Raw genomic sequence first — 72,089 nt, 5'->3', positions numbered from 1 at the left:
TGTGTTGAATGAAGCAACTGAAGGGCTCTATTTATAGAGACGTCTGAGACATCGGTCATTTCGAATTTTGAAATAACCGTCGGAGGGAAACGGCTTCCTGTCGTTGTCACTCAGTCTTGCTCAGAACTCTCGGCCAATCAGATTTGAGTATCTTCTGTCCTCGGTCAGTGTTGAGCAGCTTTTAGTCAGCTCGGTAGAATGTCTCTCCATTTATGGTAAGGTCAACTAGACAGCGTCCTGTGTCTTCTGAACTTTACCCAAAGTGGAAACACTTTGTCTGGAAGTTGTTCTTGCTCAGCTGCTGTCTTGTACTCTTTGTCGATTCAACCCAGCAGCTTCGTTACGAAGTTGTTCAACGAAGGTCTTCTCGATCCTTCTTCCACTGAGCTGCGTTTTGTACATAACGACAGCGTTTTGCACACGTGGGCCGAGTTGCCTTGATTTGTTTGACTTGGGCTTTGACTTCCGTATTGGGCTTTGGGCCTTTTATTCTTTATGTCTTATAAACAATTTTAACTCAACATTGAACAAACACATTAGTATAATAAATCAAAGCATTTAAACTTAGTGTGTTTAGAATATATTTAATTTTACTTAAATAATTTTGTCAAATCAAAATCATATGGAAAGGTGTTTCAACAAACTCCCCCATTTTGATGTTGGCAAAACTATTCAGCGAGGAACTCAGTGTCGAGCTCCCCCATGATAGTTGACCTATTATTACTTAGCAAACTCCCCCGTCAGGGTTGAGCTACTGACTTAGTTTTAACTCTAAACATTTTAAGGTTTAATCGAGTAAGTCTAAGGTCAGTTTTTAGATATAGGTCAGCTCATGGAACATATTCTATTTTACTCAGTATTAAGCGGAAGGTGTAACATTCAGAGAGCACTGAGTAATCATTTTGTTCAATAGTTTTTATGAGACAGTGTTTTATAAACATACAAGACAATGTCAAACATATTATCAGCATTGGATACAATCAACAAGTATTATAAGCATTAAACATGGTTGATGTATTTGAAGATACATAATAACATAATACTCAGCATCGTATGAAATAACTCAGGTTTGGATAAGAGATGCAAGTATTGTATTGAAGTAAAGTAGTCAACATACATAGCAAAAGATGAGTATAAAAGAACATAGAGACTACAGACTAAGTTATAAAAACTGAGCTAGCCTATTTCTACTTCTTTTTCTTTTGCTTAGACTGACTGCTTCTAGGAGCCTCCTGCTGAGTTCTAGCTTGTTCTTTCTCCCCCGTTTTGTCAGCATCGGGAGGAGCAGGAATTCTAAAAGAGTCGGTTAAGACGGCGGCGGTTAGCACGGTGGACAGCTCCTTAAGTTTGTCGGCACTTTCATTAATGCCATCAAAGACAATAACACCTTCATTCAAGACCTCTTTGGGTATGCCGATTTCAGCGGCGCTGAGCAGGCTCAGTATGTAAGCTTGAGACTTACCTACCCAAGTAATTGGATCTGTTAGTGCAGCAAAAACTTGATGAAAGGTCTTCAGCAGTGCTGAGTCATAATATTGACGCTGGATATTGTTATGACGCACATGGGTGAAGATCCTTTGGGAGTTGACCAAGATCTTATTTTGCTTCATTTGGTCCGTGTCCATCTCTTGCTTATTCAAGTTCAGCAGAGGAACTGCTTCGCTAATTTGCTCCACCGAGCATTGAGAGTAGGAAGCCAGTTGATGGTTGGTCTTGGTTTGCTCAGTGTGAAGCTGGGCAAAGAGCATCTTAACTTCATCAGAAGTTGCATACTGAGTGTTCGCAGCTGATAAGGTCTGGAATTGGCCTTGAAGGGTGTTTAGATGTTGCACCGTTGTCAGTTGGAGTTCAGCCAGCTTTGATATTGAGTCCTGTCTGGGCTGATGTGATTGAATTGTGATCATATCACTTAGCAAATCCTTCAGTCCCTTAACTTCATTTAGAAGCAGAGTGACTTGGGACAGCTGAGCTGATGTAGTATTAGTAAACCCAGCAGAAGGTTCAGCACTTTGATGAAAATCCTTGATTAATGACTGCACCGAGTTGATCAGTTTTCTACCAGACTCGGTGGCATGCAGATAGTTGAGTTGATCTTCATTATGTTGCCTAGTTTCCTCAGTTTGACCAATTGGTGGAGGAGGCGGAGTTATGACATGGTCAGTGACTGGAAGAGGGTTATCAATCTGTACTTGATGTTCTGGAAGAGATGATTGATCGGTAGTAGTGATGGTCGGTGAAGTAGTAATCCTAATGCTGTCAGTGCTGACTGAGGCAGGAATGTTCTGAGTCAGCACAGTGCTTGGAGCAACAGCATTAACGAGAACTTGCTCGATTTGGCTTGTTGAGTTAGCGGAGGCATTCAAGTCGGCTTGTTCCTTTTGTGAAGAAACAGAGGCTTGCTTTTCAAGGGAAGCTTGTTGAGAAGAAGGGGTTTGCTTACTGAAAAACTTCAGCTGAAGAGAAGAAGGATCTTTAGTCGGCTTTTGAACAGGTAAGTCAATGACAGTTTTCTGACTTGCCTTGATTAATCTTCTTCTGCGAGGAGGAGTGTCAGCTTGGATAGACTCTCCTGAGTGAGAAGGAGAAGTCTCTTCTTGATCAGCATTAAGCTGGTCAGCTTGTTCTTGTTCTTTATCTGCACCCAGCTCAGTATTAGATGGGTCAACAGCTTCTTCTTCACTAGCTGTCTCCTCAGCGTCATCCTGACTGCTGTCTTCTTCTTCTTCTTCTTCCTCAGCATCCTGATCTTCGTGATCTAGTTCTTCTTCCATTTGAGTGATGAAGTGATCATCCAGTTCCACATCATCTTCTTGATGCTCAGCTTCGGTTCCCAGACACTGTGTGAGTGAGAATCACCAGGAACAATGATGTCAGTAGGGATAGCATCAATAGGGGTCAGCTCAGAAGACTTCTGCTTCTTTTGAGGTTGCTCATCAACATCTGTTCTTTCCTCTATTTCAGGCTCATCTTGCCTGCTTCTCTTCTCGGCTGACTTAGGTCTCTCCTGACCTTTTTGAGAAGCTGACTTTAGCTTCTTGGTTTGAGGCTCAGCCTTCTTTGAAGGAGTCCCAACAGCTTTCCTTTTTCGGGCAGCTGGAGCCTTTGTCCTTTTGCCCTTCTTTGGGAAAGTTGTCTCTTCATCAGCCTCATCAGCATTTTTTCCTTTCTTAATCGGTTGGTCATACTTCAAGGCACGCAGCGCAGCAGCTGTGATCTCAGATCCTTGGGCCTCAGTTTCCTCGAACAGGTCAACCTAATGGTCTTTGAGGATTCTGGTTATGAGTGAACCCAACCTTAAAGTTCCAGTGCTTCTCTGGAAGACAGCAATTAAGAAAACTAGCATGTTGATGGGTTTGAAGGTCAGCATATGCCATATAAAGCATTGCTCAAAATTTGTCGCTGAACTGGTGCAATTAATCTTGGGGTAGATGTAATTGGTCAGCAGGTAGTGTGCCATCTTTTGGTGCTGGCCCATGGATGAACTTGAGATTTCTCCAGAATGGCCAGGGGGTTTACAGAAGGTGGCTACATACCCAGTTCCTTCATGATCACCAGTTCTCCTCATCTTTGTTCCCTCATTCTTCAATTTCAGCAAATTTGCAAGGTAGGTAGGGTTGATGAAGATTGTTTTCTCCTTTACCACGGTTACTAGGTAGTCCTGGTTATCGTTAGCAACTCTTAAGTTGTGGTAGAATTCCCTTACTAGGTCAGGGTAAGTGGGATCTCTAATGGAGAACAGCTCGGTCCATCCATTCTTTGATATCCATTCACAGAATGGTTGCTCGGTTGTTACGAAGGCCTCAGAGAACCATCGTGAGAAGTCTATCTTGCACTCTCTAACGTCTTCGAAAACCTTAGTGTAGGTTCTGACTTTTGTCAGCTTCTCTTTAGAAGAGGTGGCTTGTCCAGCTTTTCCTTTGCTCGGTGTGGTGACCTTGGTCGTTTTAGACGGAGTAGTTTGCCTGGAAGGTTCATCGGAACTAGTCTTAGGGTGACCGGCACCGGAGATGTTAACGAAAACTTTAGTCATAGTTTCAGAGAAAGACTTGGAAGTTTTGAGAATTTTAGAGAGAGAATGCTAATACCAGAGAATTCGGTAAGTGTAAAGAGATAACAATGGGGATTTGCCCATTATTTATAGCGGTGAAAAGTGGATCTTATCGAATCCATGTGTCAGTTTTGCCTTGGGATTGTGAACCAACAATGATCCTGGCTTTTATGACACATTCGGCGCATACGTCATCCTAGGTGGCTATTCACGTGCTCTAGCATTAAATGCAATAGATCTTATACTCAGCGTTTAGAATACTAAGCGTTTTATATTCTGAGTGGTCAGTTTTATAATACGGATGATTTCTTAGTTTGAGATAACTACTCGGTGCCAATGTTTGCTCAGTATGTTATATTCACTCATTTAGCATTAAACACTCAGCATACATATATTCACTCAGCAAATAATAGATCATTCAGCATGTTAATTCACTCAGTATGAGTCTATATTAAGAGCTGGAATTTACTGAAGAGGATTAAACATACCAATGGCTTCTCTCAGTATGCTGAACTGTTCACGAGCCAGTGGCTTTGTGAAGATATCCGTAAGCTGCTCATCCGTTGGGACGTAGGTCAGCTTTATCTCACCCTTGAGTACATGGTCTCTAATGAAGTGATGTCTTATGCTGACATGCTTCATCCTGCTGTGTTGAATTGGGTTCTTGGATAGATCAATTGCACTTTTGTTGTCACATTTGACCTCAATTGTCTTTGTTTGAACACCATAGTCTTCAAGCTGTTGCTTAATCCACAGGACTTGAGCAACACAGTGTCCAGCAGCAATGTACTCAGCTTCAGTGGTAGACAAGGCTACTGACGCCTGCTTCTTGCTGAACCAGGATACAAGACAGCTTCCTAAGAAGTGACATCCTCCAGAGGTGCTTTTTCGTTCAAGCTTATCTCGTCCATAGTCAGCGTCAGTGTATCCAACGAGTGTAAAACCATGAGTGTTGGGATACCATAAACCTGCGTTCACTGAGCTTTGCAAATATCTAAGGATTCTTTTTACAGCTATGTAATGAGATTCCTTAGGGTTAGATTGATATCTAGCACAGTAGCATACTGAGAACTGAATGTCCGGTCTACTTGCTGTTAAGTAAAGTAGAGAGCCTATCATACCTCGATACAATTTGCTGTCTACCGACTTACCATTCTCGTCAGCGCAGAGGACAGTGTCAGTGCCCATAGGAGTGGATATTGGCTTGCAATTTTCAAGATCATATGTCTTCAATATCTCCTTGGCATATTTAGCTTGACTGATGAAGATGCCATTTTTCCCTTGTTTGATTTGAAGTCCAAGGAAGAAGTTGAGTTCTCCCATCATCGACATTTCAAACTCAGTCTGCATTTGCTTGCTAAATTCCTTGCAGATTGACTCATTAGTAGCACCGAAAATAATATCATCAACATATATTTGAGCCAGCAGGGTATCTTTACCCTTTCTCTTAATGAATAAGGTTGTATCAGCTTTGCCCCTGACATAGTTTCTAGTCAGCAGGAAACTGGTCAGCCTCTCATACCAAGCACGTGGTGCTTGCTTGAGGTCGTACAAAGCCTTTTTGAGTTTATAAACGTGGTTTGGGAATTTAGGATCCTCAAATCCTGGAGGTTGATTAACATAAACTTCCTCATTTATAACTCCATTAAGGAATGCACTCTTAACATCCATTTGAAACAGTTTAAAGTTCATATAGCTTGCATAAGCGCATAAAATTCTAATAGCCTCTAGCCTTGCCACTGGGGCAAAGGTCTCACCGTAGTCAATACCTTCTTGCTGACTGTAGCCCTGAGCTACAATCCTTGCTTTGTTCCTGACTATATTTCCTTGCTCATCCAGCTTGTTGCGGAAGACCCATCTTGTTCCAATGGTCTTCTGATTCCTTGGATGTGGCACTAACTCCCATACATCGTTTCTTCTGCATTGGTCAAGTTCCTCTTGCATTGCGCTCATCCAGAATTCATCTTCCTCAGCATCAGCGAAGTTCTTAGGTTCCTGAACTGAGATGAAGGCTACGTTGCTGAGGTATCTCCTGAGTTGGTTTCTTATCATCAGGGTATTCTCAGCGGCATCAAGAATAGCACTCTCTGAGTGTCCTCTTGGTATCCTTATCTCCTTTGGTAGATTTATGTCTTGTGCTGTCTGTGTTTCAACAATCTCTGCAGGTGAAGACTGGTCAGTGAAAACAATATTTGGTTCACTTTTACCTTTGGTCAGCCCTTGAGGGAATGACTCAGTGGCTGTATTTTGATCAGCGGGTACTGAGTGTGGATCATCCTCGGTCAGCGACAGATATCTTCCTGCAGGGTTAGTTTCGTCGAACTCAACATGTACTGACTCTTCTAAAACTTGAGTTCGTTTATTAAAAACTTTGTATGCGTTGCTGTTTGTTGAGTAGCCTAAAAAGATAGCTTCATCAGCTTTTGAGTCAAACTTAGCTAGGCTATCTTTGGTGTTTAAAATAAAACATTTACAGCCAAAGGCACGAAAGTATCCAATGTTGGGCTTTCGTCCTTTCCAAAGTTCGTAGGGGGTTTTCTTTAGTATAGGTCTAACAAGATCCCTATTAAGAATATAGCACGCTGTGTTAACAGCTTCTCCCCAAAAGTACTTTGGAAGCCTATGCTCACTCAGCATTGTCCTGGCTATTTCAACCAAGGTTCTGTTCTTCCTTTCAACAACCCCATTTTGTTGAGGCGTCCTAGGAGCAGAAAAATTATGGTCAATGCCGCTGGCTTCACAGAATTCAACAAACTGTTGGTTTTTGAATTCTCCACCATTATCACTTCGGATGTGAGCCAATTTTAGGTCTTTATCATTTTCAAGTTTTCTAACCAAATTTGAAAATGTCTCAAAGGTCTCATCCTTGCTACTCAGTAAGATGACCCAAGTGTACCGAGAAAAGTCATCTACAATGACCAAGGAAAATCTTCTTCCACCCAGACTCAGCGGCTGGACTGGACTGAAGAGATCCAAGTGTAGTAACTCTAACGGACGCTTAGTTGAGACAACATTTTTACTATGAAAAGATTGTTTGGTTTGTTTTCCAGCTTGGCAAGCGTGGCATAGTTGATCTTTTTCAAATTTAAGTTCTGGCAGTCCCTCAACCAATTGCTTTCTTGCTAATTTGGCCAGAAGGTCCATGCTTACATGACCAAGTCTCCTGTGCCACAGCCAGGAATTTTCTTCCTTTGAAACTAAGTATACAGTTTTTGAAAACTTTTTCTCCAAGCTCAGCATGAAGACATTATCAATGCGAGGGGCAGTTAAAATTAACTCATTAGTTTTACCCTCGAATATTTTACATCCAGTGTCATCAAATATAACTTTTCTCCCATTGTCACATAGCTGAGCTACGCTGAGTAAGTTATATTTGAGTCCGCTGACTAGGGAGACTGACTCAATAGTAGGATTACCTCCAATGGTTCCTGACCCTACTATCTTACCCTTTTTGTTGTCTCCAAAACTTACACTTCCTCCTCGTTTACGCTCGAATGTGATGAACTGAGTTTCATCACCAGTCATATGCCTTGAGCATGCACTGTCAATATACCACATCTTTGACTTCTCGGCACATCTCAGGCTTACCTATAATGTAACTAGTTACTTTTAGGTACCTAATTCTTTTTGGGTCCTTGCTTGTTAGGTTCAATAGGTAAAGCATCATATTTCATTTTATGGCGGCATACTTGGACAGTATGGCCATTCTTTCCACAGTAGTCAGAGCTGACCTTCCGTTTAGGATTTCTCACTGACTGGTCAGCACCCCAGTGCTGAGCGTGCCAGCACACCTTTGTAGTGTGTCCTTTCTTCCCACAGAAGTCACAGTGGACATTCCGCTGGGGATTCCATCTCTGCTGACCAGTACTTCGGTACTGAGCATTCAGAGGAATATTTCTTTTGTTTGGAACCTTTTAGTTGGTTCTGAATGGATGTGACGTCCTTTCTCAGTTTCTTGGAATCTGATTGGACCTCAAAGACAAACTTTTGCATAATTCCAATGTTACTATGCACATCTGAGTTGTCCTGAAGAAGATATCGAAGGTCACTCAGTTTGACCTCCTCAACCTCGTCACATCGCCTGCTGAGTGCTCTAATTTTCTTATTACACTTTTTGACAAGTGTATAGAGGTCACTCAGGGCATTAACCATTTCATTTCTAAGCTGGGGAAGTGATATTACCTCATTTGATTGCTCCTCATCATCAGATGCAATGGAGGGGTCAGCATGCTCAGAGATGCACGGCTCAGCAAGTTCGTCAGCCATAAAACAGATCTTTGCTGACTCAGTGGCATCAGCTTCTGATGATGAAGACTCATCACTGTCGCTCCATGTTGCCACCATTGCCTTTTTGCCGTTCTTCCTTTCTTTCCTCAGCGTGGGGCAGCTTGACTTAATATGGCCAGTTTGATGATATTCAAAGCATGTAATGGGCTTTGAGTTGTCCTTCTTGTATTTGCTGTCGCTGGACTCAGCTTTATACTTATCAAACTTTCTGTAAGGCTTCTTAGAATATTTGTCATTCTTTTTGAACAGCCTTTTCATCTTCCTGGTGAACATAGCCATCTCCTCATCATCTGTTGAGCTCCCATCAGTGGAGTCAGCTTTCATGACAAGAGACTTTTGCTTCTTGTCTTCAGACTTTTCCTTCACCTCGAAATTCTTCATCGAGATCTCATGGGTCAGCAGTGAGCCGATGAGTTCATCGTACTTATAGGTGGTTAAGTCTTGAGCTTCCTCAACAACGGTCTTCTTTGCTTGCCAGTTTTTAGGAAGACTCCTAAGAATCTTCTTGACTTGTTCTTCCTCGGTGAAGATCTTCCCAAGTCTCTTGAGCTCGTTGATGATGTTTGTAAACCTTGCATTTATGTCAGATATTCCTTCATCATCATTCATTTCGAACAGCTCGTATAGTCTCATCTGTTGGTTCACCTTGGACTCCTTCATTTTGTTGGTTCCTTCGTAGGTGACTTCCAGCTTCTTCCAGATCTCTTGCGCCGACTCACAACCTGATATCTTATTATATTCTGCAGCATCAAGCGCACAGTGAAGCATATTTATAGCCGAAGCGTGATTTTGTAGCTTCTTGAGATCATCCTCTGTCCATTTGGCCTCAGCTTTGACAACTGTTTGGCCAGCCACAACTTCAACAGGAACAAACGGGCCTTGGACTATTGAAAGCCATGCACTCATGTTTGTTGCCTGAATAAAGTTTTTTATCCTATTCTTCCAGAAGGTGTAGTTAGACCCAAAGAATAGGGGAGGCCGAGTAATGGACATCCCCTCAGGTAATATCTGATTTGTCTGGTTTCCTGGGAGAAACCGAGTGCTGTTTTTAGCCATAGTGGGGATCAGCTCAAGGTAGTTAAACCTTTCACAGTGAGCTTTTAAGCTCTGATACCACTTGTTGGTCCCTTATAACGTAACAAGTTAGTTCCAAGGGGGGGGGATAGGAACTATTTAAAATTTAAGTACGTTAAGGCTGACTTCTTTTTCTTTGAAAAAGGATTACACAGCGCGCTGAGTAAATAAGACACTAGCTTAGTCGACTGGTGACTAAGTCAGCTTCTTTCGTTGAGTCAGGATATAGCACTTTGAGTCTATTCCTGAACTCAGACACTCAATACACACAACTCAGCTTGACCTCTTTACTTGGTCAGTTTTGTTTAAGCAAGCAATATATATATTAAGGAGATTAAGGTTAGAAAGATGTTACTCAGCAGATTTATCCAGGTTCGGCGTCTGAGCCTACGTCCTGTCCCCGGAACACGTTCCGAGCTTTCGAATTCTCTACTGAGCTCTTTAACGGTAGAGCATCAAACCTTTTACAACTTAGAAGCTGAGTATAACAAGAGTACCTTCCTCTATACCTCTACTCACTCCTAATCTCATGCTGAGTACTATAACCGAGTACTCAACCTCTCCTTTCTAATCTCTAGAAATGATAAAGATTTGTCCTAAACAACAATTGGTAAGACACTTTAGATGATTGAATAATCACTCTAGACTTTTACACAAAAGATATAGAATTTGGTGTAAGAATTTGCTTTGCTTTTTCTTGCAGAACTTTGAGTAGAATTTTGGTCAGCGTAATGGCTTGATAAAAGTTCTGTGTCGAATGAAGCAACTGAAGGGCTCTATTTATAGAGACGTCTGAGACATCGGTCATTTCGAATTTTGAAATAACCGTTGGAGGGAAACGGCTTCCTGTCGTTGTCACTCAGTCTTGCTCAGAGCTCTCGGCCAATCAGATTTGAGTATCTTCTGTCCTCGGCCAGTGTTGAGCAGCTTTTAGTCAGCCCAGCAGAATATCTCTCCATTTATGGTAAGGTCAACTAGACAGCGTCCTGTGTCTTCTGAACTTTACCCAAAGTGGAAACACTTTGTCTGGAAGTTGTTCTTGCTCAACTGCTGTCTTGTACTCTTTGTCGATTCAACCCAGCAGATTCGTTACGAAGTTGTTCAACGAAGGTCTTCTCGATCCTTCTTCCGCTGAGCTGCGTTTTGTACATAACGACAGCGTTTTGCACACGCGGGCCGAGTTGCCTTGATTTGTTTGACTTGGGCTTTGACTTCCGTATTGGGCTTTGGGCCTTTTATTCTTTATGTCTTATAAACAATTTTAACTCAACATTGAACAAACACATTAGTATAATAAATCAAAGCATTTAAACTTAGTGTGTTTAGAATATATTTAATTTTACTTAAATAATTTTGTCAAATCAAAATCATGTGGAAAAGTGTTTCAACATTAGGCTCCCCCAAAACTTTATGGAAGCTGACTTATCTGTGGTAGGAGTCTATTACAATATGCGGGGATGATTGTGGTCGCGTGGGTCTGTAAGAATAGCTCTTTTGTCAGACTTTTTTTTTATGGCAATATTAAGTTGCCACGAGTGCCTAAGGTTAAGACCTTAGAGGAGGTTTATAGTATTATAATTCCTAGGGATTTTGGAGCGATACCGTTATGCTATCGCCTTGGTCATCCCCTTATTCTTTTGACACCATCACTAGGGGAGAGGGTGAACGACCATTGTGCCCCGAATGAAATGGTGGTTTATGAAGACCAATTGTATGCAGGATGAGATTACCCTAGCTGTCATTTTTCATGGAAGTTCTACGAGAGTTTAATTTTGCTCCGACCCAGATCATAGGGAATGGATGGAGGATGATAGTGACGATGTATTCATTGTGTCGAGAGGCTGGATATAGGCTGATGGGGGCCATGTTTCGCTGTTTCTTTGTGCCGTCTTAGGGAAGCATCCCTCATTCTTCCCCTAATATTTCCAAGGGCGGTTTCAAAGAATCCCCATATTCTTTTTATGGATTTTTCAGCACCCACACCCGCCTGCACAGATGCCCATGGATGATGGGGAATCCCCAAGCCCCAAATAAAATTTAAAATTTAAAATTTTTATCTATAATTTAGTTTATACCAGTATCACACATACCATTAAATTCTAGCACTTTAGAACATGATGGAGCTATAATGGATTGTTTTTTCTCCCCTTCTCAAGTTGCGGTTCTGAAAATGTGTGTTGTTGTGGTAATTCAGTAGAAGGCAAAGGGCACCAGCCTCTAGCATGGTTGACTTCAATATTTGTGGAGAATGAGTTTAGAGACCTTTTACATTTTATTTCATGTTGTTACCTTTTCCTCGGTTCAAATGGTGACATGTTCAAGGAAACAAAAGGCCATGCTAGATAAGTCATTGTAGAGTTTTGTGGAGATTTAAGAACTTATGATCCAGGTGATGCCATTACAACTGAATTATTGTTGGGGGGTGGATATCAAAAGTTTTGAAGCAGCATGATATTTAACCCAACATGTGCAATTTCTACAACTATATCGATTGATCCATGCCCAATTGCTTCAAGGGGTTAGGAATATTTATAGTTTAAATTTCTGTTTATGATTTAAACTGAAAGCCTATATAAATATAGTATGTAGATTGTATATTTTTAAAGCAAATCTAAATGTTAATTTAACTTTTTTTTTTTTTTTTAAGAGACTTCATTAAGATTTTTTATTTTTAATTAAAAATAACTTCTAACTAAAGTATATATATAATATTAGTTTTTGAGGATTTTTCGGTCGTTTTTATGGACATTTTTTTGAGGGCAGAATCCCCCACGGTTCGGGGGTAGTAACACCCACCCCGTCCAAATTTAGTCTTCGAGAGTAAAACTTCCGCCGCCTCCACCCCCGCACTTAAAAATTCCGATTTTTTCCAGCCTCATTAGTTCGGATCCCCACGATTTTTGGTTCTCCCCCACCCCATTGCCACCTATGTTCTCAGCATGTGAGTTTTCAACATCCTCACTTCAAGCCCTTGGGTGGCTTGAAATCGAAGGTACTTGAATAACATCATCGTTACATCAAAGTGAAGACCTCTGATTTAGCTTTTCCTTTTCAAGTAAACTGAAATCTGAACCCGGCCTGTCCTAGTATGTGCTTGTACCCAGGGATTTGACAGAAAGCGAGGAAGAGCTAGTGCACTGCGTATCCCTATATATTAATTCATGTTGTAGTATGCTTTTTACGCTAATAGGTTGTGATCCCTATAAGGCTCAATCCTACTGAAGTCACCCTTCACACCAAGACATGGCTGTTTAGGTAGGAATCTCATTCCAATTACATATGTGTGTAATTCTCGGTTTAGATGAAATTGACTTTAGGACTTTGGCACTTTCCATCCAGTGCTTAGGGCCAGGGTCTACCCGAGGTCCATGTTAAGTCGAAACCACCAACCCGATGTTAAGCGTATCCGATACCTTAACCCCTGCCTCACAAAGATGATCCAACGTACCGTGCTTTGGCATGACTTATATTTAAATAATCGATGCCTTGACAAGGTTGGTGTGTGCAAAGCACTTATGACTTACTATTGAGGGATTGTTAATTTAGTTAATTAAAGTAGCTATTAAGACAACTTTATATGATCCATGGATATAAACGTTTTTAGCAAATGAAATGGACATGTATATGAAAGCGTAAATAACATAAAATAAAATATAAGAAGACAAGCGTAAATAACGTAATTGTGGGCTTTCTTGTCTTCTTTGAATTATATAAAATAAAACTTGTTCTAAAATTACAAAGAACTGAAAAGCGATACGTAAGTCGTAGTTATAAAATTACAACCCAAGATTATTACTAGATAAATACGTTCATGTAAATCATATTTACAAGCATTCTGTATCATATAAAAAATATTTTAATATTATTTAATAATCCATGACTGATTTAACTATGAAGTTGCATAAATTTAAATCATGCAGTGATTTACTTATCCAACAAATGATTCAATTATGACACTAAAACTTTCTATGCCTAAGAAAAGTTTCTAGTTCAATTTCCTTTTAACTACTCATAAGATATAAAACTTAAAACCAAAACCAAAACCATTGACTTTAATCTTATTCATTTTGCTAATCCAATTAACAAAATATTTAATTCTAAGACTTATATTTGTATATTATCTAACACGGATTTCATGGATTGGATTTAGATTAACTTGGGATAATATAATGAGCCGTAACTAGTTAGGATATATAATATCCAATATTACATTTAATTAAAATATTAATTTATGAGACTAGCCCATTAAAACATTTTACTTCATAAAACATTTTATATATATCAAATTTTATAAATTATATGATCCAATAATATATTTATCAAAACTTATATATATGTATAAAATGTATTTATATCAAATTTAAAGTCATATTATCTAGATAATATACTTAAAAATATATAAAATTATTAGGGGTAAATTTTTAAATTTAAATTCCTTTAATAAAAGCTTGTCATAAAATAAGAATACCGTTTAGAAAGACATTAAAAATAATAAAATCATATAAAAATCATTTTATTCCAAAAAATAGTAAAAAAATATATATATTTCTTAGCCCGTCTCAGCGAGACGGTCTGCTCGAATTTATTTTCCTTTTTACGATTGCCCCCGTCTCGGCGAGACGGGTCCTAATCTCGATGAGACACAGTCCTAAATGTCATTTTGTCGACATTAACTCGTCCACTACCTATGTTTTGTTTTGCTCCAATCTCTACAATATCATTTAGCGGGAATGGTGGGAGTAAAAATAGGAGGTTATTAGACATGAAGCTCGATTTTTTTTTGCTATAAATACAATCCTAAATCATCATTCCAAACCGCAGCCAATCTAACAAAAACATCAACTTCTTAATCAGAGAATAACCAGCCTTTTTGCAACCCCAATTCGATTCTTTCAAGCTCTTTTTTTGCTGCCATTTTCGATTTCTTCAAGCTTCCAATTCGTTTGAAATTAAGTTTCCATCAAACCACCATTATCATCTTCCCCAAAAAAACTCAAACACAACCCAACCAAAATCCAATCAATCTCTACAACAAAACTCAGTTCTTCCTCTGAAGTCATTCTTCTAAAACTCGTTTTTTTCCAAGCGATCAAGCTTCTTTCTAAAGCTTTAATCTCCATCCTTAAGCATTTAGTTTCATTCACCAAGCCTTCAAATTGCTTGAAACCAAATTCCCATCAAGTCACAATTGTCATTTTTCCTAAAAACTCAGAAACATCCTTAAACACAAATTCCAGCTTTCGGTTCATACCTTCATTTAATTCTTCGTTTGATCAATCAAGGCCATTTCCACCCATAATACGAGACAAATATTCAGCTCCAAACGCCAACGAGTCATCAATTCACTTCCAATTTCAAGTTTGTTATTTTCAATTTCAGCTTTTGTCAATATTTTCATTCTTACGATTAATTGCTTTTGTCAAACGTAATTTCTTCACGAAATTAACTTAGGTTTTAGTTGTAATTATCGCTCTCGTTTCTAATTTTCATCATTTGTAATCAAAACAATATTTATAAAGTCAATAAAAAAGGAAAAATTCCCAAATCCTTTGTGTTGATTTCAATTTAGTCACCATTGCTTTAGCTAGTTAAGCTTTCTATAGTGGAGCTAGGAACCCAAAAAGGATTTTCATCAATCCTTGCATCTTTCACCCAATCGTTTTGTTTTTTAGAAGTCAAGTTTAACGCGTATTTTACAACCCGAAAACCATTAAAATCAAATGGGAATTAACTTCCGTGACATGCCCGCACAATCACTCGCAAAAGACAAGGTTGAAACTAGGATATTATGAAAATATTGCCAACAATTTTGGCATGCCCAGTGGGACCCAAAAGCATTTTTTCATACAATTTTTATTCGTCTCACACTCATTTTTTCACGCCACTTCACTACCACCAAAATTTGCTAGCTAATGCCACCAATTTTGGCATGTCCAGTGGGACTTTCGAAGCATTTTCTATCCCAAACACCATTTTATCCCACTTTTCACGAGCATAAAAATATAGTTTCTATGCAACAATTTTTGGTACGCTCGGTGGGACTTCCAAAGCAATTTTTTAAGTGTCCTTTTTATATTGCTATCCCAAACACTATTTTTATTCCCACTTTTTTCTAGCACCAAAATATAGTTTCTAGGCAAAATTTTTGGCATGCTAGTGGGACTTCTGAAGCAATGTCGATGATTTTAAAAAAATGAATGAAAAATACTACTATGAAAAAAACGATGCAATATAGAATTTTTTTGGAGGTTACTGTGTTACTATAAATACAGCAGCAAAATAGGTTCATTGGTACATTACTGTTCAATGTTACATAACTGGCTATGTTTCGATAGGCTATAGCGGCAAGTACGATGTCAACAATCTATTTTGGGACGGGGATCGTGCTTTGATATCATATTTTGACCATGAATCTGATTGATGTGTGGAACGAATTAAACAGTTCCGTACAAATCATTTTGGTCATTGTTATACGGAAATAAGGGAACATTTGTGGAAATGTAACCTTTATTTCTTAGAGGATGTCAATCCACATCCCAATTATTATGAAGACGCAATGGTAACCCTAAGTGATCAAAACGATAAAGAAACTGGATCCATGTCCTTGAAGAGGAGCAACCAAGGAAAAGTCCACTCTTAGACCAGACAAGCCAACAGATGAACACATCTATGCAAAATTGGCAAAAAAAAAAATGATTGATGCAATGCAAGCCATGAGCTCTAGCCTTGCTAATTAGCAAAAGGTTGTTAACGCATCTGGCATAGAGGGAAAAATTCAGCTTCAAACGGTATCAGAAATACATCCAGCACCATTGGGTTCTCTAACATCTATTGTTTCTATGGACATTTCTAACATGGATGAAGAATCAGTTGAAGATCCTTTAGAGGATGATAATCCTACCAGTGATTACAACTCTGAATATAGTCCGAGAGATGAAAGTCCTCATGATTATGAGTTAGGGAATCCAAGAAGAAGAAATTCTGCTTGATATATCACTAGAGATTTCTCCCACACCCATGAAGAGTCTTACCTGCCATTAAGAGCCATTAAAAAGCCACGTGGAGCTTTAAGAGCCATTAAAGAGCCATGAAAAGTCTTATTTGTCATTAAGAGCCATTAAAAATCCACGTGGAGCATTAAGAGCCATGAAGAGTTTTGCCTGCCATTAAGAGTCATTAAAGAGAAACCGCTCGTCATAAAGGGAATGATGTTTCCTAATAGAAGAAGGATGCATTAAGTGCTATAAATAGACAGACATGGCAACATCCTAGATGTACATTATTATCAGTATCCACTTGTCTTCAACCCTTCTAAACTATTGCTTACTTAGGCATTAGAGCGGGTTCATTGGACGTTGGCCCCCTTGTCGATGTTTGTTCTGTCCTGTAGGTACTTCAACGAAGAAAACAGAAGACGTTTCAGAAACAAAGATAACATAAATACGGAGAGAGTGTGCACTTCTGTTCATTCGAAACACAATTGCATCGACCTAATACTAATTGTGTCGCACATTTTGAACGTGCAACGTAATTAAAGTGCAATAGTTGCATTGCACTCAATTAAAAATGTGACACAACTATTATACTAGTCAATTGTGCTGCATATTAAAAATGCAATCAACAAAGGCCGACACAATTGAGCAATGCGTCGACTCAATGATTGGAGTTGAAACAATTGCTAGAAATATTGCCAATTGCATCGAGCTTTTGCAATTGACTTAGTTGTATTGTTTGTTTTTATTGCATGACACAATTATGGCGACACAATTAAGCATTTTTCCATTAGTGACTTAAAGATTTTTTTTGGAAGTGACTTAGAATGTTAATTGTCTCACTTTAAGCAAGTTTAGAAAACTAAGTTCAAGGAATATTATTAAACCATTTTTACTCTTTATAGAGTATTTTTTTTCTTTATATCTTAAATCGTAATTAACTTGAGCATGAGAGAGTTTTCCACGGAATCCCCCCAATCTTTCTATATGTTTTGCAGGAGCACAAAGAAAGTCTCAAACCATCCTAACCTCCAAAACGGAATTTTAGACTTGCATAATGAAGTGTGTGATTGCAGAATTAAGGCAGGCAGGAGATGGAGACACAGGTGTACTTGATATAATTTGAATGTGCAGAGAAGAGAATTAGGGTTATGGGCATAGGTGTGAAATTGAATGTAGTTATTGGGTAGCTAGGCTAGGTTAGGTATAAATAGTAGTACCAGATCTGTGTTTTTGACCGTGTAATTGGAAATCCTCCAAAATCTAGCAGCAATCTTTTGGGTAAAAGCCTACTTCTCTTCTTTTATTACCTACTCTACTCTCTACTCATACCATTGGGATATGTGAATTTCATTCTTTCTTCTCTTCTTCATATAGAAACTTTCCTCAATAGATATATATCGGATCTTTTTTCATCTGGAATAAACATCATCATTTATAAATAACATAATTTCTTCTTTCATTTTCTTTGGATGTGTTTGATTAATTAATTAATTAATCACCATTTTCGAGTTTTATACATTAAGTTAAAAGAATATATTAAGAATCTCTTGGAGTCAATCTAAGATAATGACCCTGTTTGGTAAAGAGCGTTTTGGGATAAAAAGAGCGGTTTTGACCAACTTTAGAGGTTTGACCACTGAAACCGCTAATTGGAGTGTTTGGTGGAGAGAGGTTTGGGAGAGAGTTTTGGGATGAAAACGCTAATTTAAAAAAAGCTCTTAAAAGGAGCTTTTTCAATTAGCGTTTTGCAATATTAAAATTAATAGACTTCTTTAACCCTAATAGATAGACTCCCTTTTCTCCTGCACCAAAATTAATGCCCTTATTCGTCTTTTTGCACAAACCGCTATTATCAATCAGCTAATTTTTACCAAACAGATCTATACAAACAGCTAATCAAATCAGCTAGTCAAATCAGCTAATGTAATCAGCTAACAGCTAACAGCTAATGTAATCAGCTAACAGCTAATTCCCAAATAGGGCCAATAAGTAGTTTATAACCGTTGTGAATATCAAATTAAGTCAAAGGAGTATCACTCATTTTATTTTGATTTTTTACAGGCCCGAAATAAGTTTTTTTTATAATTTAAATACAGTTTAATCACTAGAAATTTACTATGTACTATTATAATTTATAATGTAAAATTAAAAATCTCAAGTCTCGCGATGTTTTTGTGTTATCATGCTTTCTAGGATTGATGTTAAGTGAAGCATTCAAATAAAACCTCAACAATTACATATATCGAAGAAATTACTAATAATATATTTTTTTAAAAGAAAAAATAATTTCTTCATTAAAAAAGTAAATCTCAATATAAGTAATTAAAACATTACAATCCAGAAGCACATCAGATGAGGTTGAATCTACATATTTAATATTGTAATGTATGTAATTGTATATATATTAGTTTAGGACCTATTAGCATATTAGTTCATGGACCTATTAGCATTTATACCACTTTGTATATAAATACATATTGTTCTAATAATACACTAAGTTTTCTCAAACTACATGGTATCAGAGTCAGTGTAACCAAGTGGTCCAGAGTTCGAGGACATGGTAATATGGGCATGTGTTATCACGCTTCAAGCCCAAGTGTGCTTTTGCGTGTGGGGGTGTGTTAGTTAAGGGAGATTTTTCAGCAGTTGAATGAATTACTGCCTTTGAGTACTGATATAAGAGTGTTACAAGCTCAACGGGAACAAATGTTTGTTCTTCGCTCTTTGTGTGGACTTGGTTCTGATTTTGAGGGTGTTACTTCTCAGATTCTCTCTAGTGCCACCATTCCTGATGTTGAAGAAGCTCTTACACGTGTTTTGCAAAGTGGGCTGGTTCTATCACCCACTCCTGTTGTTCCTACTCCCAGTGCTCTAGTCAGTCACAAGCCTTCATTTGACTGCTCTTATAAGGGTTCGACTAAGGGTGGTACTCGGGACACCAGATATCCACCTGAAGGGAACAAAGTCTTTGAGTGCTATTATTGTCATGAGCAGGGTCATACCAAGCGTACTTGTCCCCAACTTAAGGCAAATGGGCAGCACAAGCACTGGTCTGCTCAGATTGTCACTTGTGATGCTACATCCTCCGGCCCGACCTACACCCTTACTGCAGATGAATATGCTAAGTATCAAGAATCATTAGCTCCCCAACATTCTACTTCACCTATCACTGCTATTGCTGATTCAGGTAATTCTAATAAGTGCCTCATCTCTTCGTCTTCAAAGTGGGTCATTGATTCTAGTGCAACAGACCATATGACAGGTAATTCTGAATTGTTCACCTCTCATAATAAAACTTTTCCTTCACATGTCACTATAGCTGACTGTACACATTCCTCTGTTATTTGTTCTGACACTATTAACCCAACTTCTTCCCTTTCCCTCTCCTCTGTTCTTAATGTGCCTGGATTTACATTCAATCTAATTTTTGTGAGTAAGCTTACTCGTTCACTTAATTGTTCTATCTCATTTTTCCCTAATCATTGCTTATTTCAGGATCTTATGACGAAGCAGATTATTGGCAGTGGACGGAAATTTGGTAGTCTCTACCTCTTGGATACAACTGTTAGAAGACTGGTTGCCCTCTCTAGTGTATCCACACCTTTTGATGAACATTGTCGATTGGGACATCCTTCTCTACCATTGTTGAAGAAATTATGTCCTCAATTTCAGGATTTGTCTAGTTTAGATTGTGAGTCGTGTCAGTTTGCTAAACATCACCATTTGTTTTCCCCTCCCCGAGTCAATAAAAGGTCAAGTTTTTCATTTGAATTAGTTCATTCTGATGTTTGGTGTCCTTGTTCCGTTGTGTCGAAATCAGGTTTCAGATATTTTGTTACTTTTGTGGATGATGATTCTTGAACTACTTGGTTATATTTAATGAAAAGTCGTTATGAATTATTTACTCATTTTACTACTTTTTGTGCTGAGATTAAAAAACAATTTAATGTTTCTATTCATATACTCCGAAGTGACAATACTAAAAAATACTTTTCTGGACAATTTCAGTCTTTCATGATCCAGAATGGTATCCTTCATCAATCTTCATGTGTTGATACACCATCCCAAAATGGTGTTGCTGAACGCAAGAATCGTCATCTTCTTGAAACTACTAGAGCTCTTCTGTTTCAAACACATTTTTCTAAACATTTTTAGGCTGATGTTGTCTCTACAACATGTTTTCTGATCAATCGTATGCCTTCTTCCTGTTACAAGGTGAGACTCCGTATGGTGCTCTCTTTCCTCATAAACCTATGTTTCCTGTGTCGCCTCGTATTTTTGGGTGTACTTGCTTTGTTCGGGATGTCCGTCCATAAGTCACTAAACTTGACCCCAAAGCCCTTAAATGTGTCTTCCTTGGATACTCCCGTCTTCAAAAAGGGTATTGTTGTTTTTCTTCTTCTCTCAATAAATATCTTGTGTCTTCTGATGTCACGTTTATGGAACATCTTCTGTTCTTTCCCATGTCTTCTGATATCTCCACAGGTGATACTGATGTTGATGATGTGTTGGTCTATCAAGTTCACCAGGTCTCGGATGCCTGTCTCTCTAAGCCACCTATTACTCAGGTATATTCACGATGTGAGAGACCTCCTAATTCTGATCCATTACCAACTTCTTCTTTGCTTTCAGATCTTGCTCCCGAGTCAGGTCAAAACACTGATGAACTTCCCATTGCCCTTCATAAAGGTAAAAGATCTTGCTCCCATCCTATTTCTGTTTTTGTTTCCTATGAGCACTTATCTTCTCCTTCACAGTTTTTTGTTGCTTCCCTTGACTCTACTATACTCCTAAATCTGTCTCTGAGGCGTTATCCCATCTCGGCTGGCGCCACACCATGATTGATGAAATGAATGCTTTGGATGTTAATGGTACTTGGGATTTGGTAAATTTACCTGTTGGTAAGAAATCTGTTGGATGTCGTTGGGTGTTTGCTGTGAAAGTTAACTCTGATGGTTCTGTTGCTCGACTAAAGGCTCGTCTTGTTGCAAAAGGCTTTGCTCAGACTTATAGGGTATATTATTCTGACACATTCTCTCTAGTGGCTAAAATGGGCTCTATTCGTCTTTTTATCTCCCTGGCTGCCCACTCTAATTGGCCCTTGTATCAATTAGATATAAAAAATGCTTTCCTACATGGGGACCTTCAAGAAGAAGTTTACATGGAGCAACCACCATGGTTTGTTGCTCAGGGGGAGTATGGAAAAGTTTGTCGTCTCCGCAAATCTCTATATGGGTTGAAACAAAGTCCTCGAGTATGGTTTGGAAAGTTTAGCCAAACGATTGAGGATTTTGGGATGAAGAAGTGTAAGTGTGATCATTCTGTCTTTTATAAACATTTTGCTTCAGGTATCGTTCTCTTGGTCGTCTATGTATACGATATTGTGATTACAGGTAGTGACATTTCAGGAATATCGTCTTTGAAATCATTTCTCCATGGTCAGTTTCATACCAAGGATCTAAGAGCTTTGAAGTACTTCTTAAGAATTGAGGTGTTAAGGAGTAAGAAAGGAATTTTCCTGTCTCAAAGAAAATATGTTCTTAATTTGTGGTCTGAAACTGGAAAATTTGGAGCTAAGCCATGCAGTGCACATATGACTCTGAATGCACATCTCACATCAAAAGGAGAGCCTTTTAAAGAGCCTGGAAGATATAAGCGTTTAGTTGCAAAGTTAAACTATCTTACAGTGACTAGACCGGATATTGCCTATTCTGTCAGTGTTGTTAGCCAATTTATGTCATCTTCCACTGTCGCTCACTGGACTGCACTAGAACAGATTTTATACTACTTAAAGGGAACTCCTGGTCGGGGCTTACTTTACAAGAATTATTGTCATATCCAGATTGAGTGTTTCTCCCATGCAGATTGGGCAGGAGACAAAGATGATAGGAGATCCACTACTGGTTATAGTGTTTTTGTTGGAGGTAATTTAATTTCTTGGAAGAGCGAGAAGCAACATGTTGTTTCTCGCTCCAGTGCAGAATCTGAATATCGAGCGATGTCTCAATCACTGTGTGAGATTATGTGGATTTGTAATCTCCTCTCCGAATTTGGTTTCGACGTCACCATTCCGGCAAAATTATGGTGTGATAATCAAGCAGCTCTTCATATTGCTTCCAATCCTGTGTTCCATGAACGTACTAAGCACATTAAAGTAGATTGTCACGTTGTTCGTGAAAAGCTAGAAGAAAATATTATTGCCACCACCTACATTGGCACCAATGAACAACTTGGGGACATTTTTACCAAAGCCTTAAATGGGGTTAGGGTAAATTACATTTGTAACAAGTTGGGCATGTCAAATATCTATGCTCCAGATTGAGGGGGAGTGTAATGTATGTAATTGTATATATATATATTAGTTTAGGACCTATTGGAATATTAGTTCAGGGACCTATTAGCATCTATACCACTTTGTATATAAATACCTATTGTTCTAATAATACACTATTGAGTTTTCTCAAACTATAAATATCATAGAACGTGATAGAATAGTGGTAGACAATGCTTTTGTGGCACAACAACGGGAAACAAACTCCACCCAGAATCGACTTCAGAGTCTTTTTCTTCAGAAGTGACTTTATAATCTTGCAATGAGATAGTAGACAAAATGCTTGTGCCTTGTCATTAAGAAAAACATGCCAATATCGGGAGACATATCAAGCATCGTGCTTTTTGGTGAAGATCGATCAAAAATAGACCACGCCTACCATATCGTGTAAGATCGATCAAAAAATTTATTCAATAAAGAAAAAATAAAACAAAGTAAAGAAAGGGTTTATCTTCCGATTAAAAGCCGAAAAGACCTCAAAATCTGAATGAAGAAATTAAATTTTTATTGACCGCTAGAATTTTTCTCCTTACATTGTCACCGATATTTTTATTTTTCAACTTTTCATCAATTAAGAAAATACTTGGATATGACATTAACATAACTTATTTTTTAGCATTGGCTTACGAATTCTATTAGTTAATAATAATGCCCATCGCATAAAGCACCACTAATAATGCAGATTTTTGGTGAACGAGTTGATTTTGATCGTCAATCAACAAAGAAGTTCTTTACTAACTAAAACTAAAAGGAGTGAATCCTAATATTTCACGAGTTAAACCCGTAGAAATTGTAAAATCTCCATTGTATAAGGGATGAACCCTAACACAAGCTATCAAAGAGAAAATTAATATTGATTGATAAAAATTTAATTCATTACAAAGAAAGAGATGAATTTATATCATCTCTAAACCTAAATATGTAATTACAATAAAGAGCAAACATACATAACTAAATAAATAATGTTTAAATGGTTAAAATAGGGTAGAGGTAAATGGGTGGCAAGCTTGTAAATAAGCTTGGGGGTATGCGTTGTAAATAAGGAATGACAAACTTGTAATAAGGAGAAAGTTGAAAAAATGAGTGGTTGCTGATTAAGTAAGTTCACACGCCGTGTGGATTAAATCAGAGACATTATGAGATGTTCTCTTCAGGCCACACGCTGTGTGGGAAATCCACACGCCGTGTGGTTTTTTTTTTGACACTCCTTTTCGTTTATTTTGGGGTCACACGTCGTGTGAGCCCCTTTCTCCACGTGGCTTGTCATTCCTTTCCCTAAACATGTTGCCCCTTGGTTCGACTTCTCCTACTACTCGTCTCCTCATATGTTGCGACTGGATGCCTGCATCAACTAACCATTCAACTCATTGTAATAACCTCATAGTTTCCCTTTCTTGCTTTCTTTCCACAATAATAAGAGTTTCCACTGTCTTTACTTTTCAAGACCTCAAAACATCAAAACCACTTAATTGGTAGCACTATTGACAATTTTGGAGAAAGGTCATTGGCAACTGCAAACTGTCACGAGCTTCTATTAGACATTCCCCACTCAAAAGATGATGCATGTCGGTGATCTAAGTTAGGGCATACAATCTTCCAAGCTTCATGATTTAGCTCTCATACCCTATAAATAGAACATATTGATATGCAATAGAAGGTACACATATTTTCATGCACTAAAGCCCTAATTGCACAATTTATACTATTCACTTTTCCCAACTCTTATAACTTTAGCATCAGACTGAGGTCGAAGGTCTTCGGCCCTTCCTTTAGTCACATTATCTATCTTCTTTTAATCATCAAAGGAACCTTAGTCATCACCAGAAGGCACATCACAAATTTACTAATATCAAATTGGTGCAATGCGCACGAATTAAAGATATGCATTCATGGACCATTTAGATAATACTTTGAAATCATCATCTTCAAACCCTACTAGAGAACCTGGAACCCCCATGGATGTAGGGGGTAATCCTCTCAGATTCCTTCAGGTCACCCCTGATCTTTATAAACGTATTGAAAAATGTGTAGGTTCGCTTGAGATCGAAAATGGGAAATTCAACAGAATCACCAAACAACTCATCTAAAATGTCAGAGAATTATCTAGGCGAAAATAAGTATAGTCAGTGTCAAGCACGCCATAAAGATTGCAAACATGAAAGAAAAACATGAAGAAACTGGAAAATCCATCAAGAGGTCGTACAACACATGATTTTACTGCATGTTCTATAGCACACCACATCATCTGCACATGCCCCAATAGTAGGACATGCCACCGATATCTATATGGGTAGGCTTAAAAGGGAAATCCATGGAGCAACAGTGCAACTCGTAAGCGATGAGGTTATACTCCAAATCACCTTTATTGCCTTTCATCGAGAACAGCTGGAAAGAATCCTATGGAGAAGAATACTTTCATCCTTTGAAATATCTTCTAGGGAGGAATTCGGTTAGGTCCAGATCCCTACCAAGTTGAATGAGATTCCAAAGAAAGTTCGTTAAAACAAAAACCCCCTAGACAAAAGAAGGCCCCAAAAGTGCCTGATCAGACCCAATCTCCTCCAAATAGGCATAAGGTCTGGACGTATTATGATGAACTCGAATCTCCACAAGGACAGAGAAAGATAGAGAAACTCTGTTGAGCCCAAGCCTTGTGATCAGCGATGACAACAAGAGAAAACTATTGCACCAATATCTCCTAAAGATCGACGGTCAGCCCATAAAAGGATCTCCTTCAAGAGAGAGGAAGACAAGAACCCACAGATAAGGAGGAACTAAAGAATGTTGTGGAAGATGCTGGAACCAATGCTCGAATGTGGGAAGTAACATATACTAGCTCCCCACTTTTTGTGAGTATACTAAGCAAACCAATGCCTCAAAGGTTGAAGTACCAATCACTCAAATAATATAATAGTGTCGGAGGCTTAACCGTTAATGTGAAAACATTCAGGCGGTCGCTAGATACTGCAATAACCATTGATGTTGTTATTTGTCGCCTCTTTCTAACAACCCTGAAGGATGTATCCACTTATTAGTATGAACAACTACCTTCCTGATCCATCCAAAATTTCAAACAAATGGCAACCAAGTATGCCCAACATTTCATCGCCTCCATGTCGGGGAGTAAGATGATCCAAGCCATCAACTAATTAGTCCAAGAGCCCAACGAAAGCCTTCGGGAATGGGTTTGAATGTCCCAAAAAATGTCAATCTAGATTTGACATCTCAACATTGATGCAAGATTGTATGTTATACAGCAAATTGTCGGATCAAAGATCTCTCCAAGTAGCCTACCACCTGACAATCCAAAACTTTGCCAAATTTTATACGATATTCTGTCAAGTGATACTCAACACAATTCTGAAAATATCAAGTGAAAAAGACCGTCTGTCTGAACAATAAGCAAAAAAAACCTCTAGGGGATAAGGACAAAGACCAAAGAGCCTACAAGAGTGAACGAAGTGTGACTTTGTGCTGCTTAATGCTCTTAGGAATGAAGTCCTATACTGGGCCATAAAAAAAGCAACACATTATCTTTCTTGCGAAGCTCAAACTTTCATCTGTCAAAGTAAAGGAACATAATGTATGCTTGATATCATTTTTTGAAGAAATCACTAAATATCTACATCGGAGAAAAAAATCCCATAAGCTTCGGGTCACGCACCTCAATGAGTGATCAACGTGATCGCTAGAGGGCCTCAACTAGATAAATCAATGAGAAATAAGAAATTGTACGACTTTATTGAAGCAGGCACATAAGGATTCCCTAGTCACCGATGGACTACTTTAAAACTTCACTTTCCAACGTGTATTCATTGGCACATGAAATTTAGCAAATATTATCACCTAAAGAGCTTATGAAGCATTCCAGCAAGAGTCGGACAAGATAGTTCCTACTTTAGCTCAACTAGTGGGAATCAGGGCCATATAGTCCATCTGTTCAGCAGTATTAATATAATAGTGGAAGTAGGAGATGGTCGTCTTACCTGGAAAACCGAAGCTGAATAGCTCATCGTAGATACATGATTTCCTTACAACACCATCATAGGACGACCTTTAATGTTGGATCCCGTAAGAGCTCTTTCTATTTACCACTTGGCATGGAAAATTCCTATAGAGAGGGATGGAAATCACCCAAAGAAACAAATTGATAGCCGAAGAGATGTACATAGATTCGTTATAGATGAACCCACTACCCCCGAAGTTGGAGGAAGAAAGAGAGTGAGCATAGCCAGTGGGAGAAATCGAGACGGTCTTATTGGTAGAAGGAAAATTGGTCAAGCTTCCAAAAAAAAAAAAAAAAACTCTCGACAGAAGCAAAGACATATGGTAGAAACATTGAAAATAAGCCAACAAGAATTTTCTGGACTCCGGCCAATGTCACAGGCGTTTCCCCAAAGGCCATGACCTATACACTAAATATGGACCAAGATGTAAGGCTATTAAAATAGAAAAAGAGAAACCACGGACCCGAGAGGCAACAAGTAATCAAAGGCGAAGGTTGACAAACTACTAGATTGTGGACACATCAAGGTAGTCTGGTACCCCCCATGTTGGCTAACGTGGTACTAGTAAAAAATCCAATGTCAAATGGAGGTTATGTGTTCACTTCATGGACTTCAACAAGGCCTGCCTAAAACATTCCTATTTGCTACCCTGTATTGATATGTTGATTGACTCAATGGTAGGTTATGTGATTTATTACCAATTAGATGCAACAACCAGACGTCACCAAATCCCTACAGACCTCAGAGATAGGGAAAAGCCCAACTTCATCACACCTAAGGGAACTTACTGTGGGAAGCTCATTTCAGCCTTCAGAATGCTAGTCCCACATATTATAGGTTGGTTAAAAATATCATCAAGGACATCATCGACGATAAGATCGTGATTTCATGTTGAGGATATGATTGTCAAGAGTAGGACCGTAATCTATTACAAATTCTTAAGACTCGTGATCTCATAAAGGGGAATAAAGGCCATCATCGACTTAGTCCCCCAAAGAAAGTAAATGATATTGAAAAGCTTAACGACAATCTCAATGTTATATGCCATTTCATCTAATGCTCAACTAAGAAATGCATTCCTTTCTTTAAGAGCTTAAAATGACTAAAGGATTTCAACTAGACGATGGAGTGCCCACGTCCTTCGAAAAGCTCAAGGATTTCATGGCTTCTCTCATATTTCCTAGACGAGACCCTCTACTTATACATCAGTGTGGTCAAAGTTTCTATAAGAATGCTGGAACGAATGCTCGAATGTGGGAAGTAACATATACTAGCTCCCCCCTTTTTGTGAGTATACTAAGCAAACCAATGCCTCAAAGGTTGAAGTACCAATCACTCAAATAATATAACAGTGTCGGAGGCTTAACCGTTAATGTGAAAACATTCAGGCGGTCGCTAGATACTACAATAACCATTGATGTTGTTATCTGTCGCCTCTTTCTAACAACCCTGAAGGATGTATCCACTTATTAGTATGAACAACTTCCTTCTTTATCCATCCAAAATTTCAAACAAATGGCAACCAAGTATGCCCAACATTTCATCGCCTCCATGTCGGGGAGTAAGATGATCCAAGCCATCAACTAATTAGTCCAAGAGCCCAACGAAAGCCTTCGGGAATGGGTTTAAAGGTCCCAAAAAATGTCAATCCAGATTTGACATCTCAACATTGATGCAAGATTGTATGTTATACAGCAAACTGTCGGATCAAAGATCTCTCCAAGTAGCCTACCACCTGACAATCCAAAACTTTGCCAAATTTTATACGATATTCTGTCAAGTGATACTCAACACAATTCTGAAAATATCAAGTGAAAAAGACCGTCTGTCTGAACAATAAGCAAAAAAAAAACCCCTAGGGGATAAGGACAAAGACCAAAGAGCATACAAGAGTGAACGAAGTGTGACTTTGTGCTGCTTAATGCTCTTAGGAATGAAGTCCTATACTGGGCCATAAAAAAGCAACACATTATCTATCTTGCGAAGCTCAAACTTTCATCTGTCGAAGTAAAGGAACATAATGTATGCTTGATATCATTTTTTGAAGAAATCACTAAATATCTACATCGGAGAAAAAATCCCATAAGCTTCGGGTCACGCACCTCAATGAGTGATCAACGTGATTGCTAGAGGGCCTCAACTAGATAAATCAATGAGAAATAAGAAATTGTACGACTTTATTGAAGCAGGCACATAAGGATTCCCTAGTCACCGATGGACTACTTTAAAACTTCACTTTCCAACCTGTATTCATTGGCACATGAAATTTAGCAAATATTATCACCTAAAGAGCTTATGAAGCATTCCAGCAAGAGTCGGACAGGATAGTTCCTACTTTAGCTCAACTAGTGGGAATCAGGGCCATATAGTCCATCTATTTAGCAGTATTAATATAATAGTGGAAGTAGGAGATGGTCTTCTTACCTGGAAAACCGAAGCTGAATAGCTCATCGTAGATACATGATTTCCTTACAACACCATCATAGGACGACCTTTAATGTTGAATCCCATAAGAGCTCTCTCTATTTACCACTTAGCATGGAAAATTCCTATAGAGAGGGATGGAAATCACCCAAAGAAACAAATTAATAGCCAAAGAGATGTACATAGATTCGTTATAGATGAACCCACTACCCCCGAAGTTGGAGGAAGAAAGCGAGCGAGCATAGCCAGTGGGAGAAATCGAGACGGTCTTATTGGTAGAAGGAAAATTGGTCAAGCTTTCAAAAAAAAAAAAGAAAAACTCTCGGCTGAAACAAAGACATATGGTAGAAACATTGAAAATAAGCCAATAAGAATTTTCTAGACTCCGGCCAATGTCACAGGCGTTTCCCCAAAGGCCATGACCTATACACTAAATATGGACCATGATGTAAGCCTATTAAAATAGAAAAAGAGAAACCACGGACCCGAGAGGCAACAAGTAATCAAAGGCAAAGGTTGACAAACTACTAGATTGTGGACACATCAAGGTAGTCTGGTACCCCCTATGTTGGCTAACGTGGTACTAGTAAAAAATCCAATGTCAAATGGAGGTTATGTGTTCACTTCATAGACTTCAACAAGGCCTGCCCAAAACATTCCTATTTGCTACCCTGTATTGATATGTTGATTGACTCAATGGTAGGTTATGTGATTTATTACCAATTAGATGCAACAACCAGACCTCACCAAATCCCTACAGACCTCAGAGATAGGGAAAAGCCCAACTTCATCACACCTAAGGGAACTTACTGTGGGAAGCTCATTTCAGCCTTCAGAATGCTAGTCCCACATATTATAGGTTGGTTAAAAATATCATCAAGGACATCATCGACGATAAGATCGTGATTTTATGTTGAGGATATGATTGTCAAGAGTAGGACCGTAATCTATTACAAATTCTTAAGACTCGTGATCTCATAAAGGGGAATAAAGGCCATCATCGACTTAGTCCCCCAAAGAAAGTAAATGATATTGAAAAGCTTAACGACAATCTCAATGTTATATGCCATTTCATCTAATGCTCAACTAAGAAATGCATTCCTTTCTTTAAGAGCTTAAAATGACTAAAGGATTTCAACTAGACGATGGAGTGCCCACGTCCTCCGAAAAGCTCAAGGATTTCATGGCTTCTCTCATATTTCCTAGACGAGACCCTCTACTTATACATCAGTGTGGTCAAAGTTTCTATAAGAATGATCTGTTGATTGAGAAGGTAGGCACTAAAAAATTTCTCATTTACTATGTGAGTAGAGTATTGGGAGATGCTGAATCTCGAAAAGTTAGCTTAGGGAGTAGTCATGATACCTCCAAAACTCTGACATTACTTCCTAAGCCATTCCATTATAGTACGGATGGATACTCCTTTACGCAGGGTACTATATAGTCCAAGAACTTTGGGAAGAATAGCTTAATGGGCTCTACGCTTCGTCGAGTTTGGCATAAGATTTGACCCCAGAAAAGCCTTTAAGGCCGAGGCACTCACTGACTTCCTAGTCAAAATCCTAGAGAATGAAGCAAATACTCCATTGGCACTAGACGTTTAAGAGGTGTTTATAGACGAAACCCCAAAGAAGTCACTAACAGTCTGCCGCTAGAAAATCCTAAAACCCTTCACATGTCTGCCGTTTGAAAACCCCAAAACCCTTCACATGTCCGCCCCTTAGAAAAAACATCACACTATAGACACATGACAACATATCTAATATGTAACATTAACGGTTCGGAGTGACGCTTGTGAAAGATCGCATGCTTCAGAAAATGGTGTTAGTCTTTTTATAATGCGCCTACACTCCTCATCTACACATGGAAGGGACTAGGTGTTGCGCAAGACAAGACTTCCCATTTCCTCACTAAAGGATTTTTATTCGGCTGTTGGTTTTTACTCTAGTTATTATTGAAATATTCAGTGTCTCTCTCATCGACTTTGAATTCTTGAGCCTCGCAAAAGAACAAATACCTGAAAAACTTGAGAAACTAGAGGAGACAAATATACGAAGCTAGACACGTGGTCCTATCAGAGGAAGCAAAGATGTGTGTCACGAAAGGAGCTGCAGGAACAAGTTGAATGATAACATATCACTGTTAAGCCACGTGGACCAATAGTAAAAGAATTTTGAATCACATCAACATTAATTTCTAATTCCAAGCCTAGAAGCAAAGGACGATAGTTATGACAAATGCAAACTGTCACAAGCTGCTAGCGCACATTCCCTCTCAAAGACTAACCCACGTAGGCGAGCTATTACGGCGTAGAATTTGCAAAGCTATCAAATTCACCCCTAACACCCTATAAATAGAACAAAATGCTATGCAGCGAAATGTACACATACATTCTCCTATAGTAAACCCACAATTGCTTACTTTACATTACATTATTCACCTTTATCAACTCTGCTAACTTTAACACCAGAATAAGATCGTTGGTCCTTTAACCCTCCTTTGATCATATTTTCTGTCTTATTTCAGACATCGAAGGAATCTTAATCATCACTAGAAGACTCCTCATAGGTTTTCTCATATCACTTCCTAAAAATCTCTGATAATCGACCGATGTCGACTACTCTCAAAATTGAAAGAATTTTTTAAAAAGATAATACGTAAAAAATGTTGAGAGTCAAAGTAATTTTTATCTCAATCATAAATGCTACAATTATATCCCTCAAAACCAATTTTATCACAATTATACTTTTTACAGTGATGAATCTTCTCATATGTGTTATGTAATTATATTTTCACTCATTAGTAACAAATCAAAATACATGTACATATGATTTTTTTTAATTTTTTTCAATAATATCTCGTGCCTTTGATTTGATGTAAAACATGAGATTTTTTTTTCATGCATATAGACATTTGATCTATTAATGAAGAGTGGTAACATAAAACACCTATAAAGTGGAGATAAAGAAATCCAACACTGTATAGAATACTCTATTAATAATGACCGAAAATTACTCCAACTTTAAAATATATTAGGTGAAATTGACTCTACATTCACATGTTAGAAATATTGAACCAAGGATGAAGGTAAAGATAAAATTACTCCTAGGCCATTGTTTACCAAAAAATATTATACAAGAAATATTTTTCTAACTTCTCGGTCAACAAAAAAATATATAAAGAAAGTGAGAAAAATATTTTACCATTTAAAAAGAGAAATATTTTTGTAAACCTTTTCAGACCTTATTCCATTTGTTCTTTAGTCTTTTGAAAATAATAGTCACACTACTTCAGTGTTTTCTGGTATTGTAGCCAAACACCCAATTTATTCTTTGAGTTTTTTTTTTTAAAACTTATCACAATTGTAATATATTCCCGAAATACATAATCTTTTAGACATTGAAAAAGATAAATGCCCTGTTTGGTAAAACGCTTTTTGGAATAAAATTAAAGGTTTGAGCAATTTTAGAGGTTTTGACTAATGAGCTTTTTCAATTAGTTTATTGCTCAATCTCTTTTAAATGACATTTTTACCCTAATTACTACCCTTTAATTCCAAATAAAGTTTACCATGTCCTCGCACATTTTACACAAACTATTAACAATCAGTCAGGTAAGTTTTACTAAACAAGTTTACAAAATCAACTAGTCAAATCAGCTAACTAAAAAATAATCAGCTTTAAACTAACATCTATATGCCAAACAGGACCAAAACAAATGTAATTAGAAAACACAAAAGTAATACTTATTATTTTTAAACCAAAGAGAGCATTGGTGTTCAAGAGCATATCAGAACTTCCCCTAGATCCTCCCCTAGGTGATACCCTTTTAACTTTTTAAAAAGTTCTTAAACAATTTTACAACTAATTCAGCTTTTCTTGCTAACATGTCAGTCAGGTGCCACATGGGACAACACATTCCTAAATTCACAATGGTGTGGCCAAGGCTCTTCTCCATAACCTCTTTGTGCATATTCTACTTCTTAACAACATGCCAAACCATTTTCATGACATCGCAGTATCCTAATGCTTCCTTTCCTTTTTCCTATCAATTTACATTGCTACATCTATAGACTATGGTCATCAAGCTGTCTCTGATAGCTAATTTCTGACATGAAATCACAATTTATAAAACAAGTTATTAAGCTGCTTATTATTTTTGTGTCATCTACGATAACCCATCTCGACATTCCTAATTTGAGATTTCGAGCAACAGAAATTAAGTAAATACAGAAAGTCAGAAACATATACATGCATCCATCAGCCATTTTACATATTTTACCTTAAGGGTTCCTCATATTAGCAAATGTAATGTTATACAAGGTGGAGATGTACAAGCCGCAAAAATTACAAGGGAATTAATTAATTAATTGTTTTCATTTTCTATAATCAACAAAAATTCTAATATTACTTATTCAACGTCCTATTCTTAATTTTAATTCGAAATCGAGGAGCAGAGTTGCCTTCTGACATCTCAGTCTTGGGTTCAACATTTGTGTTCACCAGTTTGGAACCACTGGATTCACTAGGTTTAACTTGAACAGTGGCCAACTTAAAGCTTGGTTCCTGTTTTTGAACCGGTAAGTCTACAGCAGGTAATGTTTTTACATCCTGGCTTAGCAGCAACTTTGCCAATTCCTTTTCCTTCCGTTTTTTCTCTTTCTTCAAACGCTTCCGTTCCAGGTACTCTGGATCACTCTTGCGCCCTTTATGATCTTCTTGTTTCCGCTTCTTTTCCTTGTCTTTTTTCTTCCCCTTGTCTTTCCTACGAGGAGATACCACAACACCTCCATTATCAACATCCCTATCTAACCTCCCTACTGAGAGTGTTTGCAGACTAGCATATCTCTGTGCCCCTGTGTCAACATTGTTATCTTGCACCATACTAGGTGATGATAGATCCTCAAGCCGTGGATGCACAACTTTGCTCGACTCAGCAGTGCATTGCAGCTCCTTCCCAAAGTTGTCACCATCACTTGCAAGTTTCGCACTGCCAATGCTAGCAGTCATTCGGGAACCACGGTCAAGACATGAGTTGACCTCTTCAACGTTTTGATTACTTCCACTAGCAGCCTCGCCAGAATTCCTACGGGGCGCATCCACAGAAATAGAACTGCTGGCCCCACGATCTGTTTCACGATGTCCACCTCGAGTTCTCTCAAGAGTTTGGTTATCAGTCTCCTCACCTCTACTGGAAGCAGCAGATCTCCTAACTCTAATCTTCACAACAGGCATCTTTCGTTCTTGATTTTGAGAGACAGTATCTGTCTCCTTCAAAGCTTCTTGAATGACTGAATCCATCTTCGGTTCATGACTGCTGGAGATAGTATCAGGTTCCTTTGCATTTTCTACGATGACCAAATCCATTGCATGTTGATGGTCACTGGATACTCTGTCTGGTTCCTTGGGAGCGTGCGGAACACCAATAGCATCAAGGTTAAGGTTCGGACCATCTACAGAGGGTGCTACATGTTCTGTTTCGGGAACAAGCGGTACAAATATGTTTTTTGGTTCACCACATGTTTCAGCATCGCCAAGACATATTGTCTTATCTCTAGGAACTCCATAGAGTGTTGGAACCCTGAAAAAGCAAATTAACAAACACGTCTTAAAATAAATCATGAAATATAAATTCAAGGCTGCTTCTAAACACAAAACAACCCATGAACCTAAACATGTCTCCCTCATAATTTGATTTGGTTCCATCAGTCCAAGCATATTCATGCAGGTGGAGGGAGCTATAGTAAATCTGGCGAAGCCAGAAAATGTCTCCCCAGGTAAAATCACAGATAAAGGCAAGGAATAAAAGGAACAAACCTTCCTGCAAGAATTTGTAAGATGCAAAACAAATAGTGCCGAAGATACGTATTGTTGAATGCTAGATGACTTTCAAGTAGACTAAGCAAAGCCACAAGAGTTGAGCTCTTGATGTCATCCTTAGAATCAGTAGCATCTTGTATCTGACATAACCGCATGGCATGAGCAGTAAGTTTCACTTGCCCTGCAAACCAGATCAGAAAAGTGATAGATACATCAATCTCTAATAAAGGAATTGACAAGTGCTCAAAGCAGACAATAAAAAATCTAAAAGCCTAAGAGTAATATGCTGTGGAAGAAGAAACAGCGTGAAACCTCTTAAAGTTGACTCTTCCTTCAAATATATGATAAACAATGACAATGCAGAATCAATGCCGCTGCAGTGGTATTCCAGATCAAGAAGTGCCCTGCTTGCCGCAATTCGAATTTGCCAAACTGTCTTAAAATCTCTATGAGGTTTAATAAGGTAAAAAACATGATCCTGCAGTGAGTAATAAAACCGTTCTAAGAATACAATGTAAAAGCACAATAGCCTATTAGTAGATGGGACTATGTAAAGGTACATACAAGATGAATAGATCCAGAAAGTTTTATTGCAATCTGTACCAACGTACGAATGCAACTAACTGTCAAAATCCCATTGTAGCTTGGCATCAGCCTAGTAAATCCCAACAGAATTAGAAATATTTTTACTAAATTAATTATATCGAACAACTTAGAAGCCCATGCACCTGTCGAACTGCAAAAGCTGATCAATGCGCTTGAGAAGAGATGTTAACAGGGTAACACTCTGCCAAGAGGTCAAAGAAGCAAAAGGTAAGCCATCAGACAAATGTTACAAAACCCAGTAAAGAAAATCTGAAATTTTATAAAATTTCCTTTTCTTCAAATGTCGGTTAAAGTGAACAAATTGAAAGTAAGGTGGGACACACAGTATACAAATTGAAAACTTCAAACTTCATCACAACTTCAATTTTCAATGTTTCATTACTAAAGAAAGCCATTGGAGATAAAACTCTGCAGCCTAGTCTTCCGGATCGATTGCAATGGGAATCAGTGATAACACTACTGTTACAGGCTGTTTAGTACTCCCTCCATTCTCAAATAAGTGTCGTTTTAGATAATTGTTTTTGTTCTTTTTTAAGTGTCGTTTTCGTTTTTCAATAAAATTTAGTATAGTTTTTTGGTCTAAGCATTTAAATTTTGTCTTGATTTATGTGTTTTTTAAGCTTTCAAAGTTTCTTCTCCAATCATTATAGGAGAGAATTTTTATTTAGTTAATCCATGTAAATTTATTAATTTAAGTGCATATTAATTGTGTTTCTTAATTTGTGTGAAAATTCTAGAATGGCACTTATTTGAGAATAGAGGGAGTAATTAATTATGATTTGTGTTGTTTTGGGTGTGCTTTATTTTGTACTGTGGTTGGATTGAAGTAGTTTTTCTGCCTTGGACAGAAGCAGCAAAAAGTCAAAGGAGAGTTTCACCTTTGACAACATAAAGAAAAGAGATGTTTTTTCATGAAATAGACAACGCGGTGCTTAAAAAACTTCTATCCTGTCTCCTTGTAGTAATGCTGAACACACTTCCAATTATAGAAATGATGAATTTTGAAAAAATGACTCCGATAAAGCTCAACCAGGCAATGTGCTGCTCCGGTGATCTCTTTCCTACTGTGGCCTCTTTCCTACTGTGGCACGCCACTTCCATCGTGTCCCAGATCCATAGTTATTAAAGGCGCATGGCGCAGTAAGGCGCAAGGGGTCCTGGAGTCTTGGCGCATGGCGCACGGCGATGGCGCACGCCATAGTGAGACAAGGCGCACTTACAAAAATAAAAATTATAAAACTATAAAACTAACATAAAAATGCAATGAATACTAAATCATGAAAATATCTTAAGCATAAATAAAATGACTCTGTCTCTCACTCTTCAAATGACTCTGTCTCTTCCTCTTCAAAGAGTCCCTTCGTCTTCTAGTTAGTTAAAACGTATAATCTCTCTCCTTTTTCATACTTTTTGTTAATAGAACATGTGTTCCATTCCATATATTTAAAAATAAATGCCAAAAATTCCAAAAAACTGCCCATAACTGCCTCTAACTGCCAAGGCGCGCCTTTGGCAACTGCCTCGTGGCGCAAAATGGCGCACCAGGCGCGCGCCATGGCAGTTGCGCCTCGCCATGGCGCTAAGGCCTGCGCCTGGTGCGCCATGCGCCATAGGCGCGCCTTTAATAACTATGCCCAGATCACATTCCAACTTGCTGTTATTACTGTTTTTTCAGGTAGTGTTGTATCTTAATTTTTTATCGTTTAGTGCTAGTTTTATCATTTAGATGCATATTTACTTTGTTTTATGTTTTATAGGTGTTTTTGGAGATTCAATTCAAATTGGAGATTAAAATGCTAATTTTATGAAGCTTAAAGTGAAATTGGAGAATTCTGCCAGGTCCTAACCCATGCCTATGGCTTAGGCCATGCTGAAGGAGATTTTGCACCAAAAAACTGATCTTTCCGAACCCATGCCTATGGGTAAAAGCCAGTTTAAATTTAAGAGTTAAATTATGATTGGAAGACTTTCTTTTAATAATTATTATTATTATTATCATTTGTAATATATTTTATTTTAGTATTTAGTAAGATTTACCTCTATCAGGTATGGCTATTAAATTCTAATTAGATTTGGTTTTCTTTTAGGTTTTCCCTTATTAACTAAGTTTTAGGTTAGTTTTTAGGAAAAACACGTTCTATCAATTGAAGAGCAGGAGAGAACCATGGATCATCATCTTTCTTCTTCATCTTTGGCATTTTCTTCTTCTTCCATGGTGAACTAATTCCTACCTTCATGGTGAACTAATTCCTACCTTCTAGCTAGAGGTTTTTAGGTCTTGAACAATAAACAATAAGATCATTTTGTACTTAATATTTTTCATCTATTTCAAGTAATTGATCTCTATTATGTTCTTGTTCGTATTACATGATTTCATTGAATCCTTGATTTGATTATTTCTTGTAATCTTTTCGCTAATTAGATGTTTAAATACGTAATCGTTCAATTCATCTAATGCAATAACATAGTTAATTATCGACAAGATAGGGTGTTAATGATTTTTAATAACCATTACCAATTTATTTAAAAGGTTGAAATTTATTTTTATGAAAGATGATCAATTGGGGGCGATGATAAGTAATTTGTGGATATGATAAGTAATTTGTGGGCGGTAAATAGCAATACCTTTCATTAATTACATTGACTTATTCTCTAACAGAAATGTTTACAGTAGGAAAAAGGATTAAAGCCTCTTATTTGGCCCATGTGGTATCCTAATTTTTTGGTATTTGGCCCTCAGATAGATGGAAAGATAACAGATCCGACCGGGCCACAGGGCCAAATATCACAAATTTGATACCACAGGGGCCAAATGTTACCAAATCATCCACAGGGCTCAAATGGCATAAATTAGGATAGGCCGAATGTCAAAAATTAGATTCCACAGGGGCCAAATGTTACGATATCATACCACAATGGCCAAATGCCAAAAATTAGAATACCACAAGAGCCAAATGTTACCAAATCATACCACAGGTACCAAATGCTAACATTTTGGATACTACAGGGCCCAAATAAGGCTTTAATCCTAGGAAAAATAATGGGACACAAAGAATCTGCCAAACTTGAGCTAGTTATACTTTGAAAAAATAAAGAGGGATTTACTAGTTATGAAATGGTAAGGGTGGTGATAGCAAGATAGTTGTTTGGGAATTTTATTCAACGACTCTCCTGCTTAGCTCGGAGGAGGGATCTTCTCTGAGAAAGTCGCAGTACTTCATCAACCAGTTTCTTTTCCATTTTATTTTTTTTTTCTCTAGTAGTTGCTCTTAAGCTCCATCCTAATTCCAGAAAACACATCAATAACTTCTTTTCTCATTTGTTTGTTCGAGTTGTTTTATTATAGCTTGAGCCGAAGTAAGACAAAATATTAGGAGTGTAAGTTTAACAGCAATAGGAGTATGGAGGCGGGGACAATCACCGTAGATGGGAGAGTTGTCCAGGCCTCGGATTACTTTCGGTATTTAGGGTCTATTATCCAAACGGATGGAGAAGTAGATCGAGATGTTGCTCATAGGATTAAATCTGGTTGGTCGAAGTGGAAGAGTGCTACGGGTTTCCTTTGTGACCCCGGCATGCCTAATAGATTGAAGGGAAAATTCTACCGCACGGCAATTAGACCAGCATTGTTATATGGTACGGAGTGTTGGGCAGTGAAACACTATCACATTCATAAGATGTCGGTGGCGGAGATGCGTATGTTGAGATGGATCGGGTGAGTAATGAAATAATTAGGACAAAAGTAGGGGTTACATCCATTGAGAATAAAATGAGGGAAAACCGAGGTGGTTTGTCCATGTAAGACGAAGAGCACTTGATTCGGGTTAGGAGGACTGAAGAGTGGCAAAGGGATGTAGTGGTGAGGGGTAGGGGAAGACCTAAGCAAACTTGGTAGAGGGCGATCGAGAGTAATATGAGTTTATTGGGGATTGAGGAAAATATGGTAGTGGATAGGACAGAGTGGAGGGAGAGAATTTGTGTCGCTGACACGACTTGATTTCACGGTTTTATATGATGGTTCATGATAGCCGACCCCGAATCATTTCGGGACTAAGACTTTGTTGTTGTTGTATTAGTAGGTATCCTCTATTTATCTGTTTCAAACATAAAATGATAAAGGGACTAAACAGAATTGCTTCTTATACTCCAGGGAGTAAACTTGCTATTTGAAACAGAAAGGATCAAAGTGTTTGCAGAGCCAGACCTCAGGGCATGATTTTAACTAAAGTAATAAAATTTTATTTTACTTCAACCAAATTAACTTCAACAACTAAGACTTTAGCTAAAGTGTCATATTAGGTATTATAACTGATCAAATGGCTGCAATTACTATACGCAAATGAATATTTGACATGATTAATACTTTGTCTTTACAAACCCATACATATCAATCTTGATTGAGTTTGCACTACTATGACACCAATAAACAAGAAGTGAAATCTCATAAATCATAGGAATAATGATATTAGTATAATAACACAACTTCATACTTCTTTGCCAAGAAAACAGAAATATCACTACAAAGAGAAAATAAACTAAGAAAAGCTTCATCAAATGGTGTTCAACGATTTAAAATAAAATGTAAGACTCTTGTACTCAAAATTAAAACAGGGTTAGAAGTTTTATAGTAGTATTAAGTTTCATTTATCAAGTTCGCAATAAGATTTGGTGGGTAGATTAGATTATAGTTTTGAAACCATAATTATAATTTAAACCCAAGGATATTTCGACAAAGCATCCATCAACAATAAAAACTCGTATTTGTATATAGCAGCAAGATTGAAAAAAATGAAAAAATAATAATAACAACAATTATAGAAGCTCAATGGGTATAAAATAGCAATAGACTATGTTGCATAAACCAGAAACAAACAGATGAATGCTGAATAAATCAACAGGAAATAGACATACCTGTTGCCCGAATTCAAGTTGGCCCACTGATTGGACCAATGCAGCAAGCCAGAAGACATCAGAGTAAGGATTTCCAGTGTTATCATTATACTGCAGAACACCAGAACAAAACCAAAAATTACATGAAGCACTAAACATACTGAAAACATGAGGCTCTCTCTCTCTCTCTAATATGCGGGTACAAATATAAAATTGATCAGGGAAGTCATGAGAACTTTATGAAATACACAGTACAATAAGAACATAAAATCCACCATCCACAATCATTTTCTACTTATTTGATAATCAATATACTATACTAATACAGTAATAGTTGAAATTATAGCTGACGAAGCTTGATTTCAAAGCTTGCCAACTAATGATACTCATACCCTAATTTTCAGAAGCTTTTCTATATGCGTTGACAATATCCTGTTCTCACTATCCCATTGTAGTTCTGGTTCAGGATAAATTCAAACATTATAGGTACACAAATCACTCTCCATTGTTATACCGTTCTGTTGTTCTTTTCCTCTTCATGCTTGGAACTGCTTTTTCCAATTTGATTCCTGACCTGGCCAAACTCTCTTTTATTGATAAACACAGGTTTCCATGAAATTCACTCTACAACAACAAAGCCTTAGTCCCGAAATGATTCGGGGTCGGCGAACATGAACCATCATATAAAACCGTGAAATCAAGTCGTGTCAGCGACACAAATTCGCTCCCTCCACTCCGTCCTATCCACTACCATATTTTCCTCAATTCCTAGTAAACTCATATCACTCTCGATCACCCTCCTCCAAGTTTGCTTAGGTCTTCCCCTACCCCTCACCACTACATCCCTTTGCCACTCTTCGGTTCTCCTAATCGGCGCATCAAGCGCTCTACGTCTCACATGGTCAAACCACCTTAGTCGGTTTTCTCTCATTTTATTCTCAATAGATGTGACCCCTACTTTTGTCCTAATTATTTCATTACTCACCCGATCCTTTCTCGTATGACCACACATCCATCTCAACATACGCATCTCCGCCACCGACATCTTATGGATGTGGCAGTGTTTCACTGCCCAACACTCTGTACCATATAACAATGCTGGTCTAATTGCCGTCCGGTAGAATTTCCCCTTCAATCTATTAGGCATGCCGGGGTCACAAAGGAAACCCGTAGCACTCTTCCACTTCAACCAACCAGCTTTAATCCTATGAGCAACATCTCCATCTACTTCTCCATCCGTTTGGATAATAGATCCTAAATACCGGAAGCAATCTGAGGCCTGAACAACTCTCCCATCTAGGGTGATTGTCCCTGCCTCCCTACTCCTATAGCCGCTAAACTTACACTCCAAATATTCTGTCTTACTTCGGCTCAACTTAAAGCCTCTAGATTCTAGAGTTTGTCTCCATAGTTCCAACTTCCTCTCCACTCCTTCTTTCGTCTCATCAACCAACACAATATCATCAGCATGCACCATGGTATACCATCTTGAAGTGAACTTGTTAGTTCATCCATAACGATGGCAAAAAGAAATGGGCTTAGTGCGGAACCTTGATGCACTCCAATCGTAATAGGAAACTCTTCAGTCTTACCAACACTAGTACGTACACTCGTGCATGCTCCCTCATACATGTCCTTTATGATGTCAATATATTTCCGCGAAATGCCTTTCCTTATCAAGGCCCACCAAAGTACTTCCCTTGGTACCTTATCATATGCTTTCTCCAAGTCAATGAAAATCATATGCAAGTCTTTCTTCTAATTCGATAGTGCTCCATTAATTGTCTCATTAGATGGATGGCTTCCATAGTTGATCTTCCCGGCATAAAGCCAAACTGGTTTTCCGAGATCTTCACCGTCCTCCTTAGCCTTTGTTCGATCACTCGCTCCCAAAGTTTCATAGTGTGACTCATTAATTTGATTTCCCGATAGTTGGCACAATCTTGGACATCGCCTTTGTTCTTATACAAAGGGATTAAGATACTTTTCCTCCATTCTGATGGCATCTTATTGTTTTTCCAAATTTTGTTGAAGAACGTCGTCAACCATTCGATTCCTCTTTCTCCCAAACATTCCAAATCTCAATAGGGATGCCATCACGTCCTACTGCTTTCTTCAACTTCATCTTACTTAATGCCATTTTGACTTCACCCTTTTGAATTCTACGCAGGCATTCATGATTTATCATATCGTGATGGATACTTATATCTCCAACATCTTGTCTGCGATCTCCATTAAATAAGTCATCAAAATAGGACCTCCATCGTTCCTTGATATCCTTATCTCCAACTAGGACTTTCTGGTCCACATCCTTCACACATTTACCATGAAATTCACTCTACAGAGGTAAAATACTTTTCACACGTTAATCGTTGCCATATCATATTTACGACATATTCTTCAGGCAATTTGCTATATCTGCTTAAGCTAGCTAGGGTTCTCATTATCTCGCCAAGTGGTCCACCTGCTATATTTTAGAACATAAACAAAGTCCTCCGTTCAAGGAACTTTCAAACAAAAACCTAATTGTTAAAATCGAATAACAGAACTTGTTATTAAGTTCTAACATTTATGTTGACGGTGCCTTCTATGGTTACTTTGTTTTTGACAAAGTACTATTACTTGGTGTGTTTTCACCATTGGATGATGGATTAGAAAATTAATCCAATGATGAAAACACACAAAGTAAGGCTTACTTTGTTAAAAACAAAGTAAGCATAGCCTTTACCTATGTTGACTGGTATTTTATTTTTAAGTTTCCACAAATAAATATTTCATTCGAAGTTTTTTAAATCACATAGTATCAAAATCTACAATTAAATATATATTCACATCACGAACTTCTACAATTTTATATAAATAGATGGTACAAAATATTTTACATGGAAAAATAAAAGTGAAAGAAAAAACCAGATTTAGCATAGAAAACCTACAATAATTGAAGATAGCAAATCACATGCAACCAAGTACAATTCAAAATAGAATGGAAGAAAAAAGTACAATAATAAGCTAGCCAAATTATAAATATTAAGCAAAATGAGTCAATTTACCAGAAATTTAGATGGATAATACAAATATTTACAAAATTGAAAATGAAGAACTTAATATATATTTGTGATATTACTTAGAAATTTACTGTGTATATGTGCAAATATTTGGTTGTTAACACAAACCATTGGGTTTGGTTAATCAAAACTTTTCATTTAGTTTTTCAGTTTTATTTACAGCTACTAAATCTAGCAATCACTTCTAATGGACATCTTGGCAATAAAATTATACTTCTATTTTCTTAGAAGCGCATTCTACATTGTGCCTTTTAGTATTACTTCCTTGCAATTTAGTTCACCAGAAGCTGTTCTTGTAACTTTTAGTTAAGAGTACCAGCTAGCTAATTAGTCGAGAACAAAACTACATATTCAAAAAATGCCACATCAAATATAACTTAAGGAAAACAACTTAGTCACAAAAGCTCTGAGATGATACATCTTCAAGCAAGAAAAAAAAGAACCTTCAAAAGTTGCAAAACGAAGTCAATAGCTTCTCGTGGGCTTTTGTTGTCCGCAGCTCTAACCATTGCTACAGCTTGAGGAATTGACTGAATTGATAGAAAAAAAATGGAAAAAGATTATACAAATCCATGTAAATAATAATAAAAAATAACCAAGAAGAGAATACTTTGTAAAAGTCACCACAAAACCTATGATCATAATAAGGGATGTAGATAATACTTTTTCTATTCACCCCACTCCACCTCAAATGATAGCCGATAGAACGTCAAAAAAGAAACCGGAAAAATAAAAAATACTGGTCCGAAGATAGATCTCATCCAGAAGACTTGGATCTTAATATATTTGTGGGAACAACTTACCACAGTTTTTTTACGAGACTTTTTGCGTAACATATGACAAACCAACAAAAAATTTACCACCCAATAACTGAACACAAAGAAAGAATACACAAAACTACAGAAGTCAACCACAAGCATCATCTAGAAGCCAACAGAACTACAGAATATAAAACTACACAACTCTATATGATGTTTGCCTTATACTTCCCTAACAAGGAAACCTCTGTATGTTACACTGAAACAGATACTGAAACTCAAATTCAGACCGAAACAATATTAGTAAAATATGTAGGAAATGTGAACATGGAGAAAAGTGTAAATAATAAAATATATGGATATATATTTATAAATTTTTATAAATTACAAGAATGCATTTACCGAAAGCTACTTTTAGCGTTCCCAACTTTTACAGCTTTTAAGGAAAGCAATTTTGCATTTAACAAATGCTTTTAGCTGAGAAAACTGTTTTTAGTGTCTAGGAGAGCAATGCCAAAATGTTCCTAAAGAATCTTGATGAACTTGCTTTGGTACCAAATTCATTAAGAACCAAACCTAGAATGAAAAAGCAAGAAGGCTTAAACTCTACTCTGATGCCATAACACCTCAAAAAATAAGAGTTTTCGTATTTGTGGACCAATAACCAATCAGAAACCTGTCAGAATAGAGAAATTTCAAATGATATGATTTGTAGCCCTCATGAGAATAGACTCCGGAATAATAATGAACCTGACCATCCTTCAGAAGTTTGTTCTTTTTTCTTTTGAAGAGACGTTCATTCAATTTGGTTGCCTTATACCACTTTGTTTTATATTCCTCATATTCGTTCTGTTTAGATTTTTTCCTCATTATTAATAGTTTTTGTTAAACCCTAATTTATTCTATATCATTACAACAACAATCACTTTTTTTAGGACCAGTTGTTTAAATCTAATTACCCTAAACCCTCCCCTAAATCAGATATCAAACCTTCAGAATAAAATAAAATAAAATAATGAAAAAAGAAGAAAGAAATGGCTTCAGTCAGAGATTCACGACTGAGGTAATGGCAACAAGCCCAAACAAATAGAGTTGACAGAGATATACAGATCAACTGATGATTTTGACCATCCAATTTGATTTCAGAAGGTCGTAAAATTGAAGAGGAAGTCAAGGAAAAGAACCCTTTTCATGAAGTTGCAAGCATCCGAATAACGTGAGATGGATTTGAACAGCAGTTACTACATTCTCTTGATTTTAATGGAACTAGTCTATTTCCATGAAGAGATGCATGGAAAGGGGCTTCTTGTTTGAAAATGCATTTCAGATACATGTATGGAGTACATACTAATGCCACAAGAGCAAAAAGCTTCATTAGCCATTATGGCGTATCTACAAAAACAGCATTTCAAATTGTAAACGAAGGCCTAACTCACTGCAAAAAGTACCTCAAAGGAGGAGAATTGCTTGACATATATAAGGAGCCATATAGCTCCCTAATTAAGCAATGTGGGATTTCTAACACACCATCCTCACGCACAGAACCATCTGGAGCGTGAAACAAATACCCATGGTTGGCCCAATACTATATAGAAGGCTTTGGGACAAAAACAAAAAAATGCAGAAATTCTAATGACTAATGGATACTTATCTCCAACTATACCTAATAAATGCAATTGTCTCAAAAGATTATAGAATAAAAAAAAATTAAACTTAGGTTAAAATCTCTATCCATTCACTCGTGCTCATTCCAGTAGTAGAACATTCAATTTGATTAAATTGATTATATTAGCATCAAGGAAACCTAACAAAAGCCCATACATGTATGAGCAGGTTCTCAAAAACTTATACTTGTTCCCCAAAATGAGAAGGCGCTCAAATAATTTAATGATAACATAAAAGCATTCAAAATAACATGAAGGCATGGTTTTTATGAGCCAAAAAAGAGAACTCCAAGTTCACATAGACTAATCACATACCCTACCTCATTGCATTACCTCAAGTACAAAGTATTCAGGAAAATCGTGAAAGTCGTTTTGCCTGAAGAGAAATAACAAATATTGATATAAAAATGTATCAAAACTAATCTGTAGAAAGGTAAGATCAAAAGGATCATGAGAACTCACTTGGGGAGTCCAATTGTAGTATCAAACCTTCGACTTTTGTAAAATTTCACCAGATGCAGCAAGCCAGACCAATCAGTTCCCTATAGCACATAATGATTAAGTTTATAAGGTCTAAAGGCAATCCAACATGGATCAGTAATTTGAAAAGATATAAGCATTCTAATTCAAAGTTTCACCAGTAAGAATGTGGCCGACTTTCAAATAAGCAAGCAAGCAGAAAGAGAAAGGTAAAACATAAAACCTAGTATGTCTAAATTGCAGATGCAAAAGTAGTCTGAAGCTGTAATGGAAAGTCACAACTTTTCCAGTTGTCATTCCTCAAAGAACAAAGGATTTACACATGTCTATTAAAATGAACAGTAATTACCTAAATATACAAAATATGAGCTCAATCATATAAATAGAGCACCATTGAAAAAAAAAAAAAACTTTCATGTTTCAGTCATGACTGACATACCATGCGTCGTCGAGCAGATAAAGCAAGTAACCACACTGCTTAACACTGGCACCAAGCTTACAATAACACCTCTATAAATAAGAATATATTATATAATAGTAATTTATATAAAAATATTCTCAAACTAATGAGTTAACACTGGCACCAAGCTTACAATAACACCTCTATAAATAAGAATATATTATATAATAGTAATTTATATAAAAATATTCTCAAACTAATGAGCTAATACACCTTCTTATACACAAAACATTCCCTATTTGCATGAAAATGATCATACGAGCTATGTTCCACGGAAACCTTGATTTTGAAGAGTTTCCACATTTCAGAAACGTTTCGGTTTCTAGAAATTGAGACTTCACCTTTCGTACAATTTGGATATCCAATTCTTAAAATACAACGCAATTCTAGAAAGAGATGACACATTTATTAAATCTCCTAATCAATTCATCATGTGTCAATCACAAGCATTACATATATATATAAACTTTTTATTTCTTTCCTATTATGTAAACTTGCATGTAATTTTTCTTATATATATATATACATGTTAGAAATATTGTTAGTATTTTTATTATATACATGTTGTCCACATATATTTTTAACAAATATGGTTTTCCCGTGTCCGTTTCCATTTTCGTGCAACATAATTTGGATTTGCTTCACTTCTTAAGACCCTAATCAAAATCTCCACAGTACCCAAATTGTCTGGACATTTAGATTTTCTTTCTATTGCAATATCATGCCAGCAAAGAAGAATGAGAAATATAATGGAGATCCTTAAGAATGCTATGCAATATTTTCGTGGAGAAAAAGCTTATCACATGTGCTAAAATGATTATAGTACCTCAGACGCTGTAGTAGCCAAGGCAAATGCTGCCTCAATCCGGACTCTCCAAAAAGCCTGACCAACACGTAACAAATTCAGATAATCACAATAAACACAAATTACAAACCAATCATCAGATAAAAACAAGACAGACCTTGGAGTCACTGAGGAAATTATTCAGAGCATTTATAACAGAAAATGAAAGCTGAGGTAAAGCTTCTAATGCTGCGATAGCTTGCGCTTGTGCAACAACATCCTCATCCTTCTCCAACTGATTGATCTGATTAATATCAACACATTCGCGAAATTGTTAGCTTGAATTTAACTACTCAAGTGAATTATACGTAGCAAATACTAATGTTATGATATAAGTTGAAGAGTGATAAGACCAGCAATTCTTAAGGCACCATAGGACAAGTGATTCCAAACTTGAGGCCATCCTATATAGACAAATATACATTTCCAATGAAAGTAATTGCTTAAACAAGTTATACCTAAAGCATCTAGACTTTCTCTGCACACAACCCACAAACGGCCTAGTTTCGTTAAGAGTGTAGATCAACCACAAGCCTATTTATAATGACCTCAAGGATCTCATTCCTCAGTGATGAAGAGGTTAAATCCCTTCCCACCCTTCATTTTTTCATTACATGTTGGACATGGATTACCTCTTGCTTTTGTATTCTACATTTGATATTTTGATGTTCTTAATACAGTGTGGAACTAAGGAACACCTAAGTATCTGTGTTGGATATCAAACCACCTCAAGCATGCTATATCAACTTTCTTAATAAAAACAAAACCGATTTCCTGAGTGCTGCACGTTCATTGTATCTGATCTTATCATAAAATATCCACAGATATGTATATTAGCCCCCACATTTTTATCACAGTGATTTAAATAGCACCACCATTGGTTATTATGTTATGAATTATACTATTGTATAAGATTAAAAAAATTCAGCAGAACAGAATTACAATGTCAATAAAGGATAACCATATCAGATTTTTAGCAATTTTTAGCAAAAGAGGCAAAATGTCTTACCCACATCTGTACAGGTTGATTAAAATGAATTTCAGCAAGATACTCCATTTCTGGATCTGCCCTTATCCACAACAAGGGGGATTCCAAACTGCAAAAAACAAGTTCAAATACACTGCGAAATATAAACTTAACATGAGTGAAACACAACCGACTGAGACAACAAAGCACCTGGACCGCAGATCCGCCACCGGGACAGTATCACCATTTTCATCAGAGCCATCAGGTTTTGAACCCTTCTTAGACTTCTGCACCCTTCTAGCAGCTAGCTTTGAATGGCACTGTATTTCAAGAAGCTGCCACGTTTCTCCAGCCAAAGGAAGAATTGGATGATCATACATTCCATCAAGTTCATAAACCCTGATACTCATCATTCCAGGCCATCCAATTTCACCCTCCCGATTGTCAGAATCAAGGTTAAGAACTGAGATGCTTGCATCAGGAATAGCTGTGCACTCCCTCAGCACCGCCAATTCAACCATATTTTTCCTTTTGTTATATGAGAAACCCATCCTTCAATTTAAAAATAGAAGCAAAAAGACATTAAAAGAAAAGTTGTGAAAATCAATGAACATAAAAGACATGAAGAAACAAGTAATTTATATTTCACGCAAGCAATACCTGAGAATTGGACAGCCACATGAGCAGACCCATCTAGGGAAAAATTCTTTCAGGAAAGGGCGCTCAAGGTTTCCAACTTTAGTTGCGAAATGCCGAAACTGCATTTCACAAATTATCAGATGAAATAGATAGTTTAAAGCAACTTCTCAATGTAAAAGAAGAAAGTCAGACAATAGGATTCGCAAATTATTAGATGAAATGGGTAGTTTAAAGAAACCTCCCAATGTAAAAGAAGAAACTCAAACAATAAAAGGGCGGCCCGGTCGCATTACGCGTCCCCGCTGAGCGAGGGTCCGGGGAGGGGTCCCACCACAAGGGTGTATTGGGGGCAAGCCTTCCCTTGCCAATTTAATTGGCAAGAGGCCGCTCCTAAGACTCGAACCCGTGACCTCTGGTCACACGGCAACAACGTTTTACCGTTGCGCCAATGCTCGCCCTCTAAGAAACTCAAACAATAGACAAATAAAATTTTAATAACGCACATGATGGTTACTTCACAAGTTGGAGAGGATGTGAAAGAATTTGTCAATATGTGCATATATACTAATATATGTCGACAATACATGTTGAGTACTTGAACTTTTTGCCTTCGTTTTATTGAGTCCAACTTTATTTTTGTAATTTGTTCTAGTAAATTCTTTAATTCTAAATTAGGCTAACATAGAAGACTTGTTGGGTTTAATGTAAAAAAAAAAAAAACATCTGAACCCTTCTTCAATTAAAATTAAAATGTTCAAAAGAATAAAAGTAATCTCTCTTTAAGACAAGAAAGAAGTTAAAACTCGTCATCCCACAAAATCACAGCAGCAGTAACATGGAAAAAAAGCAAAATTACATAGTCCAAAATGTTTTCCACTTTATATGTTTCAAAACTTCAGCTTAAAACTAATTACACTATAACAAACTTAAAACAGCAAATTTTACCAAATAGCATGCCAACATCTAAGATCCATGAACTGATATGAAGTTAAAGTTCGTCGCTGTTAAAGACAAGAAAGACCAGGTTTCAAACTCATTCATTTTTTTTATTCTTTTATCACAACACAAATAACATGGAAGAAAGCAAAATTAGATGCTCTCCAAAACCTATAGACTGAACAAATCCTCCTGGTTAGAAGCAAAATTACGCCATTACGAAATAAAACAGAACACCTAAAAAATACAATGTAATGGAACAATACAGAAAATCCATCCAAAAAACTTGTTTCTGAACCATACAAGTTGAAACAGTAATAAAAAAGTTAGACCACACATATGAATGCTATGTAAACTATGCGTATACTAATTTACATATGTGCATGGAATGTTCTACTTATATCTCCTCCTTCACAAACATCTTATTTCTTAATACTGATCCCCAATATTCTTTGTTGGAAGCACCTGACACATGCGAACAAAAACTAAATCTCAGGCTGAGTCATTTTCTCAATTGCATTCTGCACTTTCTTATCATTTGAACCACTTAACAGAATATGTGGTAGGATATAGATGACAACCTTTAAAAGTCGTTGCATAGAATATTCCACCCAAGTACATTGCTTATGATATTAGGGATTGTAGGCAAGTCGTCTAGAATGACAGTTAGAGTACGGTTATCCAATTGAAAATACTAATTTCTCCAGCTTCATTTTTCTTGTTGACATTGTAATAATAGTTTCTATTTTCGGTTTTGATGTGTAATATTGTCTGTAAAAGTGATAAAGACAGTTGCACAGAGGTACACAATTTTTTTCTTTAAAAAAAACAAAATTAATGCAACAATAACAAGTCATTTTTCCAATTGGTGATATCTTTCAAAAGTCATTTAGATTATTAGACTCCATGAAGCAGAAAATACCTCCTTTGTACTAAGAGATCTCATAGGTATTGTATCTTGGGCGCGTGATACAACTTTCTGCAAAATCTGCACAACCAAATAGAAACAAAAACAGAAGTGTACATGAAAACAAGAACCTTTTAATTCCTTCCCACCTGGTCAAAAAGGAAAAATCTTCAAAATATCCATCAATAAATATCAAAGTTAAAGCCACACCAAAAATAACAAGGTTTTGATATTTCAAAATGTGAGTGATAGAGCAAAATTTAAATCCACTCCATCCTTACTTTGCGGAAGGATTCTGGCCCCATTTGTTTTTCCAACATTTGCAGGATTGCCACCTTTTCATAATGCAATATATCAGTCCAAGCAAAATGCCAAGGACAAAAAAATGAAAAAGCACATAATAAAAAGAACTCAGAAATGAACTTACAGACTTCCAAGATCGTATTTTCCCAGATATACCAATGCAATGAGTTCCATATAAATCCTTGCAAGAAGCAGAGGAACTTAAAGCTGTAGCACCACTATCATCTGCTTTGCAAACTGCACAGTTCGCCTGCATTTTCAGCATATCAGATAGAGTGGCACTTTAAAAAAAAAAAAAAAAAAAAAAAAAAATCAATAACAGGGTGTCCAGAAAGTGCTTTAGAAACTATGTTAGAGGAGATCACAGGAGTTGCAAATTAGCTCTTTACCTAAATGAACAGAAAAAAAGGTTATAGAAAATGAGAAAAGACATCAGTTAATTCCCAACCCAACACCTAATAAAGAAAAAAGTCATTAAAAAATTCTTGAAATACTCCCATTCTAGGCCAGTGTCTGTCAGCTTCAGCATGTTACAAAACAAGGCATGTGGTTAGGTTATTAACAACGAGCATACAAAGCAGCTTTCGTTCCAAAATAGAGGTCCACCAACATCAACCAGTGTTCAAGGGATAAAAAAAACGAGATAACTTATCCCATGTTTGTTTGGGAGATAGGAGAGTGAGACAATGGAAGGATAAGCCTCTTATCCCACTAAAGTTATACGTAGAGTGGGGATAACTTATTTAGTAAGAAAAGTCTAATTTGTCCCTCAAATGTTATTATTTATTCTATTTGTTGTGTTTTAAAAATTTAGTATCTAAATATTTCTAAGTTGATTTTAATCTTTGAACTTCTGAAAACTTAAGTTTGTCCATATATTATTGTAGTATCAATGTCAAATGAAATTAATTAAATTTAATCTATCATCTTAAATATAATAGTTATTCCATTTTTTGAGTTTTGCAAATTTAATACAGTGTTCCAAGTATTTCTCAAGTTATTTCATTTTTTGTATTTTGAAAATTTAATAGTGTTCCAAGTATATCTCAAGTTATTTCATTTTTTGTATTTTGAAAATTTAATACAATGAGTATGTCCTAACCTTGTATCTTCTGTAACGTGCCTCATTATTTCCTAAAAATTTCTTTATGAACAAATCTGTCAGAAAACCAGCAAGTCCATCCAGGAGCCATTCTGCACTAAAAAGCTGCATTAGCATGACAATTTATCTCCCCAATCACTGTAATACTTTCGTCAATCAAGCAGCACAAAGTACCATGCTAAGCCAGCTTACCATCATTCGGTTCCTCAGGCACTATATAAACTCCAAACCACTGTTTTGCTAGTGCAAAAGCCAGTTTAATGCTTGTGTCTATCGTCTGTTGCAATAGATAGTAATCAATCAGCATAAGGTAGTTATTTGCTAGACTGAACAAAATTAATAATACAATGTTCAAGTAACAAACTACAGTTCAGGCATTTTAACTTTGGAACAGAAACATATTTTTTTATGATAAACTTCAACTGAGTGAAAACAGCAAATGTAATTCCAAAAGGTAGGCCATGGAAATTCTATATTTATGTCCTAGTTTTTCTTTCCTAAAATTAAGTTAAAATAAACATCTTTACATCATAAGTTCAGCAACAAGCATCAAATGAGTCAATAACATAATTATAATATATAGGACTCACATAGTGCCCAGAACACATGAACAAACAAAAGAGTAAAGGAGCATATTTAATGAATATAGAGTCTTTATAAGAATATAAGTTTTCAAACACAAAATTACTCCGGGAAAAAAAAAACATTTAACATCTCAAGCTTCCCTTATTTCCATGACAACATAAACAAAGAAAGACCATAACTGGAATTTTTGAACAGCTTTCAATACAAAATTACTGGATCTAGTAAAGATATAATGTTAAGGTTTTGCACTTCAGAATTCTTGAAACATATTTATTCATGCAACATACATTTGACTTTTAGAGACATGCACAAATTTTCTAAAATTAAAATATGTGGTTAATTATTCAAAAATAAAAAATCTGTCTTTTTTTTCCACATAGCAGTAAGATCCTTAAATATGAAAAATTAATTCTTAACTTATTTATGCCACTTCATGAAAAGTATTAATACAGGTGACCCTAACTAGTGGGCAATAACGCTTTTGGTTGTCGTTATTGTTGAGTATTAATACAGGTGACCCTAACTAGTAGGCAATAACGCTTTTGGTTGTCGTTATTGTTGATTTTCTATGCCTACTTCATGAAGTCATGAGAGAATACTTAAAAATTTACAAGTTACAAATAGCATACATTTGTTACTTCAGATCAAGATTGTAAAAGACTAACAGCTAAAACTTTTTGAAGAAACGCAGAAAGAAATTCTTAAAGTAAATTGATAATTAATGTAAATATGATTCGGACAAGATCCTGTTATAAGGAAACATACTTGCACGACTCAGTTATGCATGACAAGTATAAAAACACTTATTAGCATATGTTCATCTATAAAATATTCATGCTGTAAGGAATGGCAAACCTGATCAATAACCCTCTCATCATATAATACTTGTGAACTAAAGATGCTAATGGAAGCTCCCAAACTAGAAGAGGACACTACCACCTCAGGAGATAAAAAAATTTGTGTATATGACCCGAATGGAAATTTTGCATCTAGGTATTCTTCATAATAGCTGTTGAAATACATCATAAATCACAAAACACCATATGCGTGTCAGTTCCATTGCTAGTCAAAAAATAAAAAATAAAAAGTAAAATTTTATCACTAAGGTGACAAACTTGAATGCATGGTGAAAAAACTCCACAGTATTCCGAAGCTTTGACAGATGAGCTGACAAGCACATGTGTGAAACAAAACCAACATGGGGATCAGGAAGGATTTCAAACGGTGCAACCACTAACGATATCCATTGAGCTGTTACAGGAATGTCTAATCTATAGACAAATGTTTTGCGGGGAAAATCATCTTTGCTCAGAACCTGCAATATATAAGAAACATATTGTTCAAAATTAATGAAATCAAAAGCCTGACGCATAGAACAAGCATAAAAGGCCTTCAATTACACCTACTCATCTTCATTCATTAATATCCATGAGCGCATAGATCAAATAAGAAAAGATGAACAAAAAAGTTCCAATGCTCTTGAAAATGCCATTCTTTAGGCATAGCCAAGTCGTGCAGCCATTCAAGTTTCAGAACTAAAATACGAACATAAGGAGAGCAATATTTCAGTTAACAATGTGAAATCTCAACTAAAGAGCAGTATATAGGTTTATTTAAGCTAAACAACATCAGCAGAATTAAAATAACATAGAATAAGCAATGGAAGTCAAGGACATTTTGACAGCAGACTCTTCTTCATATCTAAAGAGAAAGCTTATGTACACAGTTGTCATGAAATTATTCCCAGCAAACAACTACGCTAACTCAACTAAAATTGGAAGTCACTACTAGTATCTAATACATGTTAAAGGTATTGCACAAAAGCCAATTGGTCTGTTATTTATATCAAAGGAATCCCTCGCCTTAGCCTTTCTAGTTCCAGATGACTACAGAACATACGCAAACCATCGCTTCAAAGTAGATGAAGCAGTGTCGATTCAAACAAGACAAATTAGAGAAATTATTGAAGTCCACAATCATTTTCAAATCTCTGCGTGCCAAAGCAAAGGCTTGATGAAAGTCATCTACTCCTAAACGTTGCAAGACAACAGTTCCTCAAACACTACAATTGATGTATATCTTCATATAGTCCCAAAAACAATAAGACACAGTAAAGTTCTGACGTTTTATTCCCTCTATTTATACAAGCACATAGCTCTTCAAAGTCTATAATTCATCTTCATGACATCCAGATATTGTTCAAGAGAAACCAAAGAAAAAGCAACAAAAGTTTCCACAGTTATTCCGACTGAAGAAAAAGTACAGAATAACACGTCACTAATTCTTCAGCATTTCTACGAATGTAAGGCCTGCTAACTCTTGTCACCCTGAAGATCTTTGTTTATCAAACTTCACCTACTTTCAAATGCAAGAAGTAAGCATGACTCTAGAAAATGTGAGTGCCCCCACAAATTATCCTCCAAAGGTAAAAAAAATGCTATCGCACTCTCAACTTCCTTATCAATGACACAAGTTACAACTATAATATATAATATTGCTTACCTCCTCATTGTTAATTTTCTATCCTTGTATTTCCCTTATGAATATAACAGCTAAAATTACAATTCCAAATCCATTTTTTCATATCGAAAGGGCCAAGTTGGTTCAAATTAAAAAGCCATGCAAATCAATAAGCACATCTTCTTTCCATTCCTACTTTTTGTAAAAGAAAAATAGATTTTAATTTTGTGAGGGGGAACAGGAAAAACGTTATAATAGCAAGTGGGAAGTCATTAACATACAAATCCATGACATAGCTTTGTTTTTGAAAGACAAATCAGAAAAAAAAAATGAAGATGAAAATTGAATATCATGCATAGAGTTATGAAAGGAACTGCATAATATTAGAAATATTAAGGACAAAAAAAAATATTAGTTTAGAAACAGATATAGTTCTCTTGTTTGATAATTAAAATCCTCAATGTGTTGCATTTCACAAGGAAGAAGCTTACTCTCAACATTGTGATATCTAACATTCAAATACATAGTACACTGACAGAAAATTACTCTTTAGAGTCGTGACTTTTGGCTTCAGTGTCAATATTGTATTCCAAACAACAAACCTCCTCAGATATGTACAGTTTATAGCACCTGCAGACTTGAAATGAAGGACAGTTCCTTGGTTTGCAATTTCCTATTTAAGCATTGATACCACTCAAAATGATGTCCCTCCATCACAATAAGCCTTAAGTTTATTACTCCATTGCTTCATTATTACACAGTTTCTCTAAAAGTGTTAATTTACTAGCTTAAAAAGCAAAGCCAAGTGTTGACAAGCATTAAATGCAAGAGATTCTTTCGATTACGGGGGATTTATGTAGATTTTGCACGAGTCTTGTGGTATTTGTAAAAAAAATCCCATTCATAATTCTGGTTTTACGAACAATTTGAAGGCAAAATTTATGAACATATTGGTGGATATAGTAAACAGTAAAAGAATATTCTTCCACAAGATAACAGAAAAAGTTCTTTTACTAATAGAGAATGAGTAAGGAAGCCAGAATATTTTTCTACAAGAAACCTTCCCAATCTATTAAAGCTTCCCAATCTAGCAATCTAGCAATCCAGAAGGACCTCGATCTTTCATTTTTTAACAAAAAAAAAAAAATGTTCTTGATCCAAACACTTATCCTACACCTCAACAAAGCTCGATCCTGAAGATGCGTGCGGTGAGCGTGAATTGAACACGCGACCTTCAGATCTTCAGTCTGATGCTCTCCCAACTGAGCTATCCCCGCAAATTATGCACCACGAATCGGACCCGGATTTGGAAGGGTGTTAGCTTAGTCCCTAAATGCAAACTCACTAATTACCGAATAGACTCGAAATTACCATACAACTTGCAAATTTAAATTCTATGAACATACAACCTACAAATTTATTTCCCTAAAGCATTGTCTCAGTTAGACAGAACTTGGTGCTTCGTCCAACATACTACAAACGTAAGAGCATCAACAATGTACCAATAATATAACCTGTCCAATCTTATGTGAGAATGCTCTATAGGATTTCATAAAAATATCTCCACAATCCATGAAAAATTTAATTATCTTTCTATCCATTAAACAACAACATTTTGCACTCACTGCAATATCATAGAAAGACAAAAAAAAAATGTTATATTTTGGTATCCACTTCACCTCGTGTCATCATAGAATCAGTTATATAAACTCCATTAAAATAAATATTAAAATTTTGGATTATCTTCAGTAAGGTGGATGAAGAACATAAATGATGATATTACTTCAAATGTTCCATTTCCTAACAAATCAATACATTTCAAGCATAGTTATCAAGTTCACCTCGTGTCATCATAGAATCAGTTATATAAACTCCATTAAAATAAATATTAAGATTTTGGATTATCTTCAGTAAGGTGGATGAAGAACATAAATCATGATAATACTATTACTTCAAATGTTCCATTTCCTAACAAATCAATACATTTCAAGCACAGTTATCAAGTTGAGCATCGATATGATGACATTCAATCAATGGAGCCACACTCAAAAAAATAAAAGATATAAAATTAAGGATGATTAGAAGTTCCATTACTCCAAATAATCAAGGAAGATTTTCTCATAATCCTCACCTGGTAAAGCAAGTTCCCAGTACTCACAGCAACAAGATGATGGGCGACTGTGAACTCGAGATCATAACTGAATAAACAACATTACAAGTAGCTAGTTGGATTAAAATAAGGGACAGTATAACAATAAATCTCTAAATCAGAATAGAATCAAGTGGTTTATACCAGCAACGCTGGGAACCCTCATCAACACAAGGAAACCAGCATCTTGCACGCCTTATTTGGTTATCAGTATGCAGCACATTATCCTTAAAGTGAATCCCTGCCTCTGATTTCTCTACCCAATAATTGATTCGAACCAATTTGACATTCTGCATCCAACATCAACCTACATGAGAAACCAAAAACGTGTAACCTCACCATGACAACTATGCATAAACCATATCATCCTACCAACTTTCAAGAAAACAAAAGAAATGAATGAAGCATTTTACAGTAATATTTTTTTTTTTTAAGTAAAGGCAGAGAGCAAGAAGGTTGAGAGGCAAGACTCATCCCAACTAGGTTGGCATCAGCCCCTACCCACAACCTCCAAACCCCTAAATTTTATTAAATGAAATGAAAAGAATTACAAATTGCAAAAATAAAGAATGAAAAAATGAAAAATTGGACAACAGGTCCAAAACCAAACTTAACAATATCGCCTATATGAAGTTCTGTTGAAGTCATTAAAAACATATTCTGAACAAAATTTAACCACGCCAAATAAAATGATGTCGCAGATAGTTAAGACTATTTCTAAATACACTTAGGTGCATATTTCACTGTGACTAACTAGTCCAAACGCAAAAGGGAGCCCAAATAATTAAAAGACAATAAAGATGAGCCACAGTAACCTGCTTGGCTTCAGCATCACCGTTTTCCAAGTTCATTTGATCTTGCTGTTCATTTGGAACCCTAAAGGCTTTGCAACAATTAATGAGTAGATTCGGAACCAACTCCTTTGAAAGGGCAGACACGTAAGCAGAGCCAGCAGCATCAGCAGCTGAACCAACATTAGAGACCCAATTCCATCTCTTATCACTCTCGACTGCATTATGTTGATGCGGATAGTATTCAAATTCAGTAGGCTCCCCATCCACAAACACATTTTCGATACCTAAATTCTCCGCGTGTAACCCCACTATCCCTATGTCCGGGACGATAATTTCCAATTCAGTATAACTGATGAACCAAAAAGAAGAAAATCAATTGAGGCTGAAAGCCACAAATTTAACTCGACAGAAAAGAATGCAAAAATTCACCATCTCACAGACTCTCAAAGCAGCAACCTAAAAGAAATGTGCCAATTAAAGAACGGACCCATAAATTTGGCGCTTATCCATGTCGACAGAGAGGCAAAGCTTCTGGTGACGGACTACAGCTCCTGAATTTTCGGGCTTCGGGTCCTCGTTCTTCGGCTTACGCGGCTTCGCCATGGCTCAATCTCAAATCCAAACCTCAGCGCGCTCGAATTAAAGGGCAGAGTTAAAGAAGAGGGGTGTATTTATAGAGGTCCTCTCGATCTCTCTGATTAGGGGTCATTCTATCTGATCGAGCCCTAACTTTGTCTTTCTAGATCTGAACCGCACACGTTGACGACTGTTTTTAGTTTAACGGGTGATTTCGCGCCCTCCTAATGAATGAATCTTGCGACTTATGATATTTTCGAAATGCTAGAACAAAATGACGTTTTCACCCTTATGAAATTCTACTTTATTGTAAGAAATAAATATATTACTGCTACGCAGTTATTAAATTGAGTATAAATTATAAGCTGAGATCCAACCAGGGAAAAAGAAAGCTGTTTTTTCTTACCCTTCGCTTCTCTCTCTCTCCCGCTGGCAAATCCGAGAAGCTACTGGTACTCTACTGCTACTAGACACAAAACAATTATATGTATTTTTACGAGTAATTAATCCAAACTGCAGTCTTTCCGACGGTAAATTCTGGCATAACGACGCCAACGAAATGAGCATCGAACCTTTCAATCGGTAAGCGCGCATTATGGATTGATAATGGAAGTTTTGCGCAAGTTTATTTGTGATTTGTTTTCATTTTTGTTGCTTATTTTGCTGTATCAATTGGAGCAATCAATCAGGCTCGTGAAACTTGCGGCTCGAGCATTTTATGATGATTTTACCACGAAGGGGGATAACCAGCCAAAAATGGGGAGGAGTGACAACAGAGGGATTGCCGTCGTTGTGCTTGATGCGCTCACGAGGTCGAACTTTTATCCTTTTGTCTATTTCTGCTGGAAATTAGGGACTCATAAATTTTTAGAAAAAATTATAATCTAGGTTTTAATCATTAATGACACTGTAATTTTTGAAATTTTTTTCCAAACCTTACTTATTATTTGGGTTTACTTCCACTGATTAATTGCGAGTGGGTTTGTTGTTATGGTGGCATTCTGATATTTAACTGAATACTTTAATAGGCTCATTACCGTGATATTTTGATTATTTTTAAGAACATATTTGTTTTTGTTTATGGGCAATGCATCTTTTGTGTTTTTTTTTTTTTTTTTTTGTGTGTAGTCAGTGTGTGTATGGCATGATTCATTTGAAGTGATTTTTCCTCTTTTGTGCATGTTCTCCCTTGTTTGGGATCCGAATGTTCAGTATTAATTGGTTAATTATACTGAATATATATATTATATCGCAGGCGGCAATGGGTTAGAGAAGAAGATTTGGCAAAGGATTTGAAATTGCACTCAAAGCAACTTCGTAGGATCCTGAGGTTTTTTGAAGAAGAAAAACTAGTTACACGAGATCACAGGAAAGAGGTTGGAGTTGTATTTATTACTTGTTTCTTGAATTGATTTATCTTAATTTTTGTTAGTCATTAGTAGTTAAAAAAGAAAGGTCCTCTCTTTGGGTCGATTTGTGGGAAGATGCAAATGTCTCTAAAAAAGAGTACTTGTTAATAGGTTAAGCTGAAGGATTAGTCAGTATATTGTTTATCAACTCAGTATACACACTGTTGGAGCTATTGGTTTTTGTTTATCAACTCATTGTAACCTAGTCCCATTTTTTCAGAAAGTTGGAGAGCAGATTTCACTTCTTTAGTTATAAACTTTGTTCTAAATGATGAATTCAAGTTGATTTTCCAAATTGCTCTATTTATACCTCAGATTTGGCACTAATAGTAAAAGTGATTTTCTTCATTTTCCTATTAATTTGGAAAAGGATGCCAAGGTGGAAAAAATTGACTACTCCCCAATTGCTCTATTAATTTGGAAAAAAAAAATGTCAATTTCTCTTTTACTATTTTATCATTGTATATATATCATACCAAATGCAATTTGAGTTGATTTTAACATCAAAAATCATTTTTTAATCTCCTTTAGTCTCTTATTCATTAAATAATCGTACTTAACAATTTCCAACCAAAGAAATTGAATTGCTTCTAATATATATATATACTCACACACCCACACATACCCTTCTTATTTTTCTTTATCAACGATCTGTTATGTCTTTTCTAAAATATTATACTATATGCGTTTTCTTATTTTCTGTTTAAGTTTGTAGATTTCCATAATTTTTTGCAGCAATTGTTTCTATAAGCCCAGATTATTTTAGCTGTATACTAAATATATTTGCTTCTTCCAAGTTCTAAGTCTTTTACAATTCATGAGTTTGTATGGTCATATTACCTCCTATATTGTTTGTCCATATCTTACCATTTGTTTCTTAATTTGCAGACAGCCAAGGGAGCAAAGATGTATAGTGCTGCTGTTGCTGCCACTGCTGATCAACAGACTACAAGAGAGGGGGAAGAAAAGATAAAGCTACACACACACTCTTATTGTTGTTTGGATTATTCACAGGTTATTGTTGTTGTTACCTTTTTCTCACAAATCCTTTATTTTTTTTTCAAGTTTTATGTTGCTGAATGTTTAGATAGCTTTTACACTTGTTAAAGAGGCCTACTAATTTTTTTTGTAGATATTTGATGTTGTAAGGTATAGATTGCACCGCATGAGGAAAAAGCTCAAGGACGAATTGGAAAGCAAAAATACTGTTCAAGAGTATATTTGCCCCAACTGTGCAAGAAGGTAATTCTTTATCTTGTTTTTGTTCTGTTTTGGCTTTTTTTAGGAGGAGGGTATGGCTTTAATGGAGCATTTTATGTAAATGACAGCATGTGCAACAGTAGAGATGGCAAAGTTAAACACGACTTACATGATTCGAAATCAACACAAAATGAGCGGATTTGGGTTTTGGTTCATAGTATTAGTTTCAAATTCATGTCAAGCTAATAGCAATACTAAAATTCTTGGGTCATGTTTTCGGTCGAGTTGTTAACTTGAAAATAATGTGATTAAGTTGAATTACTAATATTCCTTAAATTTTATTATATTGTTATGATCTATTTATGTTAAAACACTAATCTCTTATCTGTATATTTGAAAAGAAGAAAAAAAGTAAGTTGCTAAGCTTGATGTTCTTTATTTTCGTATAAGAATGACTGAGAATTTGATGAAGGATATTTATTTTGTTTATTTGCAAGATTATTTTGTATGTCTCATTTGTGTCTCTTTTCGCTTGTATAAAGATTATTGAGCTTTTAGTGAGATTATTTTTTCATTTTAGATTATGTATTTTTCTAGGTTGTGTCAACATAGTCTCGTTGATTGGTCGTGTGAATTGTGTTAGTAGGTTTGAGTCTTGTGAAAAAGTTGGGTGTACGCTGGTTTAGCATGTCATGTGTTATTCATTTGGTTAGCTTGAGGTGTCCATATGTATTTTTGGCAGTTAGCTATCTTGTCGTATCTGTGTTGACCTATTTGACACAGCCAGAAGTCTACTTAACACAAACACGGCTTACAGATTGATATCCAGCAATAGTAGAAGCTTATTTTCCCCTTTTACTGATGGATGAAGCTATTAATATTCTTGATGCATTTTATAATATATAGAAGTTCTCTCTTCTTGATTATAAAATATTAGGTACACTGCCTTGGATGCACTACGGTTGATTTCTCTAGTGGATGAATTCTTTCATTGTGAAAATTGTGATGGGGAACTTGTGGCTGAGAGTGACACACTAGCTAAGCAAGAAGGAGGAGATGGAGATGATAATGCAAGGAGACGTCGACGCGAGAAATTAAAGGACATGCTTCAAAAAGTGGAGGTTTGTTGTACATTATGGCTACATTTTTTGTTGAATCACTTTGCTCTCCCTTTAACACGACTAATTATTTGCAAAATCTTGTTTGAATTTCGAAAAATGGTGCACAAACTCTTTTTCTTTCTTATAGAGTAAATGCTTAAATACTCTCAGATGCACGTTAGAAGTGCAATTAGGCAAGCTGATTCTTGTTTTTTTGGTCACCTTCACAAATTTGTGAAGTCTAAGAGGTTACATCCTGTGTTTTCTTAAGCCTAACTTTCTGATCCTGTAGCAGATCCAAATTAAAATAGTATTTTGGTCTTCTTTTTTTATCAAGTTCTGTTTTTTCCTTGATAAATAAAGATTCCATATTTTCTTTCTTCTATTTATTTTTTAATTTAGGATTCCTATTTGGTAAAGTAGTTCACTACTAATTAGGAACCGGTTTTAGTATAGAATTAGGATTTAGGAAGTATATATAGAACATTAGAAATCAGTTTATGTACTATTTTCATTTTCTTCATTTAAGATTTTAATCTAAATGTTTCTCTAAGTGTAAACCCAAGTGTTTCTCTTCCTTTAACCTCAACCTCAATAACTCGATATTCTCCTAATTGTTGAGTTGTAAGTAAAGGGAAGATAAAAAATTATAATATAATTTATTAAGGACCACTGAAAACTTAACTAATGTATAAATCTTGTGTCCTATATGAGATCTTCTCCTGAATCATATCTGCTCCCTCCTGTATGACTTCAGCCCCTGCATTATATGTACTCCTGCTCCACTTCTACTTCAGACTATGTGCAAGCTCTTGCTGATAAGTAGTTGTCTCTTTGTACATATTCTTATATGCAATTTACTTCTGAATTGACAAACGAAATTGCTGTAGGTACAACTTAAGCCATTAATGGATCAACTTAACAGAGTGAAGGATTTGCCTGCACCTGAATTTGGAGGCCTTCAAGCTTGGGAAGCTCGTGCAAGTGCTGCTGTGCGGGCAAATGGTGATTCTAGCTCCAATGATCCCTCAAAATCTTCTCAAGGGCTAGGGTATGGTGGAACACCCATGCCATTTCTTGGAGAGACGAAGGTAATCAATCCTTTGCATCTTTTATCCTCTTCACTTACCTTTATTCATACTCTTCTTCTTCTTCTTCTTTAATCCTTTACATCTTCCATCCTCTTCACCTACCTTTATTCATTGTTCCTATATGCCATACTCTCAACCAAACACAGCCTGAATAGTTGGTTAGGAAGTAGACTAATCTCAAATGCTCAGTAAGAAACTAGTACAGTTTTTGTGCTGTGATTGGTATATTCTTTTCTCCTGGATATGCGTCTCACTTTCAACAACGAAGTTCCAGGTGATTCAGATATGTGATTATGTTTTGCTTTGTGTGAGAACAGAATTTGATGAAGCTTTAGCTTACCACAGATTTTTCTGCAGGCAACGACCGATTATTTGTGTCTTGAAACATTAAATAACATTCATTTCCTTAGATTCTTGGATGTCATTGAACCTTTTGATTACTAACTTGTACTGTGGCAAATGTGTTGTCCTTTTATTACTTATTTGTCCCAAGTAGCATTCTCATTCAAGGTTTATTTCAGTTGCTTCTTATGCACAGCAAGACCCTTTGTGAAAGTTTACCTGTACTGGTAATGATGTGGTTTAGATTAAAATGCAGTCTTTTGGTGTTGATTTGATGAAGCTTTAGCTTACCACAGATTTTTCTGCAGGCAACGACCGATTATTTGTGTCTTGAAACATTAAATAACATTCATTTCCTTAGATTCTTGGATGTCATTGAACCTTTTGATTACTAACTTGTACTGTGGCAAATGTGTTGTCCTTTTATTACTTATTTGTCCCAAGTAGCATTCTCATTCAAGGTTTATTTCAGTTGCTTCTTATGCACAGCAAGACCCTTTGTGAAAGTTTACCTGTACTGGTAATGATGTGGTTTAGATTAAAATGCAGTCTTTTGGTGTTGATATGATGAGCTTGTTGTTTTCCCTCTTTCTAATTGTGGCTGGTCTGTGGTGTTTCAAAATCTTTTTGGTTTTCTTTTTCATAAATCTATTTTTCTTTGCTTTTACAATCAGGTTTATCATTAATTGGTTAAAGGAAAATGATTATCATGAACATTTTTTCAGACTCTATCATGATTTTGTCCAGTAGTTGGATTTTTGGTTCTGAAATTCAGACTTGGGGCACATTTTGCAATGAACTAAAGCATTTATTATGACTCTGACTGAACTTTCCAGGTTGAAGTTGCCTTTTCCGGTGCTGAAGGCAAGGAAGAGGATGTCAAACCTGATACCACAGGTTCAGCACTTAAACTTCTGCCACCATGGATGATCAAGCAAGGAATGAACCTGACAAAAGAGCAGCGTGGAGAGGTCAAGCAAGAGTTAAAGATGGATGGAAGTTCAGCTGCACAACAATTCGTGGATGAGAAGAAACCCAGCAATGCTCGTGATGATAGTAAAAATATACAGGTCAAGCTAGTTATATCTTGCAAGTATTTTCTCTTTTTTGTTGTCATGGAGAGTTTCTCTCTCTCTCTCTCCCCCCCTGCTTGATTATGGTTGTCTTAGGGTCTCCTCTTCAATTTTTCTCCTCATCTTTTTCTTATCCTTTGATTTTGCTCTCTAATTCACAGGATGAGTATGCAAAAGCTTACTATGCTGCTCTGTTCAAAAGACAACAAGAGCTAGAAGAGGCTGCCAAGAAGCCAGAGTTGTCACATGCACCTATCTCCAATGATATTTCTGAATCATCCTCTAATCGTCAAGTGGGTGTCAAGTCCAAACGTGAAGAGGATGATGAGGAAGATGATGTTGAATGGGACGAGGCTCCTACTGCCGGTAAGTCTCAATCAATATCATATTATGTAAAGGGATCTTCACTGATCCTGGTGGAGACTAGCTGGAGGTTGTGAATGTTTGTGTTTGCCTACTACACTAGAGACTTCGAAACAAGGCTTGATCTACTTTTCGTTGGATTTGCATATTGCTTTCAAAATAATTTTGCTGGTTTTGATTGTAAAGTTTATGCCATTTCAGGCCATACAACTGAAAGCTACAGGGTCGACTTGAACATGGAAGCAGCAGAGGCTTCAGGAGACGATGAAGATGATGTTGACTGGGAAGAAGGGTGAATGGCAAACTGCTTAACCAGCATTGCATGGAAATATTGAATACAAACTCAATGTGTGAGGTAACAAAAAAAAACTTATTTTAGTATGTTCTTCACTCATAGACATTCATTTCAATTTTGAAGATATCATCCATTTGAGAACTATTGGTACTGCATTGTGTTCAGTAAATCTCCTTTTGATATACTAGCTTTTTCCACCAATGGATTCCTAAACGAAATCACAGTTCTTAGTGTTACAAAATATGTCAATGTAATTAATGAATAACATGCCTAAGGCTGCTGCTGAAGGGCTGTTGGGGCATGCTTATGCTGCTGGTAGGGTCAATATGTCTCCTTGATTGTAGGAGTAATATCAGGAGCTAATACTTGATTATATATATCTGTATATTGCTCCCAAGTAAAATATATCAATGTAGTCTCTTAATCTACATGGTATCCCATGTATTCGTAGTGTATTATATGGTCTATGACACTTGGCAATGTAAAGTTTACTTGTTAAAAACAAAATAACCATAGAAAAACACATAAAACTTGGTTTAATTTTATTTCTTACTGCAATTGTATTCCTTTAGAGTTGCAATATGATTAGTATCGAATGCACTTATGAGTTAGAGAAAGGATGATAAAATATTTACAGGGCTGGGTTTACTTTAATGTTAGAATAGTTGTGGGGTTCGAATTATAGTTCTAGTATCAGAAATATTTTAAATAGTCATGTGCTTTTTTATCCTTTCAGAAGTCTGCCTTCAGTAGTCTGGATTAATATTATTTTCCTATGAGCTAACAATCAAAATAACCTTACACATTCATCTGATTTTTTTCCCTTACAATGTTATCGAATTCTTTTATATTTGTCAATTTTTTTCTAGCCTATGGCATTGATATAGTTTTCATCAATCAAGTGAACTCTGGTTGAAATGCCTGTGAAATCTACAAAACTATGGAAGCTCATTATAAAGAAATTGGGATAAATAAATCAAGATGTGGATATTTTTATTTTCTGGGCATAAAACAAGCCGACCTTTGTTTCGGTTTTTGTGAATCAATGCAGGTGCCAAGATTTATATGTACATTTCAAGTTGGCATGCTTTAGTTTGATGGTTCAATCTTCGAGTTGCACAACAATTGAGCATTGTATATGATATTTAACATGGTGCAGTAGTGATCACTTATCCTAGAATGCTATTTTCTATCAGGTTTCAGCCTTAAGCAAGAGGCAAAAGGTGGCTGTGAACTGTAAGACGAGTTGGTTCATGTGAGGAGTAAAGTGATATTAGTGTCTTGAAAAGATAGTAAAATTCTTCACATGCAAATATTTACTGTGAATCGTTCCTTAAATACACAAAAACAGTATTTTTGAAACTCAAAACAATGTTATGAACAAGTGAAAGATAAGGTGGAGTTGAGTGATGGCACGAAATCGGCTGCAAAGTGGCAGTATAGCATGATTTAAAAAGGAATCCTTGTGGTTAGGGAGAGTAAATTTTGGTTATGAGGAGTGATAAGGTGGTGGTGTTGTTTGAAACCTTTTTTATTTGTAGTCAGAGGTAAAACTGGAGTCGAGTAGTAAAGGAGACTTTTTCGTTGTTGAGTAAGTATTTTTAGATTTTATTTTTGAGATGTAAAAGAGAAGTTGTTGTAGATGCAGTTTTAGTTCTTTTAAATTATTTAAAAGAAAACATGGTGGATGGATTAAGGATTAAGATGGGTTCTCAATTCATAGTAAGAGAAGTTTCTTTTGGCTGCTAATTAGTAATTATATTATCACCCGCTTCAAATGTAACTGAAATGTTCCAAAGAGCAAAGTAAATAGTAGTGCAGTTCTAGTTGTTAATTGTTGTACTAAATATAACATACTGGTTTAGTGTGCTGTAATGTAATGTAAAGTAGTTCTCATAAATTGGTTTAACTACTTCTTAATGGATACAAAAAGGGGAAATATAAAATCCTTAATTTCAAAAATCGAAACAAGTTAAGCAGATAGCCGTTGCGATTTGAAGAGTATACCTAGAGAAAGTACCTCGTGTAACATATACATTAAATTTTAATTTAATGAATTTGAAATCCGTCAACCGTTTTTTTGTCCTTCACAATTAAAATGTGTCTCCACAGTCGAGCAAGTTTCTCCTTAAACCAAGGTGCAATAGATAATTGCTGCTTGAGCTTATTATCAAGGATAAAATTTATACATCATATATATAATTTACCCTCCATGGTTAATAACACTATGTTTCCAAGATTTGGGAGGTACACCTTGCATTAGGAGACTCCTTTGAAATTACCCCCCCGGAGGCTTTGGCGGCAGCACAGTCATATAGACATTAGGGTGAAGTAGTCCCATAAAGCACTACTCATTCCAAAAGGAAAAGCAGTGGACTTGCTGCTTCCACCAATTTGGTCAAACTTCATCCAATGCTTTCCACGTGGAAGATGTCTGCATTGACTTTGATGAAGCTCCTCCTATGCATTTTACAATTGAAAACTCAAAAGTCCATTTTCCACTTCCGAAAGCTATGGAAATTGAAAGAACCTTTGGAGGGAGTGAAAGCACAATCTACTATTATGGATCACATACCTCATTTTCACCCATTCTACTCTTCTTTTCTTATTTGTATATCCATTATGTTGTTCAATTTAATTCATCAAATTCTACTATGACCCGGTTTTATGATATGTTTATGTACATATTCAGATACAAATGACTATATAGCTATTATTTATTTATATGATTTTTTTTCAACAAAGAAATTCATATATTAATCAATCGCAACAATTTCTTCATAAAGAATAGAACTTAAAAACTCAAAAGCTATAAAGGAAATAAACAGATTAGCATTGAAACGAGAATGTTGGGCCATAACATGAACCGCCTCATTCGCTAATCGTGGAACAAACGTCATAAAATAATCAGAACATGATGAAAACTACCTTGAATATCTTCCATGACACATCCGAACTTCACCATATCTTTATGTCTAGAGTTGAATGAATCAACCACCACCGTCGGATCCAGGGGCGAATCCAGTATTTCTTCCTTATGGAGGCAAATAATACAACTAAAATAATTTTTATCCAAAAAATAATAATTAATAAAAACCAGAAATCAAAACTCAAGTTCAAGTAAAATAGTAGCAGAAATATAAAATCAAAATTCAAGTAGGAGGATAAAAAATACCAAAGCAGAGAGATAAAGATCGGAGATTGAGTGCCGGACCAACGATCAACGATCCAACTACGGAGGGATTGGCTGCCGATTTTGGTTTAATCTTGGTTAGGATTACGGGTTTCAAATTAGGTTTAAGAAGAAAGAGGAATTGAGGAATAAGTAAAGATATTAAAGAGAGTAAGAGAGACCGATGGTTTATTTTAGAACCTATTTAGTTTTACATTTAAATATTTACTTTTTATTTTTTTATTTTTATTGTAAACAAAACGACGTAGTTCTAATTAAATAAAACGACGTCGTTTTGCTTTAAAACAGAATTAAAAAAAATAAAAAAATATTAAATTTAAAATCATTCTCCATCCTCAATTATAAAACTAGTAAACCCTAAACTTCCATTGATGAAGGGGGGCAAAGCTCTGAAACTTCAAAATTAATACCTGGATTTTTAAAAAAATACAAATGTCAGTGGGGGCAACTGCCCCCAGTGCCCCCATACTGGATTCCCCCCTGTTCGGATCGCATTCAAAAATAATATTGACATAGGGGAGTGAGAACACCCAATGCATACTTTCTCTCAATGCGTGATAATGAACTATAACCACCAAAAATTCGGATGCCTATCCTCATAAAACCGTGCCTACCCCAAACTGCTTTCATTCACCGAAAGTCGCTATATCCATGTTACATTTTACCTTGCCTTCCCTTTATATGCTCCACCTAACAATTGGTCGACTCGAACCAGCAGTAACCCGATTCCCAGCCACTGTTGTAGATACTCTTGCTAATCTGCCAACAGCCCGAATACACCGGCCACCGCATCCTCCGACATCCTACACGGACTCGTCCATAACAGCTGATTACGTTGCTGCCAGATGCACCAAAGGACCATCCCAGCTCTACTCGCAGAACCTGTATCAAGTCGCACCAAAACCTCCTATATCCATTCTTCAATCCAATCCCACTCTGATCCCGGTTGTGGTAAAGCAGCCATGTCCCAGCACTCCTCTATATATTTGCAGCCTACGAAAATGTGTCAGCTATGCTCCACATCCCCACCATACAAGATGCAAGTAATTGGTGTACTAACCCTTCGGTTTGCTAACCGGGTCCGTAACGGTAGTGTTTTGGACGCCACCCTCCATAGAAAAACCTTAACTTTTGGCGGTGCATTAAGATTCCACATCAGCTGTCAGTCTTCCCTATCCTCTTTCCACACTCTCCCAATCAAATGGTAGCCTAACTTTGACCGTATACATGTCGTCCAATGTAAAGTCCCTATCTGTCATTGGAATCACCAAGTCCACAATCCTTGAAGACTCCACCTCCACCAAAAATTTTGTAACTTGTGTCATGTAAAGCAGATAAGGAGATAAGGTTCATCAATCAAGGTTCTGACAACACCATTATGAATTTTGATTTTGACGGTACCAATACCAACAATTTTACAAGGATGATCGTTGTCCATCAACACAACTCCTCTGTTTACTTATCTATAAGAAGAGAATCAATCTCTGTAAAGACAAATATGAAATGAGCAAGCGTGGTTAGGGATTCATTCTTGTCTAAATCTAGCACCATCATCGGACACAACATAGACTTCACAATCTATTTCATCTTCACTAACACAGACTTCCGCAGAGTTGTTTTCTTTATGAATCTTTTTCTTTATTTTTTCTTTGTAGTTTGAAACATTCAACTTTAATGTCCCCTTTCTTTGATGTTGAGTTACTACTAAAATCAATTTCCATGGAAAAGATGCAATGAAATTGTGATAATTCTTTAGAAGTATGGAAATTTTTTAAAGGATCATGTTTCTGGAGGAAAGACTTAAAATTGGTGAATCATGGAATGATATTGTTGCCACCATTCAAGGTGATTTGTCAATTATTTCACAAAACTTCATGTTCTTTGGGAAGATTTTGTTAACTTCAGTCATTCATTCTTAAGTGTAATTTTGTTAGATAAAGGTTATGTTTGGTAAACAACTTTTTTTTTTTTTTTTGGTAAAATTAGAAGTTTGAGCTACTTTAGATGTAATCTTTAATAGTGGTGTTTGGTGAAGAGCGGTTTGAAAAAGCTTATTGAATCCAAAAAGCTCATTTTAGGAGTTTTGGTGAAGAGCGGTTTGAAAAAGCTTATTGAATCCAAAAAGCTCATTTTAGGAGTTTTTTCAATTACTACTCTTTAATCCCAAATAAATGTTTTACCATATCCTTATTTGTCGGTTATATATTTAGACTATTACACTACCTCTTACTAAATTAGATATTTTTAAATTAAACTTTCCCAAAATACTTTTAATATATATATTATGACTTAACCAATTCTTTCACCCTATTTATCGTCCTTTGCAATCCAACTTCAATTTCATACATAAATCCAAAATTCATAAATTCGTTTGTACAAGTTAGTTTTGAGTATTTTAAATTAGATTGCACTGTTAATGATATTTGGAGATTTTATCCAACCCGGTGGGTTCACAGTTTATGACTTTGCTTTGGAATGAAAGCAACTGCTAAGCAATTGTCTTCGCAGTTGCTTCCACTACTAAGCAAAATCGTAAACTGCTAAAACCATTGGTTAGTAGTTGCTTCAATCTCTTTTATGCGCTCTACATATACTAATCATCGATACGACAACTAAAATAATATATTCAAATAAGCTTTTATTTCTAACAAATCGAAAGATAAAAAATAATAATAAATTTCAATATAAAATCACAAAAGACCATAGAAATTAGAGAAGGAGAGAGATAATGAAAGAAATATGAGAGATGTGTTAAGTGCTATTATATATACTAAGAGTATTTTAGAAAAGTTAAATTTGAAAATATCTACTTTAATAAGAAGTATTGTAATGAATCTAAATATATAAACTGAC

General features: G+C 36.4%; 2 protein-coding genes and 1 non-coding gene across 6 annotated transcripts; 1 reads left to right on the top strand and 2 right to left on the bottom strand.

Moving 5' to 3' along the window:
• Positions 1–33,523: 33,523 nt before the first annotated feature.
• On the bottom strand, positions 33,524–59,349 carry LOC136217913 (transcription initiation factor TFIID subunit 2). Of its 3 annotated transcripts, XM_066004612.1 has the most exons (25): positions 59,082–59,348; positions 58,616–58,943; positions 57,945–58,090; positions 57,783–57,849; positions 54,307–54,506; positions 54,047–54,200; positions 52,799–52,883; positions 52,607–52,698; positions 51,629–51,754; positions 51,483–51,536; positions 51,217–51,282; positions 49,380–49,477; positions 48,930–49,271; positions 48,762–48,849; positions 47,871–47,996; positions 47,735–47,791; positions 46,431–46,510; positions 46,302–46,344; positions 43,990–44,076; positions 40,503–40,592; positions 35,714–35,772; positions 35,550–35,640; positions 35,298–35,463; positions 34,983–35,166; positions 33,524–34,746 (listed from the first exon to the last, which is right to left on the bottom strand). In XM_066004612.1, the coding sequence occupies exons 1-25, from the start codon at positions 59,195–59,197 to the stop codon at positions 33,573–33,575; spliced, it is 4,119 nt and encodes a 1,372-aa protein (XP_065860684.1). In that variant the 5' UTR covers positions 59,198–59,348; the 3' UTR covers positions 33,524–33,572. The 3 variants fall into 3 exon arrangements, with proteins under 3 accessions (XP_065860684.1, XP_065860686.1, XP_065860685.1); XM_066004614.1 differs by lacking the exon at positions 59,082–59,348 and having other exon boundaries at positions 57,945–58,107; positions 58,616–58,753; XM_066004613.1 differs by lacking the exons at positions 35,550–35,640; positions 35,714–35,772 and having other exon boundaries at positions 59,082–59,349.
• Positions 56,856–56,928, bottom strand: TRNAF-GAA (transfer RNA phenylalanine (anticodon GAA)). Its single transcript has one exon. It is a non-coding gene; the product is annotated as a tRNA-Phe (tRNA).
• A 195-nt stretch (positions 59,350–59,544) lies between the features above and the next one.
• Positions 59,545–67,790, top strand: LOC136217912 (uncharacterized). Of its 2 annotated transcripts, none has more exons than XM_066004610.1 (11): positions 59,545–59,752; positions 59,860–59,982; positions 60,426–60,546; positions 61,468–61,593; positions 61,712–61,821; positions 62,717–62,900; positions 63,770–63,970; positions 65,149–65,382; positions 65,547–65,751; positions 65,950–66,103; positions 67,240–67,790. In XM_066004610.1, the coding sequence occupies exons 1-10, from the start codon at positions 59,730–59,732 to the stop codon at positions 66,042–66,044; spliced, it is 1,422 nt and encodes a 473-aa protein (XP_065860682.1). In that variant the 5' UTR covers positions 59,545–59,729; the 3' UTR covers positions 66,045–66,103; positions 67,240–67,790. The 2 variants fall into 2 exon arrangements, with proteins under 2 accessions (XP_065860682.1, XP_065860683.1); XM_066004611.1 differs by lacking the exon at positions 67,240–67,790 and adding an exon at positions 67,095–67,233.
• Positions 67,791–72,089: the final 4,299 nt, after the last annotated feature.

Source organism: Euphorbia lathyris, chromosome 2 (assembly GCF_963576675.1).
Source record: "Euphorbia lathyris chromosome 2, ddEupLath1.1, whole genome shotgun sequence".
Lineage (NCBI taxonomy): Eukaryota > Viridiplantae > Streptophyta > Magnoliopsida > Malpighiales > Euphorbiaceae > Euphorbia > Euphorbia lathyris.
The sequence above is the reverse complement of the archived record's forward strand: the minus strand, read 5'-3'. Positions and strand labels throughout refer to the sequence as shown.

Excerpts from the sequence above, each read along its gene's own strand:
- LOC136217913 (XM_066004612.1), bottom strand. The coding sequence starts at position 59,197 with ATGGCGAAGCCGCGTAAGCCGAAGAACGAGGACCCGAAGCCCGAAAAT. Across the intron at positions 35,464-35,549 it reads TTTCTGGATCTATTCATCTT|GATCATGTTTTTTACCTTAT; the intron begins GTATGTACCTTT and ends TACTCACTGCAG. Across the intron at positions 35,167-35,297 it reads GGAAGAGTCAACTTTAAGAG|GGCAAGTGAAACTTACTGCT; the intron begins GTTTCACGCTGT and ends TCTGGTTTGCAG.
- LOC136217912 (XM_066004610.1), top strand. The coding sequence starts at position 59,730 with ATGAGCATCGAACCTTTCAATCG. Across the intron at positions 59,983-60,425 it reads GTGCTTGATGCGCTCACGAG|GCGGCAATGGGTTAGAGAAG; the intron begins GTCGAACTTTTA and ends ATTATATCGCAG. Across the intron at positions 65,383-65,546 it reads ATGATAGTAAAAATATACAG|GATGAGTATGCAAAAGCTTA; the intron begins GTCAAGCTAGTT and ends TCTAATTCACAG.